Source organism: Carettochelys insculpta, chromosome 3 (assembly GCF_033958435.1).
Source record: "Carettochelys insculpta isolate YL-2023 chromosome 3, ASM3395843v1, whole genome shotgun sequence".
NCBI lineage: Eukaryota > Metazoa > Chordata > Testudines > Carettochelyidae > Carettochelys > Carettochelys insculpta.
In genome coordinates this window covers 206,881,282-206,952,114 of record NC_134139.1, presented here as the reverse complement: position 1 = coordinate 206,952,114, position 70,833 = coordinate 206,881,282, and the positions used below count along the sequence as shown (strand labels likewise).

General features: G+C 50.5%; 1 protein-coding gene across 2 annotated transcripts; it reads left to right on the top strand.

Annotated features, from left to right (window-relative positions):
• The first annotated feature begins 13,134 nt into the window (after window positions 1-13,134).
• GATA4 (GATA binding protein 4) lies at window positions 13,135-68,456 on the top strand. 2 transcript variants are annotated; one of them, XM_074991497.1, is made up of 7 exons: window positions 13,135-15,315; window positions 19,593-20,462; window positions 55,510-55,676; window positions 59,297-59,422; window positions 61,155-61,242; window positions 61,954-62,102; window positions 63,063-63,239. In XM_074991497.1, the coding sequence occupies exons 2-7, from the start codon at window positions 19,970-19,972 to the stop codon at window positions 63,135-63,137; spliced, it is 1,098 nt and encodes a 365-aa protein (XP_074847598.1). In that variant the 5' UTR covers window positions 13,135-15,315; window positions 19,593-19,969; the 3' UTR covers window positions 63,138-63,239. The 2 variants fall into 2 exon arrangements, with proteins under 2 accessions (XP_074847598.1, XP_074847597.1); XM_074991496.1 differs by lacking the exon at window positions 63,063-63,239 and adding an exon at window positions 63,964-68,456 and having other exon boundaries at window positions 13,140-15,315.
• Window positions 68,457-70,833: the final 2,377 nt, after the last annotated feature.

The following is a 70,833-nucleotide window of genomic DNA, read 5'->3' as shown; positions in this document are numbered from 1 at the left end:
AATCACTCGTTGCCGAGTACGATCATTTTCCAGGGGTGTTGTGAATCCTCAAGCAGCTGATAAAGGTCTGTCTTTGAACCACAGGTTCTATTACAGTGAGGACAGATGTTTCCATGGAGGGCATGTTGACCATGACCAGAAGACACTCTGTCCTTCCTCCTTCACCTCTTCTCATCCTCTCCTTGTGGGTGGGCACGTTCAAAACACAGGGGACCATCACATAGGGCTTCTCTCCTGTCTCCATGTCTCTCCAGTGTCAGTGTCGATATTGCACTTCCTTACATTATCCTACATTATCCCCGTCATCCTCATAACACTTCCACTGTCCTCCTACATTACAGTGCCCTTCTGTCAGTAGAGAGAACAGGACCTGTTTGGGGAGGCGACAGTCTGGTATATGGATAGTGTGACCTGTCCAGCAGAGTGGCTGACGGATGATCATTGCCTCAACACTGGTGGCCTTTGCCTCTTCCAGAGCACTAATGTTGGTCCACCCGTCTTCCCTTTTGGGCTTCAAGATGGTCTGTAGGCAGCATTGGGAATGCATCTCAAGGACTTCCAGATGATGCCTGCAGGTTGTCTGGGTTTCAGACCCATGCAACAACATTGAGAGAATAATGGCTTGATAAACAAGAAGCTTGGTGTCTGTTTAACTGTTGTGATCTTCAAAATCCCCAGGCCATAAACAAACAAAGGCGCCTTTCATTGGGAGGATTGATGCCGTAAGGATCACCAGCGTGCCTGGAGCTGTACAAAACAGCTAGCAGGGCTCTTTGGTTCAGAATTCCTCAGGGGTGAAATCCTGACTCCACAAAAATCAAAGCAAAACTCCCTCCGACTTCAACCAGTCCAGGATTTCACCCTTTGCTTGTCACCCTTCCCTCCTGCCCCCTCTTCTGCCACAATACCACCATTTCTCAAAGGATGACATGCTGCTCACATCTCAGAGTTCACAATCTATTAGCCCTGCCTGGGTTCATTTGCATCTGAGATCAGTGTGTTAGACTTGTGCAGTCTGAGAGCTCTGCATGGGGACAGAAAACAGTGTGTGTTTCGCACAGATTGGCTCAAAGCTGCAGCCTATCACAGGGATGGTGTAGATGGGGCTTGGTCCTGCCATGAAGGCAGGGACTGGACTCGATGACCTCTTGAGGTCCCTTCCAGTTCTAGCTTTCTATGATAAGGGATCAGTCCACTTTGCTGCTGATGGGGGACATTAATTCATTTGTAACACTAATGACAGGGAGACATCAGCTTGCACCAGACAAGCGCCTAAACCCAGGAGACTGGGCACAGAGGTTTGTCCTCAACTTCCCAGCTCTTAGGTGGCAGTTTGGTCTACATTTGCAGTGCAGTTGGAATCTCCTCTGCATATTCTGATGGCCTAGTGAGATGAGTTCACCTGAGGAAGTTCATTGCTCTCCCCAGCAGCGGTGCTTAGAGCCCCTTTATTTATTCATTTGCCAACCCTTTCTGTTTGCCAAGTCACTGGAACCAGTTGTGAAGCAGGATGAGCAACGTGCACACTAAGCCTAGGTGGTCCTGCGAGGTGATCTGGTGATCCTTCCTGGCCTTCAACTCTAGGATCTGGAAACCATCAAGCAGATAACATGCAAAGCAGAGTCCCAAGGCTCACAAAGGGCCAGGCCTTACATCTCGAGAAAGAACAAAATGTTAATTCTTAGCTTTACTATCCCTGTCTCAGTATCACTCTGTGCCCCACCTGTGCTTCTGCATGGCTCATCGTTTGGAATGGCCAACAGAGGGTGAGTAACGCTGAATGATACCCTGGTCTGTACATTCCTTCTGTAGCACCTGGCATTGGCCACTGTTGGAAAAAAAAGGATACTGGGATAGTTGTACTTCTGGTCTGGCCATTATTATCTCAGTACCTCACAGTCATTCGTGAGTGAGTCTTATCCCCATTTTTGTAGAAGGGAAACTGAGGCACGGCGTTGCTAATGTGACTTGCCCAGGTTCACGCGGCAAACTTGTGTCTGACCTCATGTCTGCCAGGTCCCAGTCTAATGCCTTAAGCATGAATTCGCCTGCTTACCCCTGACGTGGCTTCCTTGGGTCTGCCCATAAGCTCTTCAGGGCAGGGAACATCTCAGGCGAGTTTGGATTTGCCCCTAGGCAGTGGGTCAATACAAGCCCCACATACCCTGTCTGCCCTACTTAGGAGTGCAAAGGTGGCAGAGGTTTCCTTTGGAAAGAGGCAGAGCTGGTCAAAAAGCTCTAAAAATAATTTCCAACTTCTTAATGATTTTCATGAAAAAAAGTCAAAATGTTGAATTTTTGAAAAAAATGTCAACCTGCTCGACAACCCGGTGTGATTATAGGGCCTGGGCCAGGGGGTCCCTCGAATTGTTTCCATCCATGGGCAGAATAAATGTTATGTGCACCCAGGCACGTGGGGGCGTGCACCAACTAGAAACACGCTGCCGGCTGTGGGTGGCTGTGAGGGCTCTGCTCATCAGAGCTGTGTCTACACGTGCACGCTACTTCGAAGTAGCGGCACTAACTTCGAAATAGTGCCCGTCATGGCTACACGTGTTGGGCGCTATTTCAATGTTAACATCGACGTTAAGCGGCGAGACGTCGAAGCCGCTAACCCCATGAGGGGATAGGAATAGCGCCCTACTTCGACGTTCAACGTCAAAGTAGGGACCGTGTAGTCGTTGCACGTCCCGCAACATCAAAATTGCGGGGTCCTCCATGGCGGCCATCAGCTGAGGGGTTGAGAGACGCTCTCTCTCCAGCCCCTGCGGGGCTCTATGGTCACCGTGTGCAGCAGCCCTTAGCCCAGGGCTTCTGGCTGCTGCTGCTGCAGCTGGGGATCCATGCTGCATGCACAGGGTCTGCAACCAGTTGTCGGCTCTGTGGATCTTGTGTTGTTTAGTGCAACTGTGTCTGGGAGGGGCCCTTTAAGGGAGCGGCTTGCTGTTGAGTCGGCCCTGTGACCCTGTCTGCAGCTGTGCCTGGCACCCTTATTTCGATGTGTGCTACTGTGGCGTGTAGATGTTCCCTCGCAGCGCCTATTTCGATGTGGTGCTGCGCAACGTCGATGTTGAACGTCGACGTTGCCAGCCCTGGAGGACGTGTAGACGTTATTCATCGAAATAGCCTATTTCAATGTCACTACATCGAAATAAGCTATTTCGATGTAGCGTTCACGTGTAGACGTAGCCCAGCTGGGCAACTCCTGAATCTCTCCTGGGAGGGAACGCTGGCCTGGGCCCTCCAACACTGACACACATAAGTCACATGACTGATTCCAGTAATCCTGTTAATCCTAGTAATCCTATCCTGATCCTGCAGGGTTTTTGATCCCGCGGGGTCAGCCCCATGGTCTGAATGAACCTGACTTGTTTCCAGGAGTGGCAGGACACAATTCACAGCCCAAAAACCCTGGCACTATCCTGGCTGGTGGATGTTCCTAAGACTATATTCCTTGGCTCCTGCTACTTGCTTGCTCTAGGTCAGCCCCAGCCATGAAGGAGAGATCTGGAACCCAATATTCCTCAAAGACTGGGTGGTGGGGGTTGTGATTCTGGGTTTCCAAACCCACCCCACCTCTTAGCCCATAGATTGTTTTATGGATTCCTATTGTTTACTTATTGGTATTTGCTGCATTAAGGAGGAAAAACCCCAGAGGGTGGAAATGGTGTGTGTGTGTAAAATATGTGGCGAAATCTGCAGCTGTACAAATCCCTCCCACACATGCTGCTCAGATGCACACTGTGTGTGTAACACAGACCCACACTTGAATGGGCTCTCTCTCGCTCTTTACACACACACACACAAATGTGTTCCATGCTCCCCATATTACACACAGTGTATATCTGCGCTATTTTAAAATTGTGGATTTAGATGCCTGTTATACGCACACAGTATATGCACAATCAAACATACACACACACACACACGCTGTCCTCCCCCATGAGACACACCATTTGATGCGAGCAAATACTTGTGTTAGCTGAAATAACACGCCTCGTGCGAGGGCTGTGTGGCCCGCCTGGCGTGTGAGGGCTGGAACCCATGTGCACTCCAAGAGATAGGACTGTGTCCACAAGTCCAGGAAGCAAGGACAGGACATTGTGCAGCCAGAGCACTCCTGGGGCACCCCAAGTTGTTGGCTTGAGGCAAACGAGGAAATCTGAGGGACCAGAAGACACAGCAGTTCAGACTGTATGATCTGAGGGTGCCTCAATGAAGTTTTAAAATCTATGAATCCCTGAGCAAAACTTTGCCCTTTCTCCAGCATCCCCCTAATTTTTCCATCCATGGGTGGAATAAATGTTGTTCCGTGCACCAAGGCATAGAGACGTGCACCACCAATAGAAACACACGCTGCTGCCTGTGGGTGGCTATGGTCGCTCTGCTAATCAGCTGGATGGCATCTGAATCTCGGCTGCCTGAGTGCTCAGCTTACAGGGAACACCTCACGCTCCGGCGTCAGAGGCCTGTACAGCGCCCAGCACCTCTGACCAGAGCATCTGGGATGCTCATGAGGTCAGGCCAGCTCTGCCTGGGGAACTGACCTGGGGCAATGTACCCCAGGGCCTGCCCCAGCGCCAGGCTCCCCCCAGCCGTGCACAGCCAGGCTGGCGGCAGGGGGCAGGTCCCCGCTTTACCGGCAGGGGGCGGAAGAGACAGGGGCAGATGCCCCGGCGTTGGGGCGCACAGACCCTGAGCCGGGAGCCGGGCGGAGGCTGCACCCTGGCTGCGGGCGAGCGCGGGGCTGCAGGAAGGGAGCCGGGCGGCCGAGGCTCTGACCCCAGCGCCGGGGAGTCTGCGGGGCGGCGGCGGGCGGAGCCGAGCCGGCGGGCCCTGCGCCGGCAGCCCGCGGCCCCTCGGCCTGTGGACTCCGGTTGTCAGCGCGCACCTCATTAATATGAGGCTGGCAGGCGGCGGGCGGCGCGGGGGGGTCGGGCTCGGGCTTGGCTCCCCCCGTCTGGCTTTGGGAAAGGGGGGGCGCTGCCTCCGCTGCCGGGAGCCCCACGCTAGGCGCATGGTGGGGGCGTGCAGCGGCCGGTGTCGGGGTCGCACAGGGGCGCTTCGCTCGCAGCCCCCGGGTCACAAGCCCCCATCGGGCTTGCACCACGGGTGTTCGCGAGTGCACGTGGGTTACGCCCTTCGCACGCCGGGCGGACCCCAGGGACTTGAACGAGGCGTGTTATTTCAGTTAACGCGTCAGATGGTGTTTGTGATGGGGAGGGCAGTGTGTGTGTGTGTGTGTGTGTGTGTGTCTGATTGCGCATATACTGTGTGCGTGTGTGTGTTAACAGGCGTCTAAATCCACAATTTTAAAATAGCTCAGCTATACGCTGTGTGTGATAGGGGGAGTATGGAACACATTCGTGTGTGTGTGTGTGTGTGTGTGTTTGTGTTTGATTGGCCATATACTGTGTGTGTGTGAGAGAGAGAGAGACAGGCGTCTATATCCACAATTTTAAAATAGCTCAGCTATACGCTGTGTGTAACGGGGGAGCATGGAGCACATTCGTGTGTGTGTGTGTGTGTAACGAGCGAGAGAGGACCCATTCGAGTGTGTCTGTGTACCTAAGCAGCGTGCGTGTGAGGGGTTTGCACAGCTGCGGATTTAGCCACATATTTTACACACACCCACACCCACAGTATCCGAGCGCTCGCACACACGTGCCGTGGGGTTAACGAGGGGTACCCCTGGAATTACAAATGGCACTTGCGCGCTAACAGCTCGTTGGATTCGCCTGAACCACACGCCTGGCGCTCGGGAGCTCGTTTGGTTTCCCCCAGTAAGGCGGCTGGACTCAAAGGGCTGCCCTGTATTTTTCATCCCGGGGAGCCCCTCTCCGGGTTGGCTGCCCTAGATTTCACCAGGGCTGCCGGAAAGCTGCTAGGCAGGGGCTGTGAGCGAGCTGACGTGATGGGCCTTTTGCACACGCACACAGAGAAGGTGCGACGGGATCCCGGGTAAGCAGCAGCTTCTCACCACAGACGAGCGGTGCTTTTTTATTTTGCTGGCATAATTAAGTAGAAACCAATATTTGCACGGGGCCTGCTAAACCCAGGGCTGCGAGCTCAGCCCTTGAGGGGGCAATTAGGGATCTGAAGCAAATAGATTAAAAATAATAATAATAATACAAAGGGATGGTGCTTGGTCCTGCCAAGAGGGCAGGGGCTGGACTGGGTGCCTCCCGAGGTCCCTTCCAGCTCTATGACATGGGGGTCTCCACGTGTTAGGAAATCTCCGGCAGGTGTGGGAAAGCGGTGGTTGATTGCCCCGCCTGGTTGCTACCTCACTGCAGTTATTGCACGGATGAGAGGGGGCGATTCTCTTTGTTCTGCAAAAGCAAAAAAGCTTATGAAAGCACCTCTGAGTGTGTGTGTGTGTGTGTGTGTGTGAGAGAGAGAGAGAGAGAGAGAGAGAGAGAGAGAGCGCGAGAGCGAGCACATCCACGCAATGTCCTGGAAACGCCGGCAGCTCGAGGCTGGGAGCCCCACAGATACTTGTATCTTCCAAGGCTGAAATGGGAGCCAGGCAAAACCGCCCAGCCAGAAACACCCTTACGCCGATGAGGGACGAAGCAGGCCCTGGCAGCGGGGAGAGGAAATTTTTCATAGCAGTGGCACTGGCAAGAGAGGGGGCTTATTCCTACAGGTGTAAAGATTTCCTTGACGGGCGAAAATAATCAATTTATCTATCCATCTCCCTACCCCCCACCCATCTATCCATCCTCATACCCCCCACCCATCTATCCATCCCCTACCCCCCACCCATCTATCCATCTATCCATCCTCATACCCCCACGCATCTGTCCACCTCCCTACCCCGCACCCATCTATCCATCTATCCATCCCCCACCCCCCATCCATCTATCCATCCCCTACCCCCCATCCATCTATCCATCCCCTATCCCCCACCCATCTATCCATCCCCTACCCACCACCCATCTATCCATCTATCCATCCTCATACCCCCACGCATCTGTCCACCTCCCTACCCCGCACCCATCTATCCATCTATCCATCCCCCACCCCCCATCCATCTATCCATCCCCTACCCCCCATCCATCTATCCATCCCCTACCCCCCACCCATCTATCCATCCTCATACCCCCACGAATCTGTCCATCTCCCTACCCCCCACCCATCTATCCACCTCCCTACCCCGCACCCATCTATCCATCTATCCATCCCCCACCCCCCATCCATCTATCCATCCCCTACCCACCACCCATCTATCCATCTATCCATCCTCATACCCCCACGCATCTGTCCACCTCCCTACCCCGCACCCATCTATCCATCTATCCATCCCCTACCCCTCATCCATCTATCCATCCCCTACCCCCCATCCATCTGTCCATCCCCTACCCCCCACCCATCTATCCATCCTCATACCCCCACGAATCTGTCCATCTCCCTACCCCCCACCCATCTATCCACCTCCCTACCCCGCACCCATCTATCCATCTATCCATCCCCTACCCCGCATCCATCCATCCATCTCCCTACGCCCCACCCATCTATCCATCCTCTACCCCCCACCCATCTATCCATCCTCTACCCCCACACCCATCTATCTATATATCCCCATACGCCCCATCCACCTATCAATCCATCTATCCCCATGCCCCCATTCATCTATCCATCTATTTACCCCCATATACCCCATCTATCTATCTATCTATCCCTATACCCCTCTCTCTCACTGACTCTCTCTCTCTCTCTCTCCATCATCTCTAACACAAGCAGTCCGGTGGCACCTCTACACGCTCACTGGTTGGATGTATTAGGCCCCGAGCCCCAGTGGGTAAGACCCACTTCTCTAGGTTGGTCTTACCCAGCAAAGCTCACGCTGTTAGGCTCTGAGGTGCCCCGGGACTGCTTGTTTAGGGGGACGCTGCGGACCACCACTGCTCCCTCGCCGAGGCTGTCCGCACACACCCGTATCTCTCTCCGCCCGCTCGTTTGGCGCTGGACCAGTGCCCGAGGTAAGCACACCCGCCTGCCCAGGACGTTGCTCTGCCTCTGGTCCCTGCTGGCTAAGGCGGCTGGGGGGCAGAGCTGTCACATCACACTGCAGTGAGGAGGCGAAGGTTGTCACGTCACACTGATGGGAAAAGGCGGGCGGTGACGTCAGACTGCAATAAGTAAGGCGGTGGAGCTGTGACATCACACTGATAGGTAAGGCGCGGATGTGACATCACACTGACAGGCAAGGCGGGGCTGTGACATCACACTTATAAGTAAGGTCGGAGCTGTGACATCACACTGACAGGCAAGGCGGGGTTGTGACATCACCCTGTGATAGGCAAGGCAGGGCTGTGACATCACCCTATGACAGGTAAGAGGGTCTGTGACATCACACTTACAGGCAAGGCGGGTTGTGACGTCACCCTGTGATAGGCAAGGCAGGGCTGTGAGATCACACTGACAGGCAAGGCGGGGCTGTGACATCACCCTGTGATAAGCAAGGCAGGGCTGTGACATCACACTGACAGGCAAGGCGGGGCTGTGACATCACCCTGTGACAGGTAAGAGGGGCTGTGACATCACACTGACAGGCAAGGCGGGGGGCGGGGGACCAGTAACCGGTCCAGTCCAAACCCAGGGCTGCTTTGCTGGTGTAATGATTTCAGGCCGGACCCTTAACTCCCCCGTCCCCGCCCTCCTTCGGGCCGCGCTTTGGGTTTGCCCGCCCGGTTCCCGCCGCCGGGCCGTGCGCCTGGCTCGGCGCTGCAGATCCGCGGCCGCGGGGCCGGGCCCGGGGAGCTCCGCACCGGTTTGTTAGTCTTTGGGGTGCCGCAGGACGGCGGGCGGGTGCGGTTAGGACAGAGCCGGCCAGGCCCGCCCCCCAGGCAGCCTCCCCGTGACTGCTCCAGCCCCAGGCAGCCCCCGGGGCAGACGAGCTCCCTCGGGCTCCAGCCCTGCCCCCCGCCCCGGCCGGGATCGGGCCCCCTCGTAGCCCACAGCCGCCTATGGCTGCGTCTGTTTCCCTGCGCGGGAAAGGACGCGCGTGGGGGCGGCAGGCCGGCGGAGAGCCCCGGGCCTGGGCTGGGCGGCGAGGGGGTCACCGCCCCCCCCCGGCACCAGGATCGGGCCCTCTCTTGGGGGTCCTTCCCTACGCCCCGCGTCCCCCGGCCCGGCCCCATGGAGAGGGAGCCCCGTACGGGGCGGATCGGCTGGGTGGATTGAATTCGGGCCGACGTGGGGCGCTGGGGCCAAGTCACCCCGAGATCTGGGGGGACCCTGAGGACCCCGAGGTGCTCACAGCGGGAAAGCGCTGGCCTGTGAAAGTGCTAGGTGGGAAAATCCGCCCGCCCGCCTTGCACGGTCGCTCCCGCCCGCCTTGCACGCCCACTCACTACCACCTTGCACACCTGCTCACTCCCGCCTTGCACACCCGCTTCCGCCCGCCTTATGCACTCGCCCCCGTCTGCTTTGAATGCCCACTCGCTCCCGCCTTGCACGTCCACTCACTACCACCTTGCACGCTCGCTGTCTTGCGATAGCCGCCCGGAGGCTGCGGAGGTACAGCAGCTGCCAGATCCCCTCCTTCCCGGAGTACGGATTCGTTTTACAGCGGGGTTACCGAGGACTCACCCCCCAATATTTTAATGCACCAGAAACCCCCTGCCCCCAAATCTTCCCAGCCGGTGACAAGGGACCCCCCTGACGCGTCACTGAGCAATCCCGCCTCCAAGCCGGGGTTCCCTCCCGCTGGGTTTCGTTTTCTCTCTGTCTCTCTTTGCCGGGCGGAGCATTTCCCCTCGGGTTCCCGTGAAACCCCTGCAATGCTGCTGCCCAAGAAAGACTCAGGAACACCCCTATCCGCTGCACCGCACAGGGGCGTGCGCCGGTGTGTTACACGCGCGTGGGTTGGACGCGGGCGCATCCCTGGGAGAGGCGGGTGGGGGGCGGTGTTAGCCTGGAGCGTCACAGAAACAAACTGAGAAAAAATAATCACCCGAACAATAACAACAAACCCCGCAAGCAGCCCTGTGTCACTTAGAGACCAAAACGCGTGTATTTCTGAGCTCTGACGGGGTGGGTCTCACCCAGGAAATAAATGACAATGTTGGTCTCCAAGGGGCTACAGGACCGCTGGCTTTTTCTGTGCCTTCACAATCTAGAAAAGCAGCCCAGTAGCACTTTAAAGACTAACCAAATAATTTATTAGGCGATGAGCTTTCGTGGGACAGACCCACTTCTTCAGCCCGTAGCCAAACCAGACCACACTCAATATTTAAGGCACAGAGAACCAAAAACAGGAATCAAGGTGGACAAATCAGAAAAAAAAATGATCAAGGTGAGCAAAGCAGAGAGTAGGGGGCAGAAGTGGGGGGGGAGTCAAGAATTAGATGAAGCCAAGTGTGCAAACGAGCCCCTATAGTGACTCAGAAAATTCCCACCCCGGTTCAAAGCACGTGTTAATGTGTCCAATTTGAACATAAAAGAGAATCTAGAAAACGTGCTTGTAATACACACGTGTGCGGTCTAGTAACAGAGAGGGAGCCCTGATAGTCTATATACTATCGAAACAAAAAAGCAGTCCAGTAGCACTTTAAAGACTAACCAAATAATTTATTAGGCGCTGAGCCTTCCTGGGACAGACCCAGTCTGTGTCAAGATAAAACACACAGGCGGGCGATAGATACGTCGACTCACAATGGGGGCCGCGTTTTGCTGCTCCTCTGCCTTGAAACAGCACCCGGGTTTGAAACTTTGGAGCGCCAGATTTGGTCTCGCTCTCGGGTGGGGCGTCCAGCGGGAAGCGATCAATCAGCCGGACTAGAGCCGCGAACCTTTCCCTTGTCTTCTTCTTAGCCCGTTCTGAAAAGTTGGGCGCCTGGTTCCCTGCCTGAGACACATTTCCTGCCCCCCCCTCCCGATCGCCCAGAAACGTGGCGGGAGCCCCCCTCTTCTCATGCCCCCGCCAAACAAACCAAAACAACACGCAACGACGGCGAAACGTTTGTTCCAAGTCCCAACAGGGGCGGCAGAATCCCACGGGAGCTGTCAGTTTCACGGCGGCTAAGGCGTCAGTTTCACCGGCAATGCAATGCCCTGGAACAGAGAGGTGGCCGAGTTAGCCCTGTACTTTAGCAAAACAAAGCAGCAGAAACGGAGCGCTTGAAAGACGAAAAAAATGATTTATTTGGTGAGGAGCTTTCGTGGTGGGTCTGTCCCACGAGAGCTCCTCCCCGAATAAATCATTTTGTTCGTCTTTCAAGGGCTACATTTCTGCTGGTTTGCTTTGTTGGAGTACAGACCAACTGGCTACCGCCCTGTTCCCATATGCAGGGGTAACAGAGAGACAGCCCTGTTTAGTCTGTATACTATCAAAACAAAAAAGCCATCCAGCAGCACTTTAAAGACTAACGAAATAATTTATCAGGTTATTTTGTTAGTCGTTAAAGTGCTACCGGACTGCTTGTTTGTTTTGGTATGGAGGGGTGTTTGTGTGTGGGGAGAGGGCTGAGGAACAGAATTCTTTAGAAAAATGTTGCCTCTACATATGAAAATATTTCCTATCGATATAGGAAATGTTTGTCTAATGAATTGCGTTCCTCAGCCGTTCCCATGCAATCGGAAAGGCACCAATGTATTTTGTTCTTGCGGTACGGCTGGACATCCCTTTCTAAGAGAATCAGGAAAAAAAACTGCCTGCCCTATCAGTTCCTCCTCGGCTGTATCCGGCATCTTCAAGCGGTGGGGTAGCTATTTTAATAGGCTGGCGATACCCCGGGACACGGGGTTCGAATCCAGCGCCCCGCAAACTTTATGTCTGTTCTCGACTGCTTCTGAGCACGCAGCTGACAGTGTGAAAACCCTGGAACAAGCCGGGAGATCAACAAAACGCAGACAGGTCCTTGAAATTTCCCCTGCTCCTGGCAACCACGGCCCGTGCGTTTGTTTAAAAAAGGAAAGCGTGGGTATTAAACACCATCTCAATCAACCTTCCTGGGCTCGGGTCCCGTGCGGGCTGCGGAGAACGAAAGTCCTCTTCGGCGTTACAGGCAGCCAGGGGGAAATGCACCCGCGAAGGTGTGTGCTTTAGAAATCTAACGCAAGGGCCGGGCCACACAAGGGCTTCGGGCTAATTGTGTCACGCACCAGCCCATTGTGTGAGCAGTGTATCTCTACGGGCGTAGATCCCAGACCTTTGTGGGTGCTGATCATTTATACACCATGCATGGACCCCGAATATATAAGGAATGATAGGTAGTGTAAATGATAAACACCCACACAGGCGTGCAATATGTGCAGACAGATATACACTGCCCACAGTGTGTTACCTATCCTGAAGCAGTTGTGTGCGCCGCTGCGATAGATTTGTAAAGAAATCTCTCTCTCTCTATACAGAAATATATATATATAGGCAAGGGAGGGGAGTGCCCCCTTCAGCTGTATGAGATGTGTATCTCTCTCTCTCTCTCTCTCTCAGAGGGGGAGCCCTGTTAGTCTGCAGTTACAAACAAAAACCCCAACCCAGTGGCTTAAAGAGCAACAATTTATTTACAAGGCCAGGAGCTTTGGTGGGGCAAAGTTGCTGAAAGTCCGGAGAAGTGGGTCTTCCCCTGACCGCTTTGCGCTAAACGGGTTAGGCTCCCAAACCAAGCCCAGTAGCACTCTAAAGACCCACAAACTAACTGACGCGGTGATGAGCTTTCGCGGGACCGCCCCACTGCTTCAGATCACAGAGACACTCGCGGCTGCAGGACCGCTCCTGAATAGGATGGCTGCCTCGAACGCGCGTTCCAACGAGCAGGCGCCTGGGCGCATCGTCCTATTCCCCGCATGTCTGTGTGTCTGCAAAACATTGACCCATTGCGGTACCATCCGAGCACAGGGGATGCCTTGGTGTACGGCAAGAGAGCAGATTACACGGGACAGATCGCCCAGCGCCAGACCCGGCGCTGTTATGTAGAGTATAAATCAGTTCTTCCACTCGTGCCTGGAAATCGGAGGGCAATCGTGAGCCGGGGTGGATCCCGTCCCGCGCTGGGTTTACAAGCTGAATGATTTCTACCCCCACAGAAATAAGACTCAGTGGGGGTAGTAGCCGGGTCAGGCTGATTTCAGCAGAAACAACGGTCCGGATAAAGCAGACAGGCGCATTTATTCGGGCGCTCGCTTTGGTGGGGCGCAGCCCGGGAAAAATAAGCCTGTCAGTCTGAAAATAGCAACTGTGCTCTGCGTTTCCCAGAGCAGCTCGGCGGGGAGCTGAATGCCTCCCCCGAGCGCTTTGTTTTTCCACCAGACACAATCACAAACCCCCTCAGGGCTCCGAGCATTTTCCCCTAAGCAGATTTCGCCTCTGGGGCTCGTTTTTTGTTTTGCGGGAAGAGGTTCCCGCTGCCCGCGGAGAATTGCGAATTTCAAAGACCCCAGCATTTCTCTGCGCCTTCCTTGGGCGTTTCCTGCGCTTCGGGAGAATGGATGTGTTTGTTCCTCGGATTTTTTCCAGAGTGCACCCGAGCTGCTGCCAGCCGCTGGCTCTTCGCGTGCAAACTAAAACAGGGACTTAACATGACACGCAGCAGAGCCGAAATCAGGTCCCAAGAACTGTTTAAAATAGGCGTGCGCGCGGTCGGGTTTGGCTTTGTCCTTTCGGAAAGCCTCCCGGGGTTTTCTGACAGCAGCTGCGCTCTGCCCTCGCGGGGTTCGAGCTACCGCCCGGAGGGGGATGTTCCCCTTCCTCTGGACGCCAGATTGGGCTTGTGAAAACCATCATGGCTGGTTAGATTAGGCTGGCGCAGCTCTCGGCCCTTGAAAACCAAGCGGGCTCGACTTCGCTAAGGCTGCAAAGCGCAGGGGACAAGATAGGCCCGCGAGAGGGGGGGAGGACAAAGCAGCTGCGGGTCACAGAAAGGAACAAGCGGCCGCAGAAAGCCGGGGGATTTCATGCATTAATCTCGGTCGCGCCGCGCTTGGAGACCGAGCCAGCGGCCAGGCAGGGGCGACCTGCTCCCACCTCGTCTTTTACCTTCCCCCGCCTTAGTCCGGCCGGTAGCTGGTTTGTGCCTGCCTGGGGGGTGGGGTGGGGGTCTGGCTGGTCCCCGGCGGACACCCCGGGGCGGGCGGATCACTGCTTATCGGACGGCGGTGTCGCCCCTTTCGCCCGGGATAAAGCCCGTGGGAAGAGCTGGTGCAGCGGCGGAGGGTTAGGTTGGCCCGGCGGGTAACGCACCCCACGGCTGGAGCTGAGCTCGGCGGCGGGCGCAGGAGCAGGGGACGCGGAGGTGAAACTGGCAGACTTGGCCCGGACTCCTGGGTCCCTTTGGGAACAGATCAGGCGTTGGACGTGATGCAACGCCCCGGTCCCGCTGGGGCCAGGCTCCGGCGCTGCCGCTTTTACCGGGATCCGACGGCTACACGGCGATCGATGGGAATTTTGGAGCTCTGTTATGGCCCCACTCACCTTTAGACCTGGGGGAGAGGCCGTCAGGGGGTCCCGCACCCATGCCAGAGCCGCTCTGGCACACCAGGGCCTGCGCCCTGGAGGGGAGAGGGATTGGGTTGTGGAGGGCAGTTGGGGGCGCTGGACACCCCAGTTTGGGGGCGCTACAGCCCCCCCCCGAAGGCCCCACCAGCAGCCCCTGGAAATCCCACACCGCTCCCTGCTCATGGACTGATCCCCAGCGGGAAGCCTGCCTTCGCCAGGGACACCAGAAGCCCCCTGAGGCCATTGAGGATGCGCCAGCCAGCAGGGGCCTCTGGCCCGGACGGCCAACGCCATGGGAAAAGGGGATAAACGCCCTGACTCCAGCTGCGAAGGGAACACGTGTTAGTGCGCGGGAGGGGACCGTGTGTGGACGCTTCCCCCAACAGAAGCGGCCCTGGGCCACCTCAAAGCGCAGCTCTGGGCAAAACAACTAGCCAGAGAGTTTACTGGGCCGGGCCTTTGGTGCACGTGGCTAGGGGAAATTGGTGGGTGGGGGGTTAATAAATTGGCTCCAGCTGCGAGCCCCCTTCCCGGCTGAGCGGAGCGACCAGGGACGAGGCGGCCGGACTTTGGCTGCTGGGTTTTTTTTTTTCCCCTGAACAGGAATGAAGGCTGGCGCCGGCTGATGGTGCAAGAGATTGTCTCCCCGCCACGTGACGCCGGGAGACCAGTCACCAAGTGGGAGAGGAGCAGGAGGCAGAGAGACCAGGCAAAGGCTGGTGGGGGAGGGGGGAAGCCCCACGCCCCAGTGGGTCCCCGCGAGCGAGCCGGGAACAGCCACGCCAGGCCTCCAGCCGGTGCGCCCCGTCTCCAAGAGCGCACGGGCCAGGCCAGCCTCCAGCCGGTGCGCCCCGTCTCCAGCATCACCAAAGGTGGGTAGCGCGTTTCTTGTTACCTGTCCAGGCGCTTCCCCAGCTCCGTTGGGCTCCAGGAACGCAGCTCTGCCGCGATCGCCTCTGACTCCCCGGGTAATGCCTCGCAAACGATTCCAAAGTCGCTCGCCTCCTTCAGCTCCTGCCTCCTTGGGAGCGCTCCGAGCCCCAGGCAGAATGTTGTCCAGGGAGGAAAAATTCCCAGGTGGATTTCGCCCCCTCCCCCGGTGTCGTTCGTTTCTGCCCTGGCGGAAGGGGCAAAGCTCAGCCGATTTGGAGGCCCGGGCTCCGGGCGGATCGGGGTGGGTCGTTTAGACAAGTTCCCCTTCTCCAGATCCAGCCCGCCGACTGAGGAGCTCCCAGATTTCCTTCGTGGCGTGCCTGAGTCGCCCGCGTCCACCTCCCTGGTCTCTCCCGGCCTCGCGAGTTATCTGCCCTTATCTAGGACCGCTCTCTCTGGATTCTAACCCCACTCCGAGGGAGGGAGGCGGATTCCTTTGGGGGGCTGCACCCTCGGTTGTCACACGTAAATCCTACCAAAGAGGAGCCCCCCTCGAATCAACTGCCCTCCTAGCCCGTCCAGCGGGGAACATTTGCCGAAAGTAAGAAGCAAGGAGACCTCAGCTGCAGGCAGAACGTCGGCATCTTCCTTTGGCTGCACTTTATAATCTCTGCAAGAACAGATCCGAGGCCGTGGGTCTGTCCCAGGGAAACTCAGCACCTTCTAAAGGATTTTGTTAGCCCTTAAGGTGCTAAAGGACGGCCGGTTTTGTTTTGTTCGGACGCAGCCTAACGCGGCCACCTCTCTGGTGGTCTGTAAGACCAGTTCGCTGTCTCACTAGTACCAGAGAGGGAGCCGCGTTAGTCTGTATCTTCAAAAACAACAAGAAGTCCTGTGGCACCTTATAGACTAACAGATCTTTTGGAGCAGAAGCTTTCCTGGGCAAAGATCCGCTTCCTCAGCCCTGGGTCAGACCCACGGCTTCGGATCTGTTCTTGCAGAGATTATAAAGTGCAGCCAGTCGATTCGAGGGGAGCACGCACGCATCTGATGAAGCGGATCTTTGCCCAGCAAAGTTCTGCTCCAAAATACCTGTTAGTCCATAAAGTGCCAGGGGACTTCTTGTTGTCTTTCTGAGTAGATTACTAAACTCCCTGGCTTTTCTGCTATTGGGCGCTGGCCGAGACCTGCTGGAGCTCAAAAAAATGCCTGGCCCCCTTCTAACAAAATCCCAGCGGTGATCATTTACCCCGTCTGGTTCGCTGCTAGCGTTGGGTAGCAAGAATCATTATTGCGGGGCGCAGGGGCAGGCAAGGGGGGGTGAGTCGGGGGTAATGGGGGCTGCTGCTTTTTCAAGTAACAGGATTTGGAGGGGGAAAAAAATCATATCCGCGAGGTGGCTGGTCCTGAAAATGAAACCCGGAGAGCAGAACGCGCCGGGATTTCTCTCCGGCCGGAGAAGGGCGTCCCTTTCCAACAAAATCACTCAGCGCTCCCGCCGAGCAAGATCAGTTCTTAAATACAATAATACCATGCAAAAGCCCCATCAGGCCAAGACTCCAGGGCGCTTCTCCTTGTCTCCCCCGGCCTTGGTGTCTCCCAGATAATTCTTGATCTTTGTGGACAATGTTGCAGCGACTTAATCACAGCTGAAAAAAAGAATCTTAAATTCGGGTTCTGAAATGGGGAGCGAATTAATTCATTTCCACCGGCCTCCAGCGTCTTCCTTTTTCCATCTCCTCACGCGCCTCTGGCCCAGCGGGTCTTTGCCCAGGAAATCTTATGCTCCAAGCAATCGGTTGGTACCACAGGACTTCTTGCTTTTCACTAGGCTGTAAACGCTCCCCCAGCCCTTCCAAGACCTACCCATTTGGATGTGTATTTATTTGCACAGGCCGAAGCGTCTAGTTTGCCGGTTTGTCAGAGTTCTCCTTTGTTTGGGGGGGGGGTCTCCCAGTTGTATTCCCTGGAGACATGAAAGCAGCCCAGCAGCACTTTAAAGACTAACACAGTAATTTATTAGGCGGCGAGCTTTCGGGGGCAGACCCACTTCCTCAGCGCCTGGCACAGATCCTGGCTGTAGTCGGGGAAGTCCGTTGACTGTGAGGGGTTTTTCACCGTCAGGCCCTTGGATCCAATGTCCATTTCTTGCATTTGGAGAGGAGGATGATGTCTGTCTGGATCCGGGCGAGTTTTGTCACGCAGGGGACGGATCTCCATCCCCAGCGGCTGAATGCAGCGCCTGGCACGTTGAATAGTAACAGAGAGACGGTCCCGTTTGTCTGTGTCCTCTCCAGAGCAGGCCTGTAGCACTTTAAAGACTGACAAATACTTTATTAGCTTTGGTGGGACAGAGCAATGGGCTTTTCACTGTCAGTCGCTTGGGCACAATGTCCGTTGTCCATGTCTGTCCCAGGAGACCTCCTCGCCTAATACATTATTGGGTTAAGTCTTTAAAGCGCCACAGAACCGCTGGTGTGTTTGGATAGCCTCGAGGCTCGCAGGGCGCGCTCTGTGTTCCGTGGCTGCTAAATCAAACCGCTGGTCTTTAAGATGCCACAGGACTGCTCGGTTGCTTTGGGAAGTGACCGAGGAACGGGGGTCCCTGGCTCGGAGTTTGTGGGGGAGACGCAGAGAACAACAAGAAGTCCCGCGGCACCTTATAGACTAACATATTTTGGAGCAGAAGCTTTCTGGGCTAAGACCCGCTTCGTCAGATGCATGAGTGGGGGTGGCGGTGGTTTCCGAGGGGTATTTAAAGAGGGGGTCTCCCTAAAAAGGCCAGAGCTGACAAGGTCTATTCAGCAAGGCGGAAACACTTTCAGGACACTAAAAGACACTTGGCAATGGCAGGAGAGAAATCCCGGCGCGTTCTGCTCCCCGGGTTTCATTTTCAGGACCAGCCACCGATTTTTGATTTTCTTCCAAATCCTGTTACTTGAAAAAGCAGCAGCCCCCATTACCCCCGACTCACCCCCTCCTGCCTGCCCCTGCGCCCCGCAATAATGGTTCTTGTTACCCAACGCGAGCAGCGAACCAGAGGGGGTAAATGATCACCGCTGGGATTTTGTTAGGAGGAGGCCAGGCATTTTTTTTTTGAGCTCCAGCAGGTCTCGGGCCGCGCTGCAGAGTCCGGGTTCCGGCCCCAAAGCGGTTCAAATCCATTTCTCTCCGCCGGATCAGCACTCCCAGCTGATTTGCCTCTTCAGATCGCAGGGCCTCAGCCCCGGGCGAGAGAGAGCTGGATGGGGAGGGGCGGGGAAATCTTCGCTTTCAGTTTTCCGCCAGAGCTCGGCTTGGCAGGCGCTGGGCTCTCCGGCGAACCGCGCCCCACGCCGCGGGCTGAGGATCGGGCCCTTTGCTGCCTTGAAAAAAGTCGTTGTCTTTAACTCTGGCTCATTTCTTGCCAAAATATTCCCCGGCGCTTCCGCTTAGGAAGGGTTTCGCGGAGCTGCTGGTGCCCCACTCAGGAGCGTGGGTTCTTCTCTTTTAACGCGGGCTTGGAAACCGAACCGGATCATTTGCAGTTCGCTGGGATCCTTCCTTCCTATGTCGTCGCACCCCCTGCGCCAGATTTCTGCAAAGCCTGGGGCGTAGCTTCTGCAGGGCCTGTGCGCCTGGGGGCGTCTGTGCGGGCGGGTATTGCTTGTGCTCGGCGCTGTATGTGTGTGGCTGTAATGTGTCGGTGGGAGCATGCGGGGCATGAGTGTGTTTGTGTTTATGCAACGTGCAGGCAGGTCAGTTTGCATCTGCGCGCAGGCGCCTCTATCCTCTGGGTGTGAGGGTCCTGTCTCTGTGCATATCTGACGTACGTTTGGGGATCAAAATGAAAAAAAAGCATTTTTCTGTGTTTGTGCGTGTCCCTTCTCGCTCTGTGCACGTCCCCCTCAGCGCAGCGCCTCTCTCTGTAGCTGTGCGTGGGTCCCTATGTTCCCGCGCGTTTCGCGGCGCCCGTGGGCGCGCCTCCCTCTCTCGACCCTCGGCGGGTGTGTCTCCGTGGAAGGCCTAATTTGATTCCTCCCTGGACCGCCTCAGACTCCTGGTCGCCTGCGATCCGCCCCGATGTGATTTGCGATCAAACGCCCGGCCCCGGCGCATTAGCACCACAATAGGGCCGGTCGTACCTGGAGGAGCCTGGGGCAACGCTCCGTCTCTCACCTTCCCCCCGTGCCCCCCACCCCTCTCTAACCTCCTTATCTCCGGGCTGCGAGGCAGCAGCAGAGCACGTGTGTGTCCCCCTCCCCCACGTCCTAACCCGCTGCGCTCTGTCCCCTAGGTGTGGGTGTGAGCCGGACCAGCAGACGCAGGGAGGAGGCTCCGATCTTTAAACTTCCCCCCAGCCCGGTGGGGCCTGGCGCGATGGACGGCGCCCAGCAGGGCCAGCAGCTCCGGCGCTAGACGCGGCAGTCCCGGAGGGCAGACCGCGCGGACCGGAGGGAGGACTGCGGCGGGCCGGTCCGCACTGAGGACACGCACCCCACCCCCCCCGCAGCCGAGGGCAGCACCCGCCGCGGATTACTCCAGCCTTAAGCGCGGCCGGCCCGCAGGGCAGGCTGGGCGGACCGGAGGGAAGACTGCGGCTGGCCGGTCCGCACTGAGGACTGCCCGGGTCCCCGGGCCGGCAGCCACCCCCCGCCGTCTGCAGCACCGGCCATGTATCAGAGCCTGGCCATGGCGGCGAACCACGGCCCCCCGGCCTACGACGGGGCGGGGGGCTTTATGCACGGCGCGGCGGCGGCCGCCTCGCCGGTCTACGTGCCCACCACGCGGGTGAGCTCCATGCTGCCCGGCCTGCCCTACCTGCAGGGCGGCGGCGGCGGCGGCTCCTCGCAGCAAGCCAGCCCGGCCGCAAGCCACTCGCTGTGGAGCCAGCCCGGCGCCGCCGAGCCCACCGCCTACAACCCGCCCGCCTCGCCGCGCTTCTTCTCGCCCGGCGCCCCGCTGCCCGCCGGCGGCGCCCGGGAGGCCGCCCCCTACAGCGGCCGCGAGCAGTACAGCCGGGGCTTCGGCGGCGCCTACTCCGGCCCCTACCCCGCCTACGTCAGCCCAGAGATGGGCGCCACGTGGAGCGCCTCGCCCTTCGACGGACCCGTGTTGCACAGCCTGCCCCCGCGGGGCGCCGCGGGAGCCGCCCGGCACAACCTCGGTGAGTGCTCCCCCGCCGCCGCCTGCTGCTCCTGCTCAGCGGCGGGGAACGGAGCCGGAGCCCTGCTGCCCTCCTCCTTGCTGGCCCGCAGCGCTCAGGGTGGGGGACAGGGTTCTTGGGGGGGGGCGGAAGACACTTTGCGGGGGGAGACAGAGTCCCCTGGGGCGGTGGGGCAGGGCAGGGCTCTTGGGCGAGGGGGGCACGTGGCAGGGAGAGTCAGGGTCCCTGGTCAGGCCGCTGGAACAGTTTCATAGTGAAGGGTGGTGAGAGTCAGTGAACCCAACCCTGTATAGAAAACACTCTAGGCCAGGGGTCCTGCAGCTGCCCCCCCTGCACCCCGAGTTCCAGCACCTGTGCTCCTGGGAGCAGGGGACTGGCCTCCTTGTGGCGATTTCAGAGCAAGGAGGTTTGACTGAGGCACTCGGGGCCCTTAAGAAACCCAAAGGAGCTCCAGGCCGAGGCTGCGGCCTCCTGATGGTTGCTTTTGATTACTGTGAGTCCTGCTTTTCGGTAAGTTGCCTAGGGACTGATCAGGAACAAGGCCCCATTGTGCTTGGGGTGGTTCAGGCACCGCCCTGGAAAGGGTCTAGACAAGACTGTGTGGGGCAAGGGGGTAAAGGCACAAGGAGAGCGAAGTCTAGTGGACGTGAGCGTGTCCCTGGAGGGATAAGCTGAAAGGAAAGTGAAAGGCCAGGGCCGGCTGGAGGAAGCTGGGTGAGGAGGATGAGGCAGGGGAGAAGTAGCTATATTTAGATCTACTGAACTAAGCAAGTGGAAGGTGAGGTGCACCCTGCTGGCTCCTCTCTATGGGTGCTGCTGGGTGCTGGGCGCTTTTCAAAGACCACTTATTTAGGTGCTTAACTCAGGTGTAGGAGGCTAACTTCAGGCCTCTGCTTTTGCAAATCTTGGCCACAGCCTGATTGCTTTTTGTAGCCTAATTGCTCATGTAGCCTAAGGTGCACCAGTTTTCAAAACCTTGCAGAATATTTTATTTTGGGGAGATAATGAGGAGCAGGAGAGGGGGAAGGAAAAATTGTGAGTCCTCCATATTATTACAACAAAAAGCAGTCAAGTAGCACTTTAAAGACTAGCAAAATAGTTTATGAGGTGAGCTTTCGTGGGACAGACCCACTGCTTCAGACCAGAACAGACTTCCGATCTGGCTATGGTCTGAAGAAGTCGGTCTGTCCCACGAAAGCTCACCTCATAAACTATTTTGCTAGTCTTTAAAGTGCTACTTGACTGCTTTTTGTTTTGATAGTGTATAGACTAACACGGCTTCCTCTCTGATATTATTACAAGTTTATCATCTCAAAATCCTCTTCGCTGTCCATTTTAAATAACCAAATATTTTATTAGATGATGAGCTTTCATGGGACAGATCCACTTCCCCAGAGCTGGAAAATTCTGAAGTTTCAGAATTTGGTTCAGAATTTCCCAGATCTAAAGAAGTGGGTCCATCCCACAAAAGCTCATCATCTAATAAATTATTTGGTTAGTGTTTAAAGTGCCTGCTCCTGAAATAAATCTGTTTCTTCCCCCGTGCTTATAAGTTGCAGGATAATAACAATTCTAAATACTACAACCAAACTAAACAACGGAATACTGGAAGCCCCTCAAAATTACTCCCCTCTCTGCATTTTTTAGCCGATCCTTTTCTATTATCTGTCTTTCACGTCCCAAGCACAGAGCCTGTCATCACTGTAGCTCCATTGACTTCCAAGTGGCCATCCCTAGTGGTGAATGCCGCACTTGTGGGGTGTGGAGGTTACAGGCCTGGATTCTACCCTCTTAGGGCATGGGATTGACTTTGTCTCTGTGCCTTTATGCAGTACCAATTACATTTGGCCGTGGCCACCTCACCGTTGATCATCGATTTACATTCAGTGTGTGGCTGGATATAATTTTAAGTTCAAGAGTCAGGCCTATTTTAGTAAATGGATCTGTGCCAGGAGACCCCCTCGCCCGTGTAGTGCCACAAAGGTTCCACTGTTTTCCTGGGGGCGCGGCCTGGGTGGATCCAATTGAAGGATCAGGGCCAAAGGGAGTGAAATATGTGCGGGTTTTAAAATAAGAAAAATATTTTGTACAAGTGACTTTTTATCTTTAAAAAACGTTTTAAAATAGGTGCGTGAGCTGAGTGTGAAATCTTTTAAATTTTAAAATACATTTTATAACTGCGTGAAGTTCAACAATGATTGCTTTAAATATAATCCCCTAATATAGGCATTTAGGGCAGAGCCTCTCAAATTTTTCCAGACTACTGTACCCCTTTAAGGAATCAAATTGGTTTTGCATATCCCCAAGTTTCAACTTCCCTACAAAAGACTTCCTTACAAAATCAGACAGAAAAATACAAAAGTGTCCCAGCCCACGATTACTGAAAAGCTCTTGACTTTCATTTTTATTATCATGGAATTATAACATAAATCAATTGGAATATAAATATTGTACTTGCAGTTCAGTGTATAGTAGAGCAGCATAAATAGTCACTGTATGAAATTTTAGTTTATACTAACTTTGGTATAACTTTTTATGTAGTGTGTTGTAAAACTAGGTAAGTATCTAGATACAGTGTTTCTTAAACTTGTTAAAACAATATATAATATAATAAACAGTAATTTCTGTGCAGAAAACTTATGAAAATTTTCTTTAAAAAATTGTTGTCAGACCAAAAATAACCAAACAGCAACATAAACAGCAGAAACCAAATGAAGTAATTTAATCAGGTATCATAGCAATGAACAGGTAACATTGTATCTGGTTTTAAGAACAGAAAATCTATCCCATCAGTATATGATGTCAAAAAGGTGTCCCACGCCTGCGGTGCCTCTGCGAGGAACACAGTTCAGGAAACACTGATCTAAATGTTGATGTACCCCCTGGAAGACCTCTTGTGTACCTCTAGCGTGCTTGTGTGTGTACTCCTGGCAGGGAACAACTGATTTAGGGCACAAAACCCCATCTTTACTCAAGATGAATTCACCCTGGATTCCATGGGGGTTTTGCCTGCAGGACTTAAGCCTTCGTATTTAAATGATAACAAGGATCATTTCCAGCTGGGTGGCTTTTCTAACCTAAGGGGATAGTTTACAGCAACAGTTCTTTTTTAGGTGTGGGTATGAAATGTGGAAAGTTGTGGAAGGGCAGTTAGCAAGGAAAGAGTTGCAGAGGTACCCATGTTTGTATCTTCACAAAATGAAAAAAAGCAAATCATTTAGCACCTGAAAGACTAACGCTGTTTTTATTAGGTGATGAGCTTTCGTGGGACAGACCCACTTCTTCAGATCTGAAGAATAACCCCGATATTATAGTATTGTAACCCAGATATTATAATATTCTCCAGATATTATAACCCAGCTATAATAATATTTTCCAGATCTGAAGAAGTGGATCTGTCCCAAGAAAGCTGATCAACTAATAAATAATATTGTTAGTCTTTAAGATGCTACAGTACTGTTTGCTTTGTTTTGTAAAAACGGAGACATTCTTTACAATGGGAACAGCTGGTATATTTTTCTTTCTGCCTTTCTAAGAGGAACACAAATGGCATAGCATGAAGCCTGCAGTTTAGACTTGCCCGTCCCATGGCACCTGAAAGACTAAAAATTTTATTATCATAGAATTCTAGGGCTGGAAGGGACCTCAGGAGGTCATGGAGTCTAGCCCCCTACCTAAGCTAAAATTTTTGGCCTCTAAAGTGCCACTGGACTGGTTGATTTTGCTGAAATAGATGCACATGGTTAACGCTGAAACCTATTTCCATTACAGTCCAATTTGTGGGGAAAGCAGCTGGATGAGTCTTATTACATTATGACGGAGAGTGAGGCCAAAGAGAAAGGTCTTCTGTTTGTAGCATTGGTTTTTAATGCCTAACAATGGGCAGATGGGTGTAAAGATTAATGACGGGCTGGGGAAAATTGGTGACTTAGGATCTGAGTTGGATTAGGCTCAGGTACTTTTGAAAATGCTTCCCCATAGAATCCCAAAGTGCCTAAATTACACCCTTGTGGGATACCAGTCTCAGTGAGCGCTCTGGTGGCCCAGTCTGAGCCTGCCGCCTCAGACTAAGCTGGCCACGAACTTGATCCAAGCCTGTGCTTTGATGAGGCTTTAATGAATTCCTGACTAAATGGTGCATGAAAAGAGCTCACTTTTTAAGTCTGATTTCATTGCCTTGTGAAAGCCAAAAGCTATCTCCTCCTTTTGAGCATGTGCCGCAGCTCTGCCCTCCACAGACTCTGAAGTTAGCACTGCCGTGCAACCCCCAGAGTCCAGGGGTTGTGGATTGAAGGAATCCACATCCTGCTGGAGCCAAGCCCCGAGAAGCATGCGCAGAGACAACAGGGCCTGGAAGGTCTCAGATCTATGCAATGTGCCGTCCTTGCAATGTTTGTTTAAAAATACAGATAATGGGCCAAATTCTTATCCTCTCTGCAACCTTACGGGACTGTTTTCCCTCTGCTGTGCACTGGTGTGATTGCTTTGAAATCAGTGGCGTTGCGACGGCGTAAGGGAAGGGGGCAAAGGATTGCACTCTGGCCTTCCAGGGAGTTTGCTGGAAGGAACAGTTATGTGCTTTTCCCTACAAACCGCAGGAGAAGTCTGGGAAGTGGGTTGTCTCAATGGGCAGATTCTCAGCACAGCAGCATCTGGAAAGATCAAAGCCCTGAGCAGAAACGCAGCTTTGGAGACAAATGTCTTTCTGCTCCTCACGGAGATTTTGAACCAGATCCTCAGCTTTTCGGCAGCCACCTGGCTAAGATATTTGCCCTGTAGCATCTCCTGGGGGGTTTCCATGTGACTCATCAGCATTGGTGACAATCTTTTGCTACTCAGTGCCTACTGATTTCCATGGCCTTGGGCCTTATAGGCCTACATATGCATTTAGCTGTGTTGTATCTGCAGTATTGAGACTCCAACTCTCACCTTCTAAAATAAGAGCTTAGTCCTGCACTTTTCACATATGTCTGCAACAGAGCTCCCTGTAAGCTGAGCGCTCGGGTGGGCTGCCCAGAAGAGATTCAGGTGCTGCCCAGCTGATTAGTAGAACACCCACAGTGGACAGCGCATATTTCTATTGGTGGTGCACACCCACACCTGCCTTGGTGCACCTAACAAAATTTATTCCACCCATGGAAGGCAAAAATGAGAGGGAATGGTGGTCCCCGGCCTTTGTACAGGCGCTCCCGTTGGTACTGCTCAGGTGTGAATAAATTATTATGCCCTTCAGGGACACAAACCAAAGAGGAAAAATCCCCCTGGCACCAGAGAGTTGTTTCATTGCCCTCAGCAGAGGAGAGTTACCCTTTTGTAAAGTTGGTACCATGGAACCAGGGGCAGAATCAGGCAAAAGAGGAGAAAGACTGTCCCTGAAAGATAAATGTTTTTTCACCCTGAAAACTCCGGGGGTTTTAACCAACTTTAAATAAGTCAGGAATAAATTTATTAATAGACCAAAATATTGCATGAAAGAGCGAAATTATAACCTCGCAGCTTACACTATGAGTTGCAGTCACTTGTTTGTGTAAACCAATAAAATCTGAAGAATCTAAAATCTGAAGCACATCATAACTGATAATTTTACCTGTTAAACTAAAGTAACTCTAGAGACAGGTATTTTATTGACTAGTTACAGCAATATTGAGGGGCCTTTAAAAATGATCCCAGGACATGAGTCTGTTGGGATTTTGATAACTGATTTCCATCTTTTCAGGAGAGAAAGATGAAACCCTGTGAATGAGCTCCTGTTAATTGTAAGACACTTACGAAAAGAAATGTCCTAGGCTGGATTCCTACCGCTCTCCCGAGTGCGGGAAGGCAGCGGGGACAAACCTTGGGTCTGTTGAAATCAAGGAGGCTGTGGTGGAGCCAGGATTTTCGCCCAAAGGGAAGAGAAGTTTTTATCCAAGCAGGATCAGATTGTGCCCATGTGAGACCTTCAATCACTGGGGACGGCATCTCGGAGAATTACCCTGCTGTGGGAAATTGTCTCCTTGCAAACCTTAGGTGCAGCTACTTTGATGTTCACTTCCCAACGCTTTGGGTGCTCCTTTGTTAGCACAAAGGGTGTGTTCTTAACTAACTTGAGGCCAGGGCACTGAGCTCTGTCTAACCCCTGCCTGTGAGCACTTAACTTGCAAGAGTAAAGCTGTATCTACCTAAGGGATCCTATGGTGGCATAGCCCCCTGGGGTAGACCCAGCATGCACCAACTGAAGGAGTTAACTCTTCCATTGGTATTGCTGCATCTATTTGGGGATTTTGCTGTCATAGACATGTCACTAGGGCAGTGGTTCTCAACCAGGGTATGCGTACCCCAGGCAGCGTTCCCTCTATAAATTTTTCCGTCGGTGGGCAGAATAAATTTTGTTCTGGGCACCGAGAGGTGCAGCTGTGCACCACCATAGAAACATGCTTCCCACTGTGAGTGGCCGGGGGCTCTGTGTTAATCTGCTGGGCAGCACCTGAATCTCTCCTGGGCGGCCGTCCACAGGCTCAACTTACAGGGAACATGCACACAGAGATCTTCCAGGGGATGCTAATTTAATGAGCTGATGTCTTAAATTTACCAAAGGCCACACAAAAACACTAGCAAAGTTAGTACAAGCTACAGCTACAGCCAGTGACTTGTTAATATTGCTCTATTGTTACACACTTGAAATACAGTATAGTAGTATAGTACAGTATGGCCCCTTTTCATCTCGAGAGATGGTGGTTAGCTGTGGTGGTGAGGATCTGTGGGCAGTGTTTGTGTGCAGTTTCTCTCATGGCTTATCCGTCCATTTGCCCAGTCGATTGCAATAACCGCATGTCAGTCTATTTCCGAATTCTTGAGTCTCAGAGTTTTTCCTTCTAAGAAGAGGTTCTTTTGCGTGGCTAGCACATATACTATTGAAGGATGATGTGATCTGTCATAGCCAGGTATTTCGATCTGATGATGTAGATTCCCAGGATTTCAGATTGATGTTGAATATTTTCATGGCATTTTTATAAGTACAGTATTTATATTCCAATTGATTTTTTAGGTAATTGTGTAGCTCAGTGGAAAAGGAAGCAATTTGTCAGGAATAGCGTGCTGTGACACTTTTGTGTTTTCAACTCTGATTTTGTCAGCAAGTCATTTTTAAGTGAGTTGAAACTTGGGGATACTCAAAATGGATCAGACTCCCGAAAAGGGTACATTAGTCTGGAAAGACTGAGGGCTACTGTACCAGGGGATGTGAAGTGTTCAATTAAAAGTGTAGCCCAAACCGAAGTAATGAGGGCTCCGTAATTTGACCACTGGAAAGGAGATTATTGGATTCGAGTGTTGGGTAAAACAGTTAAATGTCGATCACTGTCAAATTAAAAACCTTTATAAATGGGCAGCACTTCAGATGAAAATGACAGATTAAAAAAAATAAATTGCTCTCTGTAAGAATGGGAAGAATGTAATTATGGTCGTTTTCACCGGTCCTGATCCAGATTAATGCCCCGTTGTGCTAGGCACTGGAAAATCAGAGAGTTTTCATGCTGAAAAAATAAAATAAATTATTAAAACTGAAGCAATTAAATAAAAACCTGAACAGGTTCCAGTTGTAAGCAGTTGGATCTGCTGACACAGAACTCTCTAACCAATTGCGGAATTGGGGACCGTGGGAAGAAATAATCCGGTGATCTTCAGGCCAGCAGAATAATTTCCAAGAAGAGTTTTGCCCGCATACAGTAGGGTAATAGCTTGTTTCACAGCAAGTCGCTTAACTGAATCCTAAAGTTCCCTGCAGGCCTCACAAATCTGGTGTCCTGGTTGCTGACCAAGTTAGGTGAGAAAAGTTGGATTACTGCCCTGAGGCTAGAGAGAGTCACAGTGAAGGAAAGAACCTCACAGCACAGAGCATGTACTGCAGGAATAATTCTTCGGGTTGTAACTTTGGCTATTTTACATCCAATGTTTGGGGATTGGCATGTTCAGAGGCGCGTGTGTTTGACTGGGCTTGTTCTTGCCCTCTCTCATCTTGTTGAATAACAAAATTAAGGATCCTTACTCCTTGTGCGCACATTGGAAGAGGCTGGAGGCTGGGGTGCAGGGAGAATACAGCACTGAGTGACTAGCCTAGTCAGTGTCATTGCTACTTGGGTTCAGTTTTGCCCTGGTAATTCCTTGCTGGGAGGCTCCTGTAGCTTTTGCCTGTTCAAAGAACAACGAAAATGTTTCAGTTTGAAATACGTTTTAAAAGGATCTCGAAGTTCGACTTAAAATGTAGAATCTTAAGACTGTAATACAGAATTCATCTCAAATTTTGAAAAACGTAAACAATATGTAACATTTAATTGTAGGTGGTGTTTGGCCTTCTGTACATAGAAAATCTACATTTTCGAGCTAAACTACCTCACAGCGAGCCATTAAGCATTCAGTATGTTATATTCCAGGCATAATGAAACTGATTCTGCGAGTGACTCTTTATCAAGTGCGAAATCAGGATTTGGTGTAGCCTCAAATGAGAAATTAAAAATAACAATTTGTGATCACATTTAACTGGGGTCTTTTATTTAAAAAAAACAATGTGAGTTAAAAATGGTTCAGCCCTGCGCAGGCTTCTCAGAAATAGGTTCATTTACTATTAAATACTCCCTGAAATTGCTGGTGGTTTTCCCACTAGAAGTAGCGCCAGGGCCTCCATTTGCCTAGCGACACTGTGGAAAAATCTGAAGGCTCCCTGCATAGTAAAAAAAAAGTGAATTGGCGCTTACACCCAGGCGAACAGTATTTCAGGGACATGCCTGGCCCATCAGATCAGTGGGAATTACTTGTAGCCTGTGTAAGGAGGATTCAGCCTTTAGAGGAGACATTTCTAAAACAGAACTGATTTCCTGAGCTGCCGACAGTTCCTTTTTATCTTATATTTTGAAACAAGCAGTTCTTTTGGTGGTTGTTATTCCTTAAATACAGTGCAGCTGTGCTGGAAATCCTTGTACAGAGAACTCAGATTCCAGGGTTATGAATGGGCGCACGCCAGTGAAAAATTACACTGAGCTTTTCAGTGCTGGGCATTGTGTCCTCATCCAGCTGTGATAGTTTCAGCCTGCAGAACGTACTGTTTTTAAAGTACTGCTTTAGGCAGCATCCGAGGGCAGCAAAGACATGTTTTGTGGAAATTTGCATGGGCACTTTTAAAGATATCTGACTCGGCCACTTAGTTCTATATTAATTCACGTAGACTTGATCAACGCGCAAAAGTCTAGTCAGAGGTCTGCGTTAAAGGAAAAAATAGCCAGCCTCACTCTGATGAAATGGTTCAGGTTGAAATCAAAATGGGGTTTGTTGTAGGCTGAAAGAGAAGCAGTATTAGGGCCAAATCAGATGGTAGAGGGAGGAGGAACTGAGATGCGGAGAAAAACAATCCATGGCAAAATGAGTAAAGAGACCTCAAATTCCCTTGCGGAACCTGAAGCTGTGTCTAAACTAGACATGGAAGTCTACCGCAGATATACAGTTTTAGCTATGCCAGTAGTGCAGCTAAGATTGCCGTATCTGCGGTTGACTTCTATGTCTGTCTATATAGGGGTAGATCACCTTCAGGCTTCCTTTTTCCTCGCTGCTCGCGAGGAGCACAAGGGGTCGACTTTGACCCCGAGAGTGTCATTTTGTGCACGTGCGAAATCAAACCCCAGAAAATCAACCTTGAGCGGGTCGATCTTCTGCTGTAGTGTCGGTTAAGCCTTAGGCTCAGCACACAAATCCTGAGACTAAGGTTAGTGGAGCTTTTGTTAAACCTGGTGGACCCTTGCTAGAAATTATCAGTCGCCCCATAGAAGGGTTTGGTGTTTGGTTTCGTCAGTGACATTTAACCAAAATCCAGTTCGGCTCTACCCTCCCTTTGTCAGAGTGAAGGAGGATCTGGGCAGCTTTTTTCGGGGGCGGGGTGGAAAAGTAAGTCTGCTTGTTAGACAATCTTTTACAGAAAGGAAAAGTTAAAGGTCCCCTTTCGCACGGGAAGATAGCGGTGGCCAGACAGACGCAGAGCTGGGTCCAACATCCTGGCTTCACCAGGGACTGGCATCAGATGTTTCAAAGGATGGTGAAACAGAGTAACCTGCTGCTGTGTTCTTTCTTATTAACTCCCCAGTAATTAGCATTTTAGAGAGGATCTCACAACAGCTCACGAGGCACAATCAGTTGCTCTTTTTACCTCATTGCTCTTCTCTTTCCACTGGTCTGATGCATCTTATTATTAGTGGCAATCATATTTATTCTGAGGTTGCAGCTAGGCACCTCAGTACTGGATCAGACTCCGGGGTGCTAAGTACCATACAAAAACAGACCGAAAGGAAGTCCCTGTCCCAGAGAGTTTCCAATCTAAGTGTCAGGCTTGGTCTGCACTAGACCTTACAGTCAACTGTAGATACACAATTCTAGCTACGGCAGTTGCATAGCTAGAATCAGCACATCTGCAGTCAACTGTAAGGTCTGTCCCTACTGAGGGAGGTTGACGGGAATGCTTCTCCCTCGACTTTCCTTGCTCCTTGTGATAGCTGGTGCACAGGGGTCAGCTGCTGGCCCCAGAGAGATGGATTTTGCATGTCTTTACTAGACACGTGAAATCGAACTCCGAAAGATCGACCCTGAATGGGTCAGTCTCCTGGTGAGTATAAGATAGGGGACAATCCCACCCAATTGAGGAGTACAAGGAAGCAATGAGACAATATTATTATATCAGTCAGCTTTCTTCCTGCAGCCCCAGCCTTGTAAAATGACTCTTGTGTGTCTCTAACTCATCAAATCTCTCTCTGTTTTCAAACATCATTGAACATGCATCTCCCCCTCGGGCTGCCTCTGCTTTCGTCCTCACAGCGTTGCTAGCTCTTGTGAGATTCAGTGGTGTGTCTGAAAAGCCCCAGCGCCTGGATTCATGTGATTGTGTGAGGATCTTCAGGCATTTATTGTGGAGAGAAAAAAAAATGAGTAAGTTTCTAACCCTCCCGGCAGCAGAGGGAAGCTTGGAAACGTGAGCCCTAAACCCTCGAACCTTTGAAGGCAAATTACAAATAACCCAGTGTTTATTATTATTATTTTTTAAATCTCACGATTTTTAAGCCAATCTCGTGATTTTTAGGGCTCATGAGGTTTGACTGTCCAGGGCTGGATGTTCTGAAGACAGAATAAAAAGACTGTTTGTGCAGTGAGCCCTGAAGGATGAGTCCAGGTAGGGATGTAAAACCCTGTTTAATCAGTTGACCGGTTACACATTAAATGTGGACAAGGGCTGCAGTGTCCCTGCCCATAGCGCTCCCAGGATGGGTATGCTGCGGATGAGGGCTGCTCCAGCCCCTACTAGTTAAGGGTAACCAGGAAGCCTCATCTGTTCAGGGTGAGGTTTACTGGTTAACTGTTAACTTCCCTGCTCCAGGGCCATGTAAGGTGCCAAATGTGTTCCTACGATGCAAAGAAGCAGTTCTGCCCCAAGATGTCTGGAGGAGCTGTCCCTGCCCAGGAGGGATAGTGGCGACGTTGCAGATGCATGCAGGAGGGGAGCTCTGCAGAATGTGGGTACTGATCCCCGCCCCCCCATGGCCTCCAGCAGCTGCTCCGGCCTGCCCTGAAACCCACATCTCCAGTGAACTCATGCAAAGAGCAGAGCTCTTCTCCAAGGGCTTTTCCCGAGCACTTGCCATTTGGCCTTGCTCTGTGTGCTCTAACAAAACAGGGGGCTGACTGGAGGCTGTCAGCTGGCTCTGCTGCACGCACTTCTGTTGACTCTCGTTGATGGAGTTGCTGCTCCATGGGGGGCTCCCGCGAGGATGCTCAGGCAATTGCGGGCCTGATCTGGTGGCCTGGCCAAGGATGAGCATATAGAATCATAGAATCCTAGAACAATAGAGCTGGAAGAGACCTAAAAAAGACGAGTCCAGCCACCTGCTCTAAGCAGGACCAAACCCCTCAGATCAGCCCAGCCAGGGCTCTGTCAAGGCAAGACTTAAACACCTGCAGGGATGGAGACTCCACTACTACCCTGGGTAGATCATTCCAATGCTTCACCCCCCTCCTAGTGAAAAAGTTTTTCCTAATGTTCAACCTGGACCTTCCCAACCGCAACTGGAGACCATTGTTCCGTGTTCTGCCATCCCTGACCACTGTGAGCAGCCTCTTTGCAGCCTCCCTTCAGTAAGTTGAAGGCTGTTATCAAGTCCCCCCTCAAATGGAGCTGTGCTGCAGCAGACAGGGCTGCAGAGTCACTCAGGTTCAGCCCTGCTGCCTGAGGCAGAATTTGCAGACCTCGGCAGCTGCCCAGTTTGTCCGTGAAGCCGGGAAGAAGGTTCAGACTGTCGCAGCTCAAAGCGGAGCTGCACTGAGGGACGGCAACGGAGGATCTGGTCCAGCAGTTTTGTGTGAGTCACAGAACGGTTCTGCCCCTACAGTCATGTAGAAGTCACTCCGTTCACCTGCCGTTGAGGGGAGCAGGTCCACCTGCACACTGAGTTCTGTCCCAGCCGGGTATCAGCCTCCTCTCTCGTGCTTCGTCCCCAGCCCTTCATGTTTCTGAACCATCCAGTCAAACTTCATCACCTCCATTCAGAGCTAATCGATAGCTCCCGGGGAGCAGGTTAATTATAATCGCAGAATAAACGCTGAAGTCTCAAAGTTCACCCGACTTCAGCAGGGTTTCAAAACCAGAGCGGACACCGCCAAGAAATGTTAATTGATCCATCCAGGGCAGGTGCGGGAGTTTGAACCTGTTGGCAAGCCGATCTGATTCAAGACTACTCGATTTTCTTCCTTATCTCGAGCTATTTCCTATCTTATAATGTCTGTTATTTTAGATAAAAGCCCAGTCAATTGGGGTAGAAATACTGCAAGTTCGATTTCCCTCTGATAAGTTTTGGTCCCTGCAGGTTTATCAGCTGGGTGCTTGTCAAGATCTGAATTGCCTGTTCAGATATTTAATCAGTTACTGTGGAAATTTCTCTCTCTCTCTCTCTCTCTCTCTCTCTCTCTCTCTACCCCAGCCCCTCCCTAGTGCAGTGGAGTGACCCAATGTTCAGAAAAACAAATACGGCTGGGAAAGAGAATTATTAGAGGTTATCCGGTAAGCAGGGGAGTGAGGGCCAAAAGCACACACAGACCATATTTGGGTTGTCGAAAAGAATTAGTGCGAATCAAGATATATAGGCTAGAATTTGACTTGAGCTATGCTGGAATAAGTTTTCTGAATTCTTTCCTGTAAAGATCTTCACCAGTGTAACAGAAACCAGACTCTGGCTCAGCAAGCGCATGATGATCCTGCAGGCCTGATGTGAGTTCCTTGCTCAGATCAGTAGGACTTTGCATGCGAGTCAGGATCTGCCATCTGAGTACGGGGTGCAGGATTGGACCCTCTCTGAAGCCAGGGCACCCTAGACCGAAAAGTCAATCTACCACCCACCTCTGAAGTCCTGCCTAAGCCTTCTAAGCCATAAGTGGCGCATAGGTCTTGAGCTGGTTGTTAGTGCAGAGGTGGTTGTCATCCATAACATTTTAATAATGCCTGGATGTATGAAGGAGATCCCCAGGACTTGGCTGGTTTAATCGGGAAGGCGCTCAGATACTATGATGACTGGTAGAGTCATTCTTAGGGGCAGGCGGGGCCCGGAGCAACCCACTGGGCCTCTGCTTCGCCCTCACTCCACTGCTTCCCCAAGCTCTGCCGTGTTCAACCCACCTTGCCTCTTCTCACCGCTGCTCTGCCTCCTGCCATCCCCATTGCGCCCCTTCCCTGAAGCTCCCTTCCATGAGAGATGCGACCCGGGGAATTACCGAGGGGGTCTAGTGCGTGGCAGGGGTCCAACACATCCCCCACATTCCCCTCCAGAGATTGGCTGCAAGATACCTATGGCTAGAGAGATGATAGACCCTTGCAGCACCACTCATTGAGTGGTTCCGCTGCAGATGACCTGTCTTGGGTTGTTTATGGGTAGAGGAACGCAGCGCCAGAGAGGGTTAGAGATCCCACGTTTCCTGGCCGGCACTCGCCATGCCTCTTGCTGTGTCCGGGGGCGGAAGGCCGTGTTTTTCGGTTCCTCCTCAGGCCAAGTGGCACTTTGACCAGGGGAAGCCTGGGGGCATGTTTCCATTTATAACGTGGCTGTAGTTCAGGGAGGAAAATGGCGCCAGTGTTATTTCCTGTCGGATGGAAGGAAAGACTTTCAGGCAACGTTCCTCCAAAGGCTCCTCCCCCTATGAACTCTGATGTCAAGGCTCTGACTCCGTTTCCTATGCAGGCTGGAGCAAAACAACCGTCAGCTCAGTCCAAGGTTTGTTTTAAAAAGGCCGAAACCCGTACAGCCGATGTCTCGGCTGCAAGGATCCTCGATGTTTAACAGTTTCACTGGGATCGATTGTAAAGATGAAGCTGAATCTGTCAACGGGATCAGTTGTGTCTGTGTTCATGCCAGAAAAACGAGCTCGGTTGCATCGGCGCTATCATTTGTGTTGGTGTAACACAGGTTCAGGGGGTGACTTTGCCCCCCTGTGAGTGACATAAGTTACACCAACTTAAATGTAGGTGTGGACAGCGCGCTCCCTCCGACATAGATACTGCCGCTCGTTGAGAGCGGTTAATGAAGATGACAAGAGAGCTGTCTCCTATTGGCTTAGAAGAGTGACACTAGAGTGTTTTTAGCAGTGTCCTAGGCAGTGACACCAGGGTGCTCCAGGGCTGGACCAGCCGTGAAGAAGTTGGTGTGTGCTGAGCACCCACTGACATTCCTGTACGTCAGCATCTCCTTCCTGGCAGTGCCTCCTGCCTGCCGTGATCAGCTGTTCTGTGGCATGCAGGAGGTGCTGGTGGGGGGTTGAGTAGTGGGGGCAGGATGGGGTCTTGGAGAGGGGCCTGAGGCAGACTGAGGGCAAGAAGAGGAGAGGTAGGGGCTTGGAGGAAGGTTTGGAGAAGCCTGGGGCAGAGAGAAGTCAGCACCTGTGGCTGGCGTAGTTGCACTGGTGCAGTTACACCTGTTTAAGATTGCTAGTGTAGACACAACCTTAAGGATGAGCTGTTCCCCAGGACACACAACTTGGGTTGTAAGTGCGGAGAAGGGCTAATTCAGTGGTTACTTGGACACTCTAGGACAGTGGTGTCCAAGAGCAATTTAATGGACCACCACAGCTGCCCCCCTCACCACGCCAGGCGCTGGTGGCCCCCCAAGCCAGCCCTACCCCTCTACACACACACACGCGCGCGTGCGCGCGCCAGCCAGATTATGCGTGGAAGCCACTCTGCATGAGCCAACCCAGGGCTGAAGCTGCGCCAGGGCTGGAGAAGCTGCTTCCACTGCTGCTACCATGTGCTTGACCCATCACGTGGTGGGACACATGCCTGGAGTGGCCGGAGGGGCGCCCCGTGTGTGTGGCTTTCCTGAGCCACATGCACCACAATCCACTGCACAAACGGGAGTGTATTGGACACCACGGCTCTAGGACCCCATTGTCCATTGATGTCAGTCAGCATAGCTCCACTCTTTTCATTGTGTTTATTTCAGTTTGTGCCAGCTGAGAATCTGGCCCTTGTCTGCCTTCCCTGTCCTGTCCAGGTGGATCACGACACCTTCTTCCAGTGGAACCCAGCTGTGTAGTTCAGATCCAGAACCAAACACAGCCAAGACTCAGGCTAGGGATCCAGTGTTCTAGTGTTCACATGGAGTTTGGGCCTCTTCCGTAACACTGAGCTCTTGCGTGTGCAACCAGTCGTGGAGTCCCATGGTTGTGCAGGGATTTCTACATGACCGTAATTTACAGACGTGAAAAGTCTCACTGAGGCTACATCTACACGAGGGGGAAACTTCAAAATGGCCATGCCAGTGGCCAAATCAGAGAATACTAATACTTTTCGAAAGGACCCTGCAAAGGTCGAAATCCTCTTATTCCTAAGTGCCGCTTTTTGCTCATGCACGGCTCGTCTCCACGGGGGCCCTCTTCGAAAGGACCCTGTAAACGTCAAAATCGACATTTGCAGGGTCCTTTCGAAAAGGACCCCCGTGTAGACGACCCGTGCGCGAGCGAAACGCGGCATCTTCGAAGTGCTGTGGCCAGCAGCATGCTAATGAGGCGCTGAATATTCATTTCAGCGCCTCATTAGTATGCTCTGATTTGGCCACGAGCATGGCCCTTTCGAAGTTTTCCCCTAGTGTAGACGTAGCCTGAGTGAAGCAGTGGGACTATTCACATATATAAAATTGCTCATTGGTGTGTGGCCTTTGCTACCCTAGGACAGGATTTCTCAGTCTTTTATTTATTTATTTTTTTAAAAAAATACTCCTTTTATATATTGTGTATATATATATAAAAATAGCCCCAGACTTCTCTCGCGTAGCCCTGAGGGGTACCACCAGTTCAGAAACATGGTCCTAAGGTAATCTGACGTCTTGAAACAAGTGCCACTTAACCTTTTCAGAATACCGTACCCTTTGCGGGAGTCTGATTTGCGTGGAATACCACCCAGTTACACCTCACTTAAAAACTACTTACTTACAAAAGCATGCAAAAATCTCACAGGAGACTGCTAATGAAAACTTGCTGACTGTCTACCATCTTATTATCAAATCAATGAATTGGAATAGAAAAATTGCACTTACATTTCAGCATGAGGCATATGAAGCAGTCGAAACAAGTCATTGTCTGAATGAACTTTTAGATTGCACCGACTTTCTCTAGTGTTTTTATGTGACCTGTTGTAAAACTAGGCAACTGTTTAGAGGACTGGATGTACACACCTCGGTGTACCAAAAGGGTACATGTACCCCTGGTTGAGAAACGCTCTTGGAAATAAGCCCAGTATAGCTGCATTGGTTAGAAATATGAAAAAATGAGCCCCCCGCTGAGGATACATTTTCATTACATCAAGATTGATGCTGCCGTAGTCATTTTCCGGAGTTCGATTTAGCGCATCTGGTAGGGACACACTAAATTGAATTCACAGGGCACCCTTGTGAGTGCTGGTTCTCTTGCTCCTCAACTGTGTTCCTTTTATGCTCACAAAAGCATAGTGCCTGGGTGTGAAGTGTCAAAGTGCTACCAGCTACACAAAGTAAATATAGGGAGAAATGTACTTTCTTGAATTGTGTTATCTGCTAATAACCTTAGGGGCACTTTTTCAGGTGGAAATGCAATTTTTCAAGTTGACAGCAGCCTTTTAAGAAAAAAAAATACTTGAAACATTTCTGTTGGTCATGAGCCTTGCTGAATCTTATTTCCTGGTTGCTTGGGGCCCTTTGTGTATTAAACAAAATAAAATATGAACAGAAGAGAGGAAAGGAGGAAGGGTAGGAGTGGAGTCTCATTGGCCTTATTCTGCCAATCTCATTCCTGCTTAAAATCTTTTTTTTTATTTTCTTTCTTTTTTTTTTTTTTAAATCTACCCCTGTGTTCTTGCTAGATCAAGTCTGCTCAGTAACTTTACAAATTTCCTGCAAGATTACAAAGGGAGACATCTGAATTAGAAATAATTTACAAATTCGACGTGTTTCATTTAGGTCTGAACAGAGATCTCAACTAACTTCTGCATTATAAGTGGGTTTTACCCATGAAAGCTCCTGACCTAATAAATTGGTTAGTCTCAAAAGTGCTACAGGACTGCTTGTTGTTTGTGAAGCTGCAGACAAACACTGCTACCCCTCTGAGACTAGTAACATTGCGGAAAGCCCTCTGCTCTGTCATCTGTGAATTCACCAACATTGCAAGAGTCTTTGGTGTGCTCAGCTCTGTAACATGAAAAAGCTCTTCAGTACTTCCCACTTCTTGGCCGTGTCTACACTAGCCCAAAACTTCGAAATGGCCTTGCAAATGGCCATTTCAAAGTTTACTAATGAAGCGCTGAAATACATATTCAGTGCCTCATTAGAATGCTGGCAGCTGAAGCACTTTGAAATTGACGCGGCTTGCTGCTGCGCGGCTCATCCAGATGGGGCTCCTTTTCGAAAGGACCCCGCCAACTTCAAATTCCCCTTATTCCTATCTGCTGTTATCTGCTGTTAGGAATAAGGGGATTTTGAAGTTGCTGGAGTCCTTTCGAAAAGGAGCCCCGTCTGGATGAGCTGCACGGCAGCGAGACGCGTCAATTTCGAAGTGCCGCAGCTGCTGGTATTCAAATGAGGGGCCGAATATGTATTTCAGCTCTTCATTAGTAAACTTCAAAATGGCCATTTGCATCGCCATTTCGAAGTTTTGGGCTAGTGTAGACGTAGCCCTTGTGATTTTTTTTTTTTGTTTATCATAGGGGTAGTGGTGGTAGTCTGTACCTGCAATACCAACGAGAAGTCCTGTGGCACCTTATAGACTAACAGATATTTTGGAGAGTAACAGAGAGAAAGCTGCACTAGTCTATATACTATCAAAACAAAAAAGCAGTAAAGTAGCACTTTAAAGACTAACAAAATAATTTACTAGGTGAGTTTTCGTGGGACAGACCCACTTCTTCAGACCATAGCTGGTATGGCTGTGGTCTGAAGAAGTGGGTCTGCCCCACGAAAGCTCATCTAGTAAATTATTTTGTTAGTCTTTAAAGTGCTACTTTACAGACATTTTGGTGCATAAGGTTTTGTTGGCAAAGACCCGCTTCGTCAGATGCATCTGATGAAGAAAGTCTTTGCTTACGAAAACTTATGCTGCCTAGTATCTGGTAGTCTGTGAGGTGATGCAGGACTTCTCGTTGGTTTTTTTATCATGAGTCCTGTGCTATTGGGTGCTTTCTGTTAAAGCCCCAGCTCCTGGGATCATGTGATTTCATGGGACTCTCAGCTCTGTGTTTCAAGAAATGAAGTGAGGGTAGAGCCCTTGTGGTTGCAGTGAGGAAAAAACTTGAAACATGACCCAAAGGCTCAGACAAGCAAAGGAAAATAGAAAGAACTTGAAATGTATGTCCAGGTTGAGCCTCTCTAATCTGGAACTCTCTCATCCGCCAAACTCTGTAATCTGGCATGATTTTAGTTAGCTGGACAGCTACTTAGCATGGGTGTGGCCAAGTTTTCCGTGGTCCCATAAAGTTTGTTTACAGCCACCAGTCCTGGCTCTCAGTGTTTTATGCTGTTATTTAACTCTATTTTACCCCTAAATGTTTTCTAAGAGCCCAGTAAGCAGTGGAAGTGTTGGTAATGTGCTAGAAAATATTGACCTCCTGTTGTCCAGCAAATGCTCTCATCTGGCACCGGTCAGGTCCCAAGGGTGCTAGATAAGAGGTTCAACCTGTATATTTTTTAATTGTGATTAGCTAATCATGATTTGTGGGGCCTGGCTTATAATTTTTGATTGTCATCCCAGCTGCCTCTGTGCTGTGCACCCCAGCTGAGATCTGAAGGAGCCCTGTGCATTTCCTGTTTTCCATTCAGAGTACTCTGGGTCTGTGTTTTAAAACCAGTGTGCACAAGTGTGAAATGAGACTCCTCTGAGAGTCCACCTGGGACTCGTGTATACACAATTGTGACACTCTCCTCTCTTATCATAACAAAGAGGCTGAGGAAACACAGTTTCTCCTGCCGAAGAACTGCTCTCAGGCTCTGTTTAAAGCCGGTAAGTGCCCGGCTGTTTCTGAAGGATGGCTGCTCCTTTGTGGAGGTGTTTCACTCAACTGACAAAGCACTTTTTTTTGTGGAGAAATGTTGATATTAAATTTCTCTCTCTCTGTAAACACGACTCCAGCACTGTATTCATGGAAACCCATTTCCACGGGGCAAATCAAAGCAGGGTGAAGATAACAGGCAGAAGAGGAGGGAAAGAGCTGTCAGAGTTAAATAAACTGCCTCAAGTACGTCCCGTCCAAAATGAAACAGGTGAAGCTTTTTGTCCCCCTCTAGTGACTGGCTCGTACGTAGCAGTTTTATCAGTCTGCTGCTGCATTTGAGTTAGTGGACATGGTCTTTGTATCTTAGGGACTTATCAATGCCACAGTCTGCCAGGCCAGCCAGATACTAGGACATCTGAGAGCGCGAGTGTTGAATCAGCACAATATCTGACAGTCCACTCAACTGAAAGTGTACAAGGCTGTAGTCCTGACCAGTCTCCTGTATGGCTGGACCTTGTACAGAAAACATATAAAACTGCTGGAGTGCTTCCACACATGCAGCCTGAGGTCAGTATTGCACATTCAATGGCAGGACAGAGTTATGAACCTGGAAGTCCTGGACAGAGCAGGAACCACAAGCATCGACGCCATGATTCGGAAAGCCCAGCTTCGCTGGACAGGGCACATCATACGAATGGAGGAGTCAAGAATCCCTAAGCAACTCCTCTACGGAGAACTCTCCCAGGGCAAAAGGAATCAAGTTAGGCCTCGCAAGAGGTATAAAGACTGTGTGAAGGCCAACATTGCTCATGCTGGTTTAAAACCAGATCAGCTAGAGCAGCATGCAAAAGACCAAACAGGCTGGTGTACTCTCGTACGACACGCGTATGACAACCTTGAAGAGCAGCGACACGTACGCTTCATTGATGCTTGTGAGAGGAAGAAAGCAGCAGCAGCAGCCGCACCAACAGAGCCAGGACAATTCCCTTGCCCCCACTGTGAACGTCCATGCCGTTCAAAGCTTGGACTCCTCAGCCACATGCGAGTCCACAACTGATGAGCCTGTGGAAGCTCAAGACGTCATTGTCAGACATGACGGACTACCTACATTACCACTCAAGATCTTCAGCACACTTACACAGGTGCCATTATCTCCATTGTGCTGATAGTCACCAAGGGGCTAAGTCATCTGCCCCAGGTCACACAGGAAGTGCAAGATGGAATGTGGACTGTAGGCAAGTGCACTAATCACCCCTCCTCTGGCTCTTCAGCTCAGGCAGGGAAAGCGCCTGGCTTTAGATCCAGAGATGTCATGTTCAGACCCCCAAGATGATAGCATCATAGAACAGTTGAACTGCAAGGGACCTCAAGAGGTCATCAAGTCCAGTCCTCTGCCCTCATGGCAGGACCAAGCATTGTCTAAACCATCTCTGTTAGATAGTTACCTAACCTGTTCATGCATCTCTCCAAGGCTGGAGATTCTCCAACCACCGTAGGGAATTTATTCCAGTAATTAACCACCCTGATAGGAATTTTTTCCTAATGTCCAACCTAAGCCTCCCTTGCTACAATTTTTGAGCCCATTGCTTCTTGTCCTATCATCAGAGGCCAAGGAGAATAATTTTCCTCCATCTTCCTTGTAACACCCTTTTCAGTACTTGAAAGCTGCTATCACGTCCCCTCTCAGCCTTCTCTTTTCCAAACTAAATAAACCCAATTCATATCACCTTTAATCATTTTTGTCGGTCTTCTTTGCCTGTGACTGCTTGTACACATGACCGCTTTAAGGGCCAAAATGTAGGTGTTTTCAACTCCAAAGAAACAAAGGCTTGGTTTGGGAATGGCTGTAACATTGAACGGGAATATGTCGTTTGCTAGATTCTTATTTGGCTTTATTTCAAAGAAATCCCTCTTTTAAATGGAAATGTTCCCACACAATAAAATGTGTACCTGTGCAGGCCCCCACCACCACGCAGGACTTAAGGTGCAGAAATCTCTCTCCCTGGTTCTGGGGCCCAGCCTCTGCGCTGGGTTCATTTGGCCTGTGTGAGCAAGGCTCTTGGTTTAAACGGGACAGCTTGCTGGTAAAGTCCTGCAAGAAGTCGTGTGGCATCTTATAGACTAACAAATATTTTGGAGCATAAGCTTTCATGGGCAAAGACCCACTTCATCAGATGCACCTGACAAAGTGGGTCTTTGCCCATGAAAGCTTATGCTCCAAAATGTCTGTTAGTCTATAAGGTACCACAGGACTTCTTGTTGTTCTCAAAGATACAGACGAACACGGCTACCTCTCTGATACTGGTAGAGAACTAGTCACGTGGACCCTGAATGATCTATGTTGGCAATGACTTTTTCTTCTATATCCCTCCCCAAACATGGGAAAAAAATCCTGATGTTAGATCGGTGGTTTCAGCCTGTGGTCCACTGACCACTGGCGCGCTCTGGAGTACAACAGAGATTTCCAAAAGAGCCCATGCTGCCGGTCGAAATTTTTTAGGGATCTGCAGATGGCAAAAGGTTGAAAAGCCCAGAGGGAGGTTATGGAATCACCCAGAGGTGTCAGCCGAGGCTGGGGGCCGGCTGCCTCAGACAGGTAGTGAAAGATGTTTCCCAGCCCTGTAATCTGACAAAACAGTAGGTAAGGGGTCGGGAAAGCCTCATCCCAGGTCACTGGTCAAAACAGGACCAGCACCATAACCACTAGCCCATGCTGTCTCATGTTAAAATCTGCCTTCGTTCCTCGCGGGTCACATAGTGAAGACTCAATGCAGTGAGGTACTGGGAGCCTGCAGGATGGCTTTGACTGTTTGAGACCTTGATCTGAAGAAGTGGGTCTGTCCCACGAAAGCTCAACACCGAATAAATCATTTTGTTCGTCTTTAAAGTGCTACGTTTCTGCTGCTTTTTTTTGCCAGAGACTTTGCCGGGAATTTGAAGCACTCAGCCCCGAGCCAGACCTATCTCACTGGCTGAAGAGCAGGGGAAGGGGATTGGGTGTGCAAAGGAGCAGGAAACGAGCACAAGACGCTGTTTGATGAGGATGCACGAGTCAGGGAGGCAGGCGGAGGCGATGAGTCCTGAGAGGGCAGGGAGCCATTCCAGCCAGTGGCAGCTGTGTCATTCTCTGAAGAGCTGGTCTCACCCACAAAGGCTCACAACCTAATAAATAAATCCGTTAGTCTTTAAGGTGCGTCGGGACTGCGTGTTACAAATGGCGGCCGAATCCTTTCCCTGGCGATCCCCTCCCAGGCCGCCTTCCTGCGCCCCATTCTGGGCAGAGCGTAAATCTCCACAGAAGGACCTCCTTGGCAAGAAGGCTGATAGCGAGGTCACATTATGGACCCATAAATCTCCGCTGGCGGCTCCGTGAAAGGGAAATTGGTGGCTGGAGCGTGACTGGAGGAGCCCTTCCTTTCTCTCCCATTGTTCGGACTCCCCAGGGGAGCTGTTCAGGCAATTTGCAGCCTGAATAAATGTTTCCTTTCCAGGCTGCTAAGCAGAGGTGGGGGGAAGAATAAGTGTCAAAAGGGCTCATAATGACTGGATTTAAAGCCATGAAATCATTCACCGAGACGCCTTCCACTGGGAGCCGCCAGAGGCTGATGTTACTTAATCTTCCTTGTGAAATGAACCTTGTTATTATTAACCGAACCAAATCTGCGCGGCTGTGTGACCCTCGTGTCCTGGCAGACCTCGCCGTACTGGCTGACTGCCATTGTTGTGCACCGGTTCTCAGCGCCGTGAACAGGCTTCCCGATGGCACACGATGGAGTCGGAGCAGAGCTGTCAAACGCTGACGGCTGCCGTCGCCCAAGACTTCGCTCTTGGAGTGGAGGATTGTCCCTGTCATGTAACTGGGGCAGTGGGTGGAGGCGAGAAGAGATGAAGGCTCAAATCTGCACATTTTGAGAACTTCGGGTACCACCGATTGAAAGGCCAAACGGGGCCGTTCTTGTCCGTCTGTCCTGCTGCCTGGCATGGGCCAGAGAATTCCACCCAGCCGTACCTCCGGTGTCACTGTGCAGCACGAGAGGGGATGGGAGCAGAGGATGAGGAGACGAAGAGCTGCTCAGGGGGGAAGGGCTGGCTTGGGTGCAGTCTTTACAAGTTAGACGCTTTCTTTTGTAGAATCATAGGCTGTTACAGGCAAGGCTCCTCGTGGTTGAGGGTTGCAGGGTCTGGGACAACCCGCCTCACCCCCATGTCCTTGGGCAACCCCCTGGCTGCAGGCCTTGCCCCTGCCAGGGACCATTATGGTCTCCAGCCTGTCTCCTGTACAACACAGGGCCAAAAACTCCGCACCGCAAGCTCACCTGGATGTGGTTGGTCTTCTAGCCCATGAGTCTCTTGCTTAGAAAGGCATCCCATTTCCTGCCCTCTGATTCACCGCTACAGACAGGAGAATGGGGCAGCACCAAAGACTACACACCATATATTAAAGCCAGGGTTCCCTCTAATTTTTGCCATCTGTGGGCAGAATAAACTTTATGTGCACCGTGGCGTGTGCCAATGCACACCACCAATAGATCACCTGCTGCGGGCTGCGGGCGTTCTGCTAATCAGCTGGGCAGCACCTAAATTTCTCCTGAGTGGCTGCCCAAGCTCTCAGTTCATAGGAAACACTGATCAAAGCTCAGAACTCCAGTTCTCAGCCAGTTCATACTGTGTGGTGATGCCTTCCGAGGGAGCATTCCTGTTAAAAGGGTCTCAGCACTATAAAGTATGCCCTGGAGAAGAGGCGGTATTTCTTCCTGATGAGGAACATTAGCAGTCTCTCCTAGAAGATCTGTAGGGCTGTGTGAGATGGGGTGAGATCACACCTTGCGAATCTCATCTTCTGCCTTTGCATTTTCCCTTGGGCAGCCTGTTCCTTGATGCATGCACCTGGGAGATTAGCCTGCTGAGGATAAGTATCAGAGAGGTCACTGTGTTAGTCTGTATCTTCAAGACAACAAGAAGTCCTGTGGCACCTTACAGACTAACATATAGGGGTGTAACTGGTGACAGAGGCTTCTGCATGGCCCAAGAACAGCTGGGTAATATTCACCCTCTGGTTTTCAGAAACAATGAGCTGTCTGGAGTTACCATTAAAGCTATGGTGCGACTCCAAAACTGTGGATTAAGGTGCAGGGCTAAGTGAGAAATGGTTTGTTTTTTTCTCTCTGAGGAGGATTTAAATGAAAGCAAAACATGTTTGTCATCCTTGAAGAAACTTCAACCATTCGCTAATCAGCTGGAATTCCCTCCCCTCCCAAAGTGAACATATTCAGCCCAGAATGGCTGGAAATGGAAAATACTTCAGTTTTTTCTGGTGAGAAGTTGAACTCTTTTTTGGCGATCAGACTGTCTGCAACCATTTTAATGTAAGCAAAATCCCAGCATTTTGCAGGAAATTATTTGTGGCCAGTCCCACTTAGTGGACTGACAGATGTTAGGCACCCATGATGGGTAAGCCAGGTTAAACCTACTTGAAAATGAGAGGGATTCCAGTACAGAGAGAGACTGTGAGAAACTGGAAGGACACGACAGAATGAAAAACTCTGGTGGGAGGAAAGAAAGGTGGAAAACCACAGCGGGACATGGGCAGAGTGAGAAACCAATACAGTAAATCCCCGACTTACGCACAGGCTGCGTTCCTGGGGAATTGCATGTTTGTCAAACTTTGCAGGAGGGATAGCTTAGTGGTTTGAGCATTGGTCCCCTAAACCCAGGGTTGTGAGTTCAATCCTTGTAGAGGCTGCTCAGGGATTGGGGCAAATAGATATCAGGGATGGTGCTTGGTCCTGCCAAGGGGGCAGGGGACTGGACTAGATGACCTCCTGAGGTCCCTTTTGTTCCAGGAAATGTGTATCTCCAATTATAATCATAAGTTCAGGTGCCCCCTTTGCAAATGTCCAGCTCAGCGGCTGGGGCTAAGGGATTCTCTGCCCTGCCTTGCCTTGCCATGCTGTGCAGGGACAGGGGAGGACCATGGGCTGCAGCTGAGTGGTCTGGTGGCTGGGAAGTGCTGTGGCTGACTGGGGTTACAGCAAGGCCTGTGGGGGTGGGGGAAGGTGCAGCAGCTGGGCAGCCCCGCAGGCCCCATTTGCCTGGGGCTGCTAATTAGCTAGGACTGGCCCCCACACTCCCCACCCACCAGCATGCAACCCGCTCTGCCATTCACGCAAACGCAACGTGCTGTGATTGGCTGGGGCTGGCTTCCCCTGGCTCCGGATTGGCTGTGTTCCGCCACTGCAGAGAGGCGCACCCCTCCCCTCCCTTGGCTCTGCAGTGTTTCCCCCCGGCTGGGCAGCGGTGTTACCACAAGCCTCATGTGCTGTGGGCGCCCCTAGCTTCAGTGTGCATGGTGTGAGCAGTGGCTCAGTGCTTGAGCTCCCTGACAGGCCCCCCAGGAACAGGCAGAGAGAGGGGCAGGTGAGGAGGGAGCTGGTTTAGTGCCGGGAGGAGGCAGCCTGGGCAGTGGCTGCACCCGAGGCAGGAAGTGATTTCAGCACCGCCACTAGGCGAATGTGACTCAGCCTGGATTGGCAAGCCCTGGAAACTGGATCGGGGGTGCCGAGAAGCCGGTGCTGTTTCACCCCTGCCTTAGCCTTGCTTCCCGTACAGTAATTCCATCATTATTCCAACTCGTGTTAGTCCAAGAAACGTGCAAGTCACAATCGTGTAAGCCATGGGTCTACCTTAGAGAGAAGACGGGGGAGGAAAGGGAGAGACTCTCGTGGAAAAAATCTTCGCAACATGTGCCTGTCCCAGTAGACCTCAGGCCCGGAGTAATGATAATAGTTGACAGTGGAGCTGGATGGAAAATGCAGGAAACTCTGAGGGAAAAAAAATTTAGTGTAGTTTCTTTCAAAGTTTTAGCTGAAAATTTTGATTTTTTTCCTCAGGAAATGAAAACCCTGCAAATTTGGTTTTCAGAAAGTTTTTCCTCGTTTTTGGCTGAGAACAAAAGAATGTTAAGAACATAAGAACATGAGAATGGCCATTACTGGGTCAGACCAAAGGTCCATCTCGCAAAGTATCCCATCTGCCAACAGTGGCCAGAGCCAGGTGCCCCAGAGGGGGTGGACCAAAGACAATGATTGAGCGACTTGTCTCCAGCCAGCCATCTCCAGCTTCTGATAAACAGAGACCAGGGACACCATTCCTACCCACTGGCTAATAGCTTTTTATGGACCTAACCTCCATAAATTAGCTAGCTCTTCTTTGAACTCATTATAGTCCTGGCCTTCACAGCCTCCTCTGGCAAGGAGTTCCACAGGTTAACTATGTGCTGTGTGAAAAAGAACTTTCTTTTATTAGTTTTAAACCTGCTACCTATTAATTTCATTTGGTGTCCCCTAGCTCTTAAATAAGTTCTCAGATGAAATCTTTTTGACTTTTAGCTATTTCCAATATTTGGTTTTCTGATATATAAAGCATGCATTTCACATGCATACTTCTATTTTGTTGAAAACACGGTTTTCCTCTGGAAATATATTTGAATTAAAATTTTAGACGAGCCCCATCTTACAGGTTTTGGTTTTATTTTATCTTGTTTGTGGAGTGCATTGAAAATTTGGCCCTGCAATTTATTTTCAAAGAAAAATAACCTTTTGACAAAATAAAAAAATTGTGTGCAATTTTTTTTCTTTTGAAAATATTGGGACCTTAATTGAAATGCTCCCAAAATTCGGAAGACATTTTTTTTTTTTTGCATTCATTAGTATTTTTGCTTTTGTTGAGATTTTTCACAGGAATAATTTGTTTCTAAACTGGGTGCTCTAGTGTCTTGCTTTTTCTAATGATAGTTATTGATCTGTGGCTACATCTACACTACAAGATAAATTCAGATTTAAGGCAGTTCGCTCAATTGTACCAAGTGACTGTCCTCACTGTAAATACCCTTAGCTTGATTTGGGAGCACTAATATTAATATAATATCGTTGGAACCGAGTGGGTGTACGCGTCAAGTTTAAATTTAACAGTTCAAAGACTGGTGTGGAAGTGCCATGCCTTTGAATCAAATTCACTAGCCTCCAGAGACTGACTGGAGCTGTTGCACCTGGCTCCCAGCTCCCTGCGCTTGCGGGAGCCAGGAAACTGACCGGCACAGCACCTGGCTCTCTGCTGCACCTGGCTCATGGCTTCCGCGAACCAGGTGCAGCAGCACCGGTCAATTTCCCGGCTCCCCTATGCTGTGGGGACCTGGGAACCAGGCAGTAGGGTGAGCGCTGCAGGCAGTGGGGGTACAGTCGGGCCTGGGGGCAGGGGGCAGAATGTGGGGCTGGGGGAACTGTGCGATAGGTTCCCACAATGCACTGCTGCAACAGTCAATGTTTGGCCACGCGAGTGTGGCAGCACTAACTCGACTTTGTGGGAAGTGAGGATACTCAAAGTCAAATTTATAAATCCCAGAGTTATAAAATGGAATTCAATAAAATCGAAATTATCTCATAGTGTATCTGTAGCCTAAGGTTTGGTTGAGACTCAGCCAGTTGTAAGGAGACAAGAAAGACCTTATAGGCACAGTATTGGCAATTCTGTTTTTTCCAAAATGATGAGTCAGGCCCATTACATAGTGAGAATGGCATAAAAATTGTGATTTTTTTAAAGGCCTTTTGTTTGCTTGTTTGTTTGTTTGTTTGCCTTCTGGTTTCTGAGCTTTTTGGTGCATTTGCTCACGTTTTCAAGCTGTTCTGCGCAAGCACGTAGATCAAAATCATTCCATTTATTTTCCAACGGAATGCCGATTATCTTGTCTAATAACATGACTCCAGGAGTTAGAACTTAAAGAAAAATGCCAGCTATCTCAAGCCTCAAAATTAAGTTGCAAAATACATTCTGTTATGCATCCAAAGGCAACTCAGACCCTTGGAAGGCTCCTCTTGACCTTAATGGTTTTTGTGTCAGAACCTTATGTTAGAATCCTGATTGTTCCTGGCTTAACTGTTGACCCTGCAACCAAGAGCTGCCATGGGAAAGATTGGGGCACCAACAGATCTGCTGTGGGCAAAGAATAGACCTGTGGAACTCCTTGCCAGAGGATGTTGGGAAGACCAGGACTTCAGCAGCGTTAGGTCCATCAAAGGCTATTAGCCAGGGTGGGTAGGAATCGTGTTCCTAGCCTCTGTTTGTCAGCGACTGGAAATGGATGACAGCAGAGGGATCATTTAATGAGTACTTGTTCTGTTAACTCCCTCTGGGGCGTTTGACATTGGTCACTGTTGGAATACCGGATCCTTGGCTCAATGGCCCTTTGGTCTGACACAGTATAGATATTCTTATAAGTGAGAAACAGGTTCTTTGGGTCAAAACTGTTATTCTAAAGACAAATATTTCTGTTAGTTATTAGTCTTTAAGGTGCTACAGGACTGCTTTCTTTGTTTGGTGACGATACAGACTAACACAGCGACCTCTCTGAGACTATGCATGTCTCTGGTTTGCCTGTGAAGAGATCTGCTAAGGTCCCAGAGAGCATGCAGCTATAACAAAGGCTATGTTGCATGAAAGGTTTCTATGCTCCTGGGCTCATTTTAGTCTACAGAAGGGAAGAATGAGGGGGGGATTTGATAGCAGCCTTCAACTGCCTGAAGGGAGATTACAAAGAGAATGAAGAGGGGCTGTTCTCAGTGGTGATAGATGCCAGAAGGAGGAGCAATGGTCTCAAGTTGCAGTGTGGGGTGGATATTAGGAAAAATAATTTCACCAAGAGGGTGGTGAAGCACTGGAATGGGTTGCCTAGAGAGGTGGTGGAATCTCCGTCCTTAGAGATCTTTTAAGTCTTAGCTTGACAAAACCCTGGCAGGAATGATTTAGTTGGAACTGGCTCTGCTTTGAGCAGGGGTTGGGCCAGACGACCTCCTGAGGTCTCTTCCAGCTCTAGTCTTCTCTGATTCTCTGCTCCGTACTATAGCGCAGAACAGGCCACTTCTGCAGCAGCTTCTGTTTGGCTTGGCCTAGCCTGAACAGCTTCCAAAAATGCGCTTTTATCAGCACTGGTCTGGACGTTATGTATATTCTGTCCCCATCCTCCAGTACACAGCATGTACTGTGTTTCTGCATGAGAAATCCCAGACGGCTGAAACCTCCCGGGGTGGCCAAGATGTGTCACAAACCCAGAACTAACTCAGCTACCCTGTTTTTTCCCTCCCCCACCCCTTTTTGTTATCATTCTTTCGTGGCTCAAGGAACAAATGCTGCAGCTACATTCTAGGCACTCTGTGTAGTTTCTATGTTTAGACTGAGCCTCGAGTTCCTTCAGTGGTAATCAGGGAAGCTAGCCTGCAGGGATGATTTTGTAACAACTCCCCCTGCCTCATGCTCCTTGTCAGCTGGGGCTGCCCCAGAGCCATTTGAAAGAGGTTAATCTGTTATCTGTAGGAATAAGGCTGCAAACTGACAGCTGCCATAGGCTGTTGTTCCCTGCATGGGTTAACGTTGGTGATGCTTTGCAGTCGTAGCGGGTTAGATATTTATATCCCCTGGATGCATACACCAGATGTCCTCATTTTGCCAAGTCAAAGGGCATTGCATGGAATTGCCATTCTTTTCTACTGAGGAGGGGGTTGCACCATTTCTTCTTATCCGCATAGATACTTTTGTAGTTTCCCTCTCTCCCTGATCTAAGGTGAGGGTGACGGGATGTCCCCATATGGTCAAGACAGTCCCTATGTTAATGTCTTTGCCTTAAATATGCAACTATGGTCTCCTTAACCTCTCTCACAACCAAGTGTCTTGATTTTTCGCACTTGTTATCTGGTCACCCTATCCCAGAATGACCTGAGTCTGTTCGGCTGTGTCTACACTAGAAGTATCTGTCGACAGAAGTTACTGCTGACAGGGTAATGGAATCTGGAAGTCTTGGACAGAGCAGCAACCCTGGGCATCAAAGCCATGATTCTGAAAGCCCAACTTCGGTGGACAGGGCACGTCATACGAATGGAAGAGTTGAGAATCCCTAAGCAGATCCTCTACAGTGAACACTCCCAGGGCAAAAGGAATCAAGTTAGGCCTCGCAAGAGATATAAAGACTGTGTGAAGGCCCACATTGCTCATGCTGGTTTAAAACCAGATCAGCTAGAGCAGCATGCAAAAGGCCAAACAGGCTGGCGTGCTGTCGTATGACACGCGTATGACAACCTTGAAGAGCAGCGACACGTACCCCTCATTGATGCTCCTGAGAGGAAGAAAGCAACAGCAGCAGCCACACCAACAGAGCCAGGACAATTCTCTTGCCCCCACTGTGAACGCCCATGCCGGTCAACGCTTGGACTCTTAGCCACATGCGAGTCCACAACTGATGAGCCTGTGCAAGCTCAAGACGTCATCGTCGGACGCGATGGACTACCTACTGCACTAGAAGCATCTGTCGAGGGATAATACTGTTGAAGAAAATGCAGAGTTTTGTTGAGACTTTGTTGACAGAACGCTTTAAGTGTGTAGACACACCCTGAGTTATGTCAACAGAGAGCCCCTTCTGCTGACAAAACTCAGTAGTGTAGACCCAGCCTTAGACTAGTCATTTTGATACACAGAAGTCTTCTGGAGTATATCAAGTTATTTAGATAGCTGTTTCTCTAGTTTCACAACAGGCTACAGGCTAGCCAAATCAGTACAAACTACCGTTTCACACTGACAATGACTTGTTTGTACTGTACTATTGTATTATACGCTGACATGTAAGTGCAATATATTCCAATGGATTTATTTTATAATTGCATAGTAAAAATGCATGTTATTGTTCAGTGAGGTGAAACATAGAATCAGAGGGCAGAAGGGACCTCAGGAGGTCATTGAGTTCACCCCCCCTCAACTGAAACATCCCAGCCAGGGTTTTGTCAAGCTAAAACTTAAAGACCTTTAGGGATGGAATTTCCACCACCTCTCTAGACAACCCTTTCCAGAGCTTGACCACCCTCCTGGTGAAATAGTTTTTTCTAATATCTGACCTACACCTCCCCTACTGCAACTTAAGCCATTGCTCCTTGTTCTGTCCTCTGTCACCACTGAGAACAGCTTCTCTCCATCCTCTTTGGAATGCCCTTTCAAGTACTTGAAGGCTGCTATCAAATTGCTCCTCAGTCTTCTCTTCTGTAGACTAAACAAGCCCAAATCCCTCAGCCTCTCCTTATAGGTCATGTGCTCCAGTCCCCTCATCATTTTTGTCACATTCCGCTGGACTCTGTCCAGTGTGTCCATATCCTTTCTATACTGGGGGATCCAGAATTGGATGCAAGACTGCAGATGTGACCTCAGCAGTGCTGAATAAAGGGGAATAATCACTCCCTAGATCTGCTGGCAGTACTCCTACTAATACACCCACTATGCCATTAGCCTTCTTGGCTGCCAGGGAACACTCTTTGCTCATATCCAGCTTCTCATCCACTGTAATCTCCAGGTACTTTTCTGCAGAACTTCTGCTTAGCCAGTTGGCACCCAGCCTGTAGCATTGTTAGCGATTCTTCCATCCCAAGTGCAGGACTCTGCCCTTGTCCTTGTTGAACCTCATCAGAATTCTTTTGGCCCAATCATCTAATTGTCTAGGTCACTCTGGACCTTATCGCTACCCTCACAATGTATCTACCTGTCCCTGTAGTTTAGCGTCATCCCCAAATTTGCTGAGGGTGCAACCCATCTCCTCAGACTCCTGCAAGGGGTACAGGAGTCTGGTAAGGTTGAGAGCCTCTGTGTTAGACCCACCATCTAGAAAGCCTGTCCTGTACACTCAATCTGAGTTTAACTCTGGAGAACCCCCATTACCCCACTTGTGTAGTTACTGTAATCTTGGTAAGCTCTGGAGACTGAATTGGAGCTGGACTTCTGGAGCTGGAGTTTCTGGAGCCCGCGCTAAGCAGCTGTGACAGGTGCAGCTCCTCTGGATCAGACCCAGAACGTTTACCATGCGTAGCCCACCACCGGAAGTTGGACCTGAGATATGAAAATCAGGATGTGAGCCATCTCTGACGTGTTGTCCAAGCAATGTGCACTAATCTCATATCTGCTGAGGCAGAATCATAGAATCCTAGAGCTGGAAGGGACCTCAGGGGGTCATCGAGTCCAGCGCCCTGCTTCAAGCAGGATCAACACCCACAAAGTCATCCCAGCCAGGAACTTGTCAAGCCGGGACTTAAAAACCTCGAGGGATGGAGAATCCACCACCTCTCCAGGCAACACATTCCCATGCTTCACCTCCCTGGCTTACTCTCCTGTGTCTGTCTTGGGGTGCAGTGCTTGAGGAAGCATCTCTTTAGCTTCTCCAAAATCCCAGGGACATATTTGGTAAGTGACATCCGGAGCCACTTATGTCCATGTGGGTACTTGGATGAAATGCTGAAAACCTCCCTGTGTGGTTTGCTGGTCTAAAGCATATGGTCAAGTGGCCCTCTAGTGGTTCACCATGGTCACTGCAGCAGCCTTCATTTATCTCTTCTTGGGGAAGGTCTCCTCTCCCGCAAGCAGTGGAGGTCTGCTTTCTCTCCGGTGAGAGTGACAAGCAGGGAGGGATCCCTCTAATTTTTTCCCTGCATGGGCAGAATAAATTGTGTTACATGCACTGAGGCAGGGGTGGATCTACACCCCCCATAGGAACATGTGCTGCCAGTGGTAGGAGGCTATGAATGTTGGTGGTGGCATCGGAATCTCCAAGCCAGCAGCCCAAGCACTCAGCCTTACAGGGAACGCTGGTCACAAGGTGAATGCCTGGTGATGAGGCTCCTGTTGGGCGGATGATGGGTTACCTGCGTGGGCGGAGCTCGAGCTGTCACACAGCGATCCCTGCTTGCATGTGCAAGTGGGGAAAGAGCTTCTCTTCCTGATTTACGTGTCAGACGGAGGACTTTGCCCCCTGTGTAGCTGCACGCTCTTTTCACGTGTCGTCTCGCTGAGCCCAACCAGCCTCCGCGGGAGTCTTTCCATTGACCCGAGCGGGCGTTCGAGGTGGGCCTGCGTTAGCAGCGTGGCTGTGATGAGAAGAGGGGCTCGGCATGTCCCCTCTAGGCTGTTTCATAGCCCTGTTCGCTCCAGGGCAGTGGCCCCTGGGCACCTGGAGATCCCCTAGCACCTTTGGGATGTTTTTAGGGAAAAGAGGTTGATAACCAGCAGCCTAGGGTCTGAGAGGCTTGTAGTGGTTCATGGATTTTATCCACACGACACCAGGTGAGGTCGGGAAGTATTGCTTGGAATAAATTGTCTGTGAGGTTCTCAGTGGTGACTGGGATGGGAGCGCTGAGGAGATGCGGTGGGCCCACCCCCGAGGTTTCCCTTGTCCCCAAGTTCCTCCCCACCTGTTCCCCTGTTCTGATCCTGCTCTGCCCCCACCTACCTCTCAGGGCGTGGTGCTCAAGGGGTGGGGTGGGACTGCCCCCTGACTAACTGGAAGTGAGGCAGCCTTGGGTGAGTGCCGGGAGGGGGCGCGGCTAGTGAAGGGTGCATATGACCCCTCATCCGTGCACACGCACCCCTGACACGGAGCCCCTGGAGGCTGTGGAATCGCCAGCATTGGAGATTTTTAAGAGCAGGGTAGATAAATACCTCTCAGGGATGGTCTAATGCAGCAGTTCCCAAACTTTTTGGCATCACGCCCCCCTCCCCTTTGACTTTTGAGAAACCCTCATGTCCCCCCCTTTACTACTATCATCCAACCCCCCTTAACAAAAAATTCAATTCATAATTCACAAAAGACACAAAAACTTGATTTTAAAATTAAAAATAATCACAAATAGTTTTTTTTTTTCTTGGCCTCTTGCGGGTGCCTGGTGCAGCCCCAGCTGGCTAGCTCCTGTGCCCCATGCCAGCTGCCAGAGCTGCCCACGCCAGCCACCCGCCTGCCTGAGAGCCGCCCACCAAGCCCCTCCCCTCCCACAAAGCCAAGCACCACCAGCCCCCTGCTCTTACCTTATCCCATCCCTCTCATCTGAGGCAGGCACCCCCAGCCCCCCGTCTAACCCCATCCTCCTCCTTCTTGCCCCCAACCCACACTCGTTCACTTTTGCAGAAGGCAGCTAGCTCCACATGGGTCTTCGTCTATCGCCTGCTTTTTATAGCGGCTATGCCGGGTCACCCACGTAAAATGGCAGGGGCTGAGAGCCGGAAGCAAAGGCCGGATCTTTCCTCGGGTGGGGGGAATGATGGGGGGGTGTTGGGTTGCTTTTTGCCTGGAATTTCTTCACGCCCCCCAATTTGGGAAACCATGGTCTAGATGGTGCTTGGTCCTGCCCGGAGGGCAGGGGACTGGGCTTAGTGAGCTCTCAAGGTCCCTTCTAGCGTTCTGTGATTCTCCTCATTTATTAGAAGGGGCACAGAGCCGAGTGAGTAACTTGTCCAAGTTTCTGTAGAAAATATGGCAGAGCTCAAAACTCCTGACTCCCAAGCAATGGGCCTGGCCACGAAGTCGGCCTGCCTTTTCCAAGGAAGGGCCTGCTCCCGTGTCAGTTGTCTTGCTCCCTGTGGACAGCAAGGAACAGCCTGAGTATTTAGCACCAAGAGCGGAGATTTTAACAAAGGTTCCATTTAACTTACTCTTCCCCCCCGTCTCTGTCTTCCCTCTCCTGCCGACAGAATTCTTCGAGGACTACTCAGAGGGGCGGGAATGTGTCAACTGCGGTGCCATGTCCACCCCGCTCTGGAGGAGAGACGGCACCGGCCACTACCTGTGCAACGCCTGTGGGCTCTACCATAAGATGAACGGCATCAACCGGCCCCTGATCAAACCCCAGCGGCGGCTGGTAAGAGGAAGGGCGTGGGCGGCCAACGTGCAGCCTTTGCAGGCCTGCGCCATAGACTCCAGACCAGGAACCGCCTGCTCAGTGCAAGCTGTCCAGGGCCGCGCTGTTCAGTGATGAGGTGTAATGTCCTAGGCAGAAGTTGGGAGACCCTCTGGTGTTTTGCTGCCTGCCTGTGCCCGCTGCTTTTCACCCAGCAGCCTCCTCGGCCTCTCTCGGTGTCGCCAAAATGGTGGCTTAGCTTCAGCTGAGTTGTCCATTCCTGGAACCTGTTGGGATCTGTTGTTCTAGCTGCACTGGTGCAAAGGGAGATGCATAGGAGACTCCCAACACACTTAGCGGCTCACAGCTGAGCCCTAGCTTTGCAGGGTCCGACAGAGTAACATCAAGAGAGCTTCCCCCTCAATCCATAACTCCCGTTCCACCTCCGGCTTGGTCCCGTCCACCTCTCTGCATTTCTACACATCTGCATACACCACCCCTTGGTAACACCTGCCTGCCTGTGACCTCCCTTAGCCTCCGGTGACCCCACCAGGTTGGCTCCAGCATCCTCCACCCCTTGGTAACACCTGCCCGCCTGTGACCTCCCTTAGCCTCCGGTGACCCCACCAGGTTGGCTCCAGCTTCCTCGACCTTCAAGCTGCAAGGCCAGTAAGTGCAAACAGGCAGGTAAACAAAGGGCGGCTGTGAGACCATCTGCAGGAAAGGCTGAACGAGGAAGTGGCAGCCCACTGGCAAACCTGACAGCCACAGAAGATAACCGTTTTGTAGGGTAGATTCAGGGCAGTTGAAAATGGAGTGAGAGAGGTGGGTAGGGGCTGGTTTTGTGGACTTCTACATTTGTGTGACAGCCATTTTGTCTGGCACACCGGGGATCTCCAGAGTTCAATACACAATTATAGCTTGAGCTGAAGCTCCCTAAGTGGGGCCTGTACTAGCGTGGATTGGGCCCAGTGAGGGACTGGTCGTGCGTACTGGCCTACATGAGTTCATCAGGATTCCCAGAGTGAGTCTTTATCCTAGATTTTCTATATATGGGCGGGGGTGGGAAGGAGGGTTGGAAGGAGAATCTGACCGACGAACTCACAGGTGGAAAACCCTACTGAGATCACTTATTTCAGGGGAGGGGAGCCTTTTCTGGGTCAGGGCCACACAAGTGAGAACCAACATCCCCACACCCCCCCAGGACACCCCTCCCCTGAGAACCCTCCCCACCCCCCGAACGCACCCTCTCTGATGTGGTCCCAAACGGACAGCTCGGTGACCTTCCCCACACACCTGCCTCAAAGCCCAAGGGGGCCAGTACCTTTTGTGGGACCCTCTGGGCCAAAACTTAGGGGTTCAGTGCGGGTGGGGGCTGCAAGGCAGTGGGCTTGGGGTGCTGAGCCTGGAAGGGATGGGTCAAGGTGGAGGTGAGGGGTCTGGGAGGGAGAGGTCAACCGTAGCATGTGGCGGGGAAGTCGAGGTAGGAGGCAGCGTGCAGGAAGGGGGTCGGAGAGGGGGTCTGGATAGGCCGGAGCACAGGAACAGTCTAGGGGTGCAGGGTCTGGGCGACGGGGGTGCAGCTTGCCAGGGCAGCACCCCTGGACACGTGGCTCTGCACCCTCCCCATACTGCTCCCAGGCACCAGCCTCCACTGCTCTGATTGGCTGGAATTCCAGCCAGTCACAGCCTCTGGGCCATGCTGCCGCTGCTGCTCCCCCGCCCCTTTCCTCAGCCGGAGAAACGGCAGCGAGCAGCGGCAGAGCCACGCGGAGCTGCTTCCGGCCACCCCCCAGCAAAGTCCATGGTCAGGATCCTCTCCTGGTGCTCGGGGCTCCCCACCCCCACCAGATGCCATGGAGGGAGCCGCAGGGTCCGGATCCAGGGAAGCAGTGGTCCGGGTGCAGACCACAGGCTGGGAACTCCCCACCCCGGATGTATTTGGTGTCAGAAGAGAGTCAGGCACCGCCCGGGTTGGAAGGCAAGAACCCTGCCCAGGAGAGCTCCCAGTACGCACCACTGACCCCAGGGGTTCTTCCACTCGAGTGGCAGCAGGCCCAAGCCGGGTGACTCCTGGTGGAAGATAGTTCCTGCCCTTTCCACGGTGCGCAGAGAAAATCCAGCCAAGTCAGCCCAGTGGGAGCCTCACTGCTGGGTTTTGCCACAGATTCTAATTGGCAGCACTGACGGGTTTCTGTTTTTCTGACTAAAAACAAAATCAAAATCAAAATCCATCCATTGGCCCCTGCCGCGCCAACCCGAGGGTAATAAAGTGGTGTGAGCTGGCTAAGGCTGGGCAGCAGGTCAGGGAGGAGAGAGAATTCAGCTTCCAGAAGAAGTTATTGTTAAGGAACAGAGTAAAGCTCGCCAGATGGCTCAACAAAGTCCCTTCAAATACATGAGGCTAGGAATGACTCTCACCCAACAGCCAGGGCTACATGCCCTCTCATTGGAAGGGAGGGAGCGTGAGGGGGCAGCTGTTTATTTTTGAGGTGGTCCCTGCTGCTATAAGGGGACTAGCCAAAAGCCTGGATCAGAAACGCCACCCAGCTTTATAGCACACGCAGTCTGGCTCCCAAGCGGACGGTTTGGGCCCAGGTCCAGACTCCGCCAGTGTCAGGATGAGTCTCACTTGAATCTGGAAACCAGTATGATTTTTTTTCCTCGACTTTGGCCTTTGTCAGATCCTCTTCAACGTACAGAGAGGGCTTGAGAGTCAATAGCAGAAACCTGTGGCTCTCTGCCCACTTGTGCCACGAACCCTGCTGGCCCAGTGTCATTGGGCTGGAGTGGCAGGCAGTGCTTCATGGGCTGCCTCAGGACCACAGCAGGCACCTAACAGCGACAGGGTCACAGTTCCGAGACCTGCACAAGAGCGGGCGAGCGGGACCACGGCTCCCTCCAATAATCAGCAGAGGCACAGAGCTCCTCTAGCCCCAGGGCTCCTGGGCACAGAACGTGGCCCTCCAAAACCCATCAGATGTTTTTTTTTCTTTCATGTGTGTGCCCCTGCACAGCTCAGGCCTTGCCTCTCCCTGACTCCCCAGGAGAAGGAAGCCGTATGAGCCTGGTACATGTCATTTGCTTTCTACTCTGTGTCATCTCAACTCGCTGGTGTGTTGAGTGGGCAGGGCTGGAGCAAGAGCTCCAGTGTATTTCCACTCCCACCTGCAAAAAAGGTGAAGTAGCAACTGCTTCCTCCTGCCTCATGTGTGAAGGGTTTGGTGATATGCGTCTCCTAGGCAGCGGAGTGCTGTATTCTGTCACACCTGCTTTCTGACCTGCAGGGCTGCTCGGTTGGGCTCCTGGCTACGCCCGGTGTGACTTTGGGCAAGTCGGTTTACACCACTGTGCCTTGGTGTATAAATCTGTAAAATGGGCACAGACCCATTGACCGTCTTGCCCAGGGGTGTTGCAATGCTGTATTGGGGTAATGTCTGTAAAATGTTCTGGGTTCCTACAGTGCTAGACGTTCGATTCCTCGTACAAAATATTATCAGTAAAGCCACAAACCCCTGCAGTAAGTAGGTGCTGTGTGCCAGGGAAACCTGGAAGGGATTTGCACTGTCCTTAAAATGCTCGTGCGACTGGTAAAGCTGGAGGCGCGTTAACGTCGGTGTTGCTTTTGTCTCTTGCTGCAGTCCGCCTCCCGCCGCGTTGGGCTCTCTTGTGCCAACTGCCATACAACCACCACCACGCTGTGGCGCAGAAACGCCGAGGGCGAGCCCGTCTGTAACGCCTGCGGCCTGTACATGAAACTCCACGGGGTAAGGACAGCGCGACACTGGGAACAAATAACGGGGGCTGGAGGGGTAGCAAAGCTGCTTAACGCGCTGCTGGAGAGCACTCAGCTGCCATGCTGGTGAGCACAGCATGAGAACTTACTGAGAAATAGGCTAGACCTTTGCCCGCCCTTTGGCCTGGAGATGGGCTGGTTACACTCAGAGGGTTAGTGAAAGTGATGCACTGTGGGAATCTGCTTTATCTGTGTGCTGCTGCCCTGCCGATTTCACGTCTACCTGCTGACTTTGATGTCTAGCTATTGTGTTTGCTTACAATGCCTGATTAACATGTGGAGGCGAGGATGGGTGAATAAACATCTTATGTCGGACACAATCACTGTTTGTCCACACTACCTCCATGCAGGCTTAAAACCTGTTTGGAGACTACAGACCTGACTTCTTACAACACATCTGGTCGTCTCTTTTACAACAGTGTTAATCACCAGCCTAACCTGGGCTTTCAGTCAGTATTCTTTGCTGAACCAGAATGTACTGACCAGGATGAAAATGTTCTCGTAACTCCCTTGCCAGCTGGAATTGAGGGGCTTGAGGGTCACAGAGGTAACTATTAAAAATAAAAGCTGGACAAATCCAAGTTAGAGATATTTATTATTTTTTAATTTTAATTTAACTATTGGAACAAACTAACCAGGAAAAAGGTGGACTCACCATCTCTTGAGGTCTTCAGATGAAAGCCAGATGCCTCTCTAGAAGGTGTGCTCTAGGCCAGTATTCCTTATACATTTTGAGACCATGGAACACCAAATAATATTTTTATGCAGAACACCTATTAAAATTGGCATACCAGCCCATCCCCCCCCCCCCAAAAAAAAGCTACATATACAGCAAAAACAAAATAAAGTAACTTAAGCAGGTATCATAGTGATGAAGAAGAAACACTGTAGCTGGTTTTAATAACCGAAAATATGTACTTTGAATTATTTTTTTAAACCCTCCCGGCACACCTGCAAGTTGCTCACGGAACACCAATGTTTCGCAGCCCAGAGTTTAAGAAACACTGATCTAGGCCTCCCTGGCACTTAAAACTTCCTCAGCTACGTTGGTCAGAGTTGAACTCGTGCCTTCAGTCATCTGGAGACATGGTGCTCCTCCGCTGGCAGAAAAAGTCAGCCTGCCTCTGGCATGAAGGGGATATGCCAGCACTGCTACATCAACCTTGGGAAGTCTGGTGGCACCCTGTAGACTTAACTGCAGGCTAGATGCATCTGACGAAGTGGGTCTTTGCCCATGCTCCAAAAAATCTGTTAGTCAACGAGGTGCCACAGGACTTCTCGTTTTTGCAGATGCAGACTAACATGGCTACCTCCTGATACCCGCCAGCATAGGCTGTAGTGGAGACATAGATGCAGATTTCATCATGATAAAATCCTCTGGTCTGTGTTACAACGGAAGTCTGACTAGACGATCTGATAATCCCTTCTGGCTTTAAAATTTGTGAGTCAAAGCCTTGGATGCCAAACGCACGATTATTTAAAAACAAAAATAAAAATCAGATCCAAATCAGGAGCCAAACTTGTCAGCCTTGGCCTGTTCCTGGACTGAATTCAGTCATGACCAGTCTAATTTTTGGCTTCGTGGTTTTTTAGTTCAATCTGACACTTACCTCAGATGTGGGAGGTTGAGAAGTAAGCCCGGTACGTACTTGGTTGTATTGAGTACGTACTGAAAACAGCACGCTTCGCATTTGGCTTCCTAGGTCCCGAGGCCCCTAGCAATGAGAAAAGAGGGGATTCAGACGAGGAAGCGTAAGCCAAAGAACCTTAACAAGTCCAAGACCCCAGCAGGTGAGTGCTAAATGAGACAGAAGTGTGTGTGTGAGGGAGAGAGAGGGGGTATGAAGGGTACATGGAGGAGGGCCATAGGATCAGACTCTCGCTCTTTAGCACTAAATTAGGAATTCTTCCCTCCCAATCAGCCCTCCCCAGATTTAGCAAACAAGTCGTCATTGGGTTGCTGTCTGGTGACCTCTGTAAAATGAGTGCTCTCAGTCCAGTTCTCAATGGACAGGCACCCCCAGCATAACTCATACTAGTTACACCTGTAATGTCCTGGTGAAATGCCTTCCTGGATCTCAAGCAGGGCTCTGGAACACTCATGGCAGCCAGTTCTCCCGCAGAGAAGCACTCGGTGCTTGTACGCCGAGCCGTTATGCTGGCGCTGGACTTGGGGAGATTAGCACCAGTGAAAAAAAAGGCCATGAGTTCTATTTCCCTCCAGCTTTGCCAAAATCTGAAGTGGTTCCATTCTGCTGTACCGGGGTGAAGAGTACCTGGAACGAGGGGCAGGAAGATTCTAAGCGGGAGGATAAGGGTCATTTACCAAATGAGCAGATCTCCCAACATCCTTTTCTTCTTCCTGGTTGAGATCTTTGAAGGTCCTTCAGTGGCAGCAAATCCTTGCCTAGCAACAGAATGCTCCTGCTCCGAGCCTCAGGTGTATTTTGGGCTTAGAGCTCCTCCAGTGGGAAGCCTGGTTTAACTGCTGTTTCCTCCTAGGACCTTCAAGCAGTGAGAGCCTTAACCCCACCAGCAGCTCTGACAGCACTACCACCACCACCACCACCAGCAGCAGTGAGGAAATGCGCCCCATAAAGACGGAACCGGGGCTTTCATCTCACTATGGGCACCCGAGCCCTATTTCTCAGGTAATGAAGCAGTAAGGAAAGATCAAGAGAGATGACAAAGGTGTGAGCCTCAGTACAGGTGACTTGAGGAGAAAAGACACCTTCAGAACCTTTGCTGAAGGCAAACAACGGCCATTTTGTTCAGCGTTTCCAGAGCTTAGGAAGAGTAAAGGCCTGTTGCTGCTAGCCTTTGGAACAGGGGCAAGGGATACGGGGCTTGCCATGTATGGGGAAAGGATCTCACCCCTCTCCCTTATAATCAGTCGCACAAGATACACCTGAGCCCAGAGGTGGAGGCAGCCATCTTGCTGATAACTGAAGTTTTTTAAGATCTTGGCTTCTGACAGGGCAGTGGTGTGGGCTGGTGTGTAAAAACTGCAAGCACGCACGACCGGAATGTTTCAGCCAACCAACCAGAAGTAGATTTTGAACCAATGCCCTGCATCCCACTGGGGGAGAAGGAGGGATAGAGAGTTCTGTGGCTTTTATTCTAAATTTGCAACACTGAGGGCATTTTTACATTGGGAAGTGCACCAAAGCGATGTAAGCTCAATCATAAACGGAAGTGTAATTTTGGAATATGAGTTCCGACATGGACACTTCAACCGAATCTGGACAGTTGTTTGCATAAATATCCAAATGTTTGAGCTATGCCCGTTTGGTTTGACCTAAAACTCTGCAAAATTGGGCACTTCTGGTTTATTTTCTCTAAATTTGTGGGTTCGCTTAAACCTAAAAGTCAGCGCAGTATGCACCAGTCCACACGAAACAAAACTGAAAAAAGTGAACTGAATCACTGGAGAATCAGAATTGCCAGATTCACAGCGTTTTACACTATTTGAGGGACTTGTCATGTTCAGTTTATTGGCAGTATATCATTCTGCCACTAGGTGTCTCTGTGTCCTCTATAGATAGAGTTTTTTTGTACCCATCTCTGTATCTGCAAAAATGAGCCATAGATATCTCCATCCGTATCCACAGATGCAGACACCAGCAGATATAAAGCAGATAGCTACAGATTTGCAGGACTCTACCTACACAGTTCCGGCAGGGTAGCATCCCTGGTAAACAAGACATACAAAGCTGGAGCCTGAACTATGTGAAAGCCTGTTTATGTGTAGCTGTTGTTTCTTCTTTTAATAAATGTTCCTTCGTTAAGGAGGAGTCTGTACTTCATAATGAGTCTATTATTTGAGATTAAGTTCGCTTATCTCCTGTTAAACTCATCAGAGGAATGCCAGCATTTAAATAAGAAGTTCAGTGTAATATTTAAGCACTGTGACTGTAGAACGAATGCTAAGTGTTTGCTGGATTGATCCAGCGTTCAAAGTATTGAGCTCAGAGTAATGATGACACTTTGCATGAGCAAACTCAGTTAATGAAAGGGGCATTGATGATAAAATCTTATACCTTGAAAAACGGTCAGTGTAGAGGTTAGAAAAGAACTAAGTGCACTATAAAGAGTATTACAAATGGAGCAGGTTCAGAGGGAAGGGGAGACTGTTTTCCTCTGAAGCCATCTATCACAGTGTTCCTTAAACTTCTTTGAGACCATGGAACTCCAAACAGTAATATTTTATCTGCAGAACACACATGAAAATTTTCTTCCAAAAAAAGAAAAATTAGATACCATCAGTGTATTTTTCCAAACGCTCACAGCACACCTGCGAGCTATCTGCAGAACACCATTGCTCCTCAGGGCATAGTTTAAGAAACACTGATCTATCAGACATTGAAGCAGGATTCGGGATTAAATGAACCAATGGTTTGATTCAGGACTGCAAATCGCAGATCTCTTCATGTTGCGTTCGACCTGTGAAAAGTGAAAGGCTTCCTCCTTGCCGCAGAATAAAAACACTTTCTGCTTTTACGTTGTTTGCAGGCATTCTCAGTCTCTGCAATGTCTGGGCATGGATCGTCTCTCCATCCGGCTATTTCAGCCCTGAAGCTTTCCCCCCAGGGCTACCCATCAGCCATCAGCCAGTCTCCGCAGGCCAGCTCCAAACAGGACTCCTGGAATAGCCTGGTCTTAGCTGAAAGCCATGGAGATATCATAACTGCATAACCTCTTCCTCCTTGCATGGACTTCAGGCTCTGCCATGGGAGAGAGGAAGAAGACACCGTGTAATAATCAAGCAAATGCTGTTTGCTCTTTTCCCCCCTCACCTTGAGGGTAACGTGATGTGATTCAGGAAGATCAGTTCCACAGGGCATTGTGAAGAGGACTTGGAGGAGGTGTGGATGAGCTAATAAGAAATGAGCAGAGATGGCTCAGCCTCAGAATAACAGTGGCTGATCTGAATCTCCTTAAAACAAGCCAGATTGTAACCACCTTCTGTGAAACAGCCAGAAACAAAGATAAGAGTCAGGGTGTTTTTTAAACTTCTGGTTTGCATGTCTTGGACAATGGTGGCATGGGGACACTTTCTTCTCACTGTCCATTTGTTTTCTGACCAAGTCAGCCCAGGAGAAAAATGCCGTCACCTTGTTATCACCCACAGGCAGAGATTTGATGACCTATTCAGCGGAGCCGGCTCCAGGACAGTTTGTTGCAAAGACTTAATCTGACACATTGGCCGCTTTTGTGGATTTTAATACTGTGATTCAGTTGAAGAAGAAAGAAGAGCTCAGCTCGTACGCCTGCCCAAGCCTCCAAGGCTTTGTTTCCGTGTTACCACGGAGTCAGAGAACCGAACCCTTGTCCTTATCTAACAGAAACAATTTCATTTTTCATCTTTCCAAATCATGGGATCGTGTTTCCAAAAGGCTGAGTCTGGAGAAGCATTCCGAGCCAGACCCACCACTTCAATGAAAGTCTGCGTACATGGGGGTGGAAGAGACCCAAAGAGCTTGTGAAAAACATGGAGGAAAGTGATGGATGCTGCCCTTTGAAATAGCAGTGAGTGTGACTTGAGGGTCTCCCTAGAGCGTGGGAACCCTGTGATTTGCTGCTGTAACATCATGCTGCACTTGCATAGGACCCTGTGACCAGTCAGTTAATCATTTTACGTTCTCTCTGATGTTTTCTGTTGCCGTTGATGCATCTGATTTTCTTTTTTCCGGAGTAACAGAGCAACAGGTGGGACCCACCTTTAACCGCAAATGCAGACCTGTACCCTTCCCCTGTCCAACCAAAATCCATTAGAAACTCAGCTTTCCAAAAGGCCTCATCCTGGGCAGGAAGCTGCTTTCTGCTCCAGGATCATCATCCATGTCACTGAACCTCATAGCCTGGGAGAAAATCTTGTCGTCCTCAACCCACGAGGATACAGCTGTGATGTCCATGGGGCAGGCTGCCCCCAACAGCCCAACGAGCAGCTGCCCCCAATGCTTTGCTTAGTACTCCCATGGAGGGCCGGCCCCAGTTGTCTTCTAGAGAACTTTGGTTGATCAAATCTCCTTTCTCCTCAATGCCCTGGCACCGGTTTCTCCTCTGGGCTGCCCTGCCCCATCTCTGTCCTCACTGTATAGTCAAACTTGACTACATAAAGCACTAAAAGAAAACACATGGGGGAGAGCTTGTGCCTCCCCCGGATCCATATACAAAGGGGTCCACAGTGTGTGAGTCTCTTCTGAACATTTGGAGGGTGGGGCAAGGGCATTACCATGGCAACATTCACCATCTCTTTCCAATCGGGCAAAGGCCACTCTGTTGGTCTCAAGTCAAAACAGGGTGAGTGGGCAGGAGAGCGGTGGCCAGAGACAAGGCTGTGGGGAGCCACCAGGCTGTTCTCTCTCTGCTGCAACTTCCATAGGGGGTGGCTTGCCCCTTTTTGGGGTGCAGCTGGGGGAGGTATTAATGGCACTGCATGGATGGGGACTGGCAGCAAGGGGCACAAAGTTGCAGTGGAGGTTAGAATTCTTTGCAGTTCCCCTAGGATCTTGATCTGAATTCTTCCAGTTCCCCTAGGATCTAGGACTGGTCAGGGTTGATCTGTGTTGGACTTTACGCACCTAGTGGGGACACCCAAAATCAAACTATCAGGGGTTGACGGCTGACCCCCGCCCCCTGTGGCTCATTCTCATGCTGAGTAAGGAAGGTCGATGGGAGAGTTTCTCCCGTGGACCTTCTTCAGTGAGGACAGCCAAGTAAGTCGATTGTAGATTCGTCGATTCCTGCTATGCAATTGCTGTAGCTGGAATTGCGTCTCTATGATCGACTTTAAGGTCTAGCATAGAAGTGGCTTGAACAGACCGTGGAGAGCCACAGAGTTTCTGGACGGGTTCCGGTGCTCATTGGAGCAGGGTGGTGACTGCAGCCACTGGTGGTGGAACCTGTGGCAGGTGATCCTTGCCCAATTCTTCTCCCTATGAGACATCTTCCATGGGGTATCCTGCAGTGAGCGGGTGGGGAGGGTATGGTACAGCCAATGATAGAGATCAAACCTGCAAAGGCCCATGGGAATGTATTCCATGACCTGATAGGTCTTTTCCATCTCTAAGATTCTCAGAGTTTCTCTGTCTCTCCATCACCCCCAAGCATCTTGCCTTGCAAGGACCAGTGTCAAAGCTGGTGTTATTAGTCGCTTCATTAATGATCTGGCAGAGGCAGTACATGAGATATAATAATATCTGTAGAGGACCCTCAGCGATCTGAAGATCACGCTAAGCTGTGAACACTAGCGTGGAGAGAAAAACAATACAGCTGGTTGTAGGCCCAGATCCAGTGCCCACTGAAACACAGGGGAGTTCTTCTTTTGACACCAGTAAGCTTTGGATCAGGCCCTCAGCGAGGTTGAAAACAGGAAAAGAACAGGACCTTCAGGATGGAACGGTACAAGCTCATACCGGGGCGGGCAGGGGCTGGAAATAACTCAAAAGCCTGTGCGAGTTTGAGATGAACACAAAGAGGCAGTAGATGACAGAGAATAGCTCCCTGAGCTTCGATGTGGTTCTTCTGGCTCAGCAGCTTCTTCCTTCCCTGTATCCTTCAGCCAGCCTTCTCCTCACATAACTGCACTCCTTTAAATCTGGAGATCAGCTCTCCCCCCAGTGCCTGAAATGGCCATATGCATTCCTGTCCTCAACAGAGAGATGCACACTTACCACAGTCACTCCTTGGGCTTGACCTAGAGTCATGCCAACATCTGGGGACATGGGTTGGGCAAAACGCTGGTAAACATAGAAATCGGAGTAGTGTATCGTGACAGGACCAGGGCTAGACAGCCTTCTACCTGTTGGCCATCTCTGGCTTCTAGGACCCAAAGCAAACAGAATGGTCTTTTCATTGCTGATGTTCCCCTTCCATGATTCCATTGAGTGATTTTTTTCCCCTGCCCAAGCTTCAGGCCGGGGGAGATATTCTGGAGCGAGGGCTCGTCTCGAAAAACAGTGCATAAGGGGTTGTGGTTTTTTTAGGGCTTTTGCCCCAAGAGACAGTGCCACCTCTGAAGCAGGGAGCTTTGGGGATGCGAGGAGAACAATCTCACTATGTTCAGTAGAAAAGGGAATTGTTTAAACATTCTTCATGGGATTATTTCTTTCTCCCTTGCCCACAGCAGAAGTACAGAGGTCTCCGATGAGCTTCTTGTTCCATTGCTCTTTTAAACCCTCCAGACTGCCTTCGGATATTTTAGATCCACAACGCAAGACCGATTCCCACCCATCATGTTGTTATTAATCATGTTTATTATGGGTAGTGCCTAGATATTGGGGGGCCTCCTTGTGGAACAGAGTAGCAGACGCTCCGTCTCAAAGAGCTTGCCATCTAAATAGACGTTAGCCGTTAGCTAGAGATAAAGCTAATTATTATTATTATTACTATTATTTATTATTCTTATTACTGTAGTTCTGAGGAGCCCCAGCCATGGACAATGACCGGGGTGTGCTAGGTGCTGTACACACACGGCCTGGGCAATCAACACATGAATTCAAATGCAAGGCTTCGATGCAGTTACTCTGCGCAGGCCAGCAGTGACCTGAATATCAGGTGGCAAGACCCAGGACCACATGCAGAGTCTTCTGCAGGTCCGAGACTGCTCCGGAGGGCGGTGCTGTTGAGAAAGGAGATATTTTTTAGGTTTTGAATCCTGGAAGTGGGGAGATCTGGGAAACCTCCTATGAAGCTGCAGGGTCCGAGCACAACAGCCGTTGGGGAGTTGGTACAGCCCAGTGTAAAGCAAGGACCTGTTTAGAAAGGGTGGGGAGTTGTATTTTGCCCCTCCCTTCTGTAGTTTGGGGGCGGGGCTTGGATCCAGGATTGAAGGCCATTACTTCTTTCGGTTCTGACCCATGTCTAATAAGACTAGTAACAGAGAGGAAGCCATGCTAGTCTATACACTTTCAAAACAAAATGCAGTGAAGTGGCACTTTAAAGATTAGCAAAATAGTTTATTAGGTGAGCTTTCGTGGGAGAGACCCACTTCTTCAGACCATAGCCAGACCAGAACAGACTCAATATTTAAGACACAGAGAACCAAAAACAGTAAGCAAGGAGGACAAATCAGGAAAAGATAATCAAGGTGAGCAAATCAGAGAGTGGAGGGGTGGGGGCGGGGAGTCAAGAATTAGATTAAGCCAAGTATGCAAACGAGCCTCTATAGTGACTCAAAGTTCCCGTCCTGGTTTAAACCATGCGTTAATGTGCCAAATTTGAATATAAAAGCCAGCTCGGCTGTTTCTCTTTGAAGAATGGTGCAAAAGTTCTTTTTCAGTAACACACATACCTTTAGGTCATTAATAGAATGCTCCATTCCATTAAAATGTTGACTAACTGGTTTGTGGATCTGGAGTGTTTTGATGTCTGTTTTGTGCCCATTAACCCTTTGTCTAATGAGTTAGAAGTCTGTCCAAATGGAGACTTCTAACTCCCTTAGACAAAGGGTTAATGGGCACAAAACAGACATCAAAACACTCCAGATCCACAAACCAGTTAGCATTTTAATGGAATGGGCCATTCTGTTAATGACTTAAGAGTATGCATGTTACTGAAAAAAAATTTCACACCGCTATTCAAAGGGAAGCAGCCGAGCTGTCTTTTATATTCAAATTCGGCACATTAACACGTGGTTTGAACTGGGATGGGGATTTTCTGAGTCACTATAGGGGCTGTCTGCATACTTGGCTTCATCTAATTCTTGACCTTCCCCCTGCCACCCGTCCACTCTCTGATTTGCTCACCTTGATTATCTTTTTCTGATTTGTCCTCCTTGCTTACTGTTTTTGGTTCTCTGTGCCTTAAATATTGAGTCTGTTCTGGTCTGGCTATGATCTGAAGAAGTGGGTCTGTCCCACGAAAGCTCACCTAATAAACTATTTTACTAGTCTTTAAAGTGCTACTTGACTGCTTTTTGTTTTAATAGGACTAGTGTGTTCCTGAAAGCTTACAAAGACAAGATGATTTATTCTTTCCATTCCTGTATAGCCCGTGGTCCCAAGCAGGGCTCCATTGTGTTAGGTATTGTGTAAACACAGAGCACACCATGTGGCTCTGAAGAGCTTAAAATTGAAGGCCCTAATCTTGCAAATGCATAAGCTCATGCATAAATTCACTTATGAGAGTAGCCCCTTTAAAAATCAGTGAGGTTTCTCACGAGTAAATACATACATATTCTCAAAGGTTTGCAGGATCCGTCTCTAAGCTGCAAATGCTGGTAAAGTCACATCTCTGCTACATGGGGACATGGAGTAGATTGCGAGGGTGGATACTGGTGGGTTAGAAAGGTCATTTACCAGTACTAACTGTCTTTCCTCTTTGCAAAAGTGCAATATCTTTAATCACCAATGCCATTTTTGATCCGAAAAGATCTGTATTTAGATTGCAGTCTTACTGGCTGATTGGAGTGGCTCTGATCACGAAGCATTGAGGAACTCGGAAGGGGAGTTGTGATGCTGATCAACAATTCTTAATGTAACTGTAAAGCTGTGACTATGTTGTGGATTTTTTTTTTCTTCTGTAAAGTTTGACACTTCCCAAAGTCATTGGAAGGTCCCATGAAAAGAGACGCTTATGTGTAAGGGGGAAGAAATGAACAAGCTGTAATTATTTAAAGATGTAAAAAAATGTATATTGTGAATTAGTACGGCTACCAATCCACATAACCTCTACATCTTTTGAACTAATGGAAATAAAATAATGGTAATAAAAATAATAATAACAATAAAGCTTCTTTATTAGGGGAATTTGCCCACTGAGTTCTTGCAGTGAATTGATGGAAGTAAATATCTTGTACACTTGAAGGGTCAATGATTCATTAGTGTCAGCCAGAGTCCAGCATGTCCTGGGAACATAATAGTGTGTGATCACGTAAGACAGCATCGTAATGCACATGTGCCGGGAGTTGAATTATGGTTCTGGCATTTCCTTAATGTTCCTTCCAGTTTTTCTTTGTATAGTGTTGATTTTTCATAGGCTGACCAGGAATTGCCTTAAATTCAACTGCAATAAACCACTGTGAAACCAAAGGATCTGACAAGGCCTGCACACATGGGCCATGTCTACACGTGCCCCAAACTTCGAAATGGCCACTCAAATGGCCATTTCGAAGTTTACTAATGAAGCGCTGAAATGCATATTCAGCACTTTATTAGCATGTGGGCGGCCGCAGCACTTCAAAATTGACGTGGCTTGCTGCCGCACGTCTCATCCAGACGGGGCTCCTTTTCGAAAGGACCCCGCCTACTTCGAAGTCCCCTTATTCCCATCAGCTCATGGGAATAAGGGGACTTCAAAGTAGGTGGGGTCCTTTCGAAAAGGAGCCCCGTCTGGACGTGCCGCACAGCGGCAAGGCGTGTCAATTTCAAAGCGCCGCTG

Excerpts from the sequence above, each read along its gene's own strand:
- GATA4 (XM_074991496.1), top strand. The coding sequence starts at position 19,970 with ATGTATCAGAGCCTGGCCATGGCGGCGAACCACGGCCCCCCGGCCTAC. Across the intron at positions 61,243-61,953 it reads CAAGTCCAAGACCCCAGCAG|GACCTTCAAGCAGTGAGAGC; the intron begins GTGAGTGCTAAA and ends GTTTCCTCCTAG. Across the intron at positions 62,103-63,963 it reads ACCCGAGCCCTATTTCTCAG|GCATTCTCAGTCTCTGCAAT; the intron begins GTAATGAAGCAG and ends CGTTGTTTGCAG.